Source organism: Hylobates moloch, unplaced genomic scaffold, assembly GCF_009828535.3.
Source record: "Hylobates moloch isolate HMO894 unplaced genomic scaffold, HMol_V3 SCAFFOLD_3, whole genome shotgun sequence".
Taxonomy (NCBI): domain Eukaryota; kingdom Metazoa; phylum Chordata; class Mammalia; order Primates; family Hylobatidae; genus Hylobates; species Hylobates moloch.
In genome coordinates, this window is record NW_026652278.1 from 31,453,690 (window position 1) to 31,522,358 (window position 68,669).

At 50.7% G+C, this 68,669-nt stretch overlaps 3 protein-coding genes and 1 long non-coding RNA gene across 10 annotated transcripts; 1 reads left to right on the plus strand and 3 right to left on the minus strand.

Moving 5' to 3' along the window:
* Positions 1-3,400: 3,400 nt before the first annotated feature.
* NOLC1 (nucleolar and coiled-body phosphoprotein 1) lies at positions 3,401-14,966 on the minus strand. 2 transcript variants are annotated; one of them, XM_032179337.2, is made up of 13 exons: positions 14,697-14,966; positions 10,179-10,234; positions 9,922-10,064; positions 9,695-9,819; positions 9,025-9,190; positions 7,939-8,054; positions 7,679-7,814; positions 7,222-7,350; positions 6,902-7,012; positions 6,157-6,795; positions 5,585-5,691; positions 5,322-5,414; positions 3,401-5,138 (listed from the first exon to the last, which is right to left on the minus strand). In XM_032179337.2, exons 1-13 carry the CDS (start codon positions 14,814-14,816, stop codon positions 4,980-4,982), a joined length of 2,100 nt encoding a protein of 699 aa, XP_032035228.1. In that variant the 5' UTR covers positions 14,817-14,966; the 3' UTR covers positions 3,401-4,979. The 2 variants fall into 2 exon arrangements, with proteins under 2 accessions (XP_032035228.1, XP_032035226.1); XM_032179335.2 differs by having other exon boundaries at positions 9,922-10,067.
* Positions 14,967-17,338: 2,372 nt separating this feature from the next.
* On the minus strand, positions 17,339-34,486 carry PPRC1 (PPARG related coactivator 1). Of its 3 annotated transcripts, none has more exons than XM_032179351.2 (14): positions 34,305-34,486; positions 29,471-29,659; positions 28,744-28,890; positions 28,529-28,630; positions 25,505-28,412; positions 24,428-24,481; positions 23,218-23,275; positions 22,434-22,504; positions 20,125-20,848; positions 18,991-19,140; positions 18,818-18,884; positions 18,574-18,695; positions 18,183-18,334; positions 17,339-17,593 (listed from the first exon to the last, which is right to left on the minus strand). In XM_032179351.2, the coding sequence occupies exons 1-14, from the start codon at positions 34,455-34,457 to the stop codon at positions 17,490-17,492; spliced, it is 5,001 nt and encodes a 1,666-aa protein (XP_032035242.1). In that variant the 5' UTR covers positions 34,458-34,486; the 3' UTR covers positions 17,339-17,489. The 3 variants fall into 3 exon arrangements, with proteins under 3 accessions (XP_032035242.1, XP_058292050.1, XP_032035251.1); XM_058436067.1 differs by having other exon boundaries at positions 28,744-28,789; positions 34,305-34,442; XM_032179360.2 differs by lacking the exons at positions 20,125-20,848; positions 22,434-22,504.
* A 12,854-nt stretch (positions 34,487-47,340) lies between these two features.
* LOC116484559 (uncharacterized) lies at positions 47,341-49,892 on the minus strand. The gene is made up of 2 exons (XR_009212719.1): positions 49,764-49,892; positions 47,341-48,388 (listed from the first exon to the last, which is right to left on the minus strand). It is a non-coding gene; the product is annotated as an uncharacterized LOC116484559 (long non-coding RNA).
* On the plus strand, positions 49,857-64,164 carry LDB1 (LIM domain binding 1). Of its 4 annotated transcripts, none has more exons than XM_032179383.2 (11): positions 49,857-50,267; positions 59,193-59,295; positions 59,429-59,473; positions 59,585-59,660; positions 59,758-59,860; positions 60,028-60,200; positions 60,686-60,808; positions 60,989-61,072; positions 61,165-61,288; positions 61,495-61,637; positions 62,353-64,152. In XM_032179383.2, exons 1-11 carry the CDS (start codon positions 50,243-50,245, stop codon positions 62,581-62,583), a joined length of 1,230 nt encoding a protein of 409 aa, XP_032035274.1. In that variant the 5' UTR covers positions 49,857-50,242; the 3' UTR covers positions 62,584-64,152. The 4 variants fall into 4 exon arrangements, with proteins under 4 accessions (XP_032035274.1, XP_032035266.1, XP_058292052.1 ...); XM_032179375.2 differs by having other exon boundaries at positions 49,858-50,267; positions 61,495-61,643; positions 62,353-64,164; XM_058436069.1 differs by lacking the exon at positions 49,857-50,267 and adding an exon at positions 55,444-56,011 and having other exon boundaries at positions 59,412-59,473; positions 61,495-61,643.
* The last annotated feature ends 4,505 nt before the right edge of the window (positions 64,165-68,669 follow it).

A 68,669-nucleotide genomic window follows, 5' to 3' on the forward strand; every position in this document is an offset into this window, starting at 1 on the left:
CTCAGCTTTGCAAGGCCTAAGAGGAAATGAGTTCTGTCTGAAAAAAGCAAACAAGACTGGGAAGGGTTATAAAAGGCAAAAGAAAAGTCATAGCTTTAAACAATAAACAGCAACCTCACAAATTATTTGTCTGTTTTAAGGAGAATAAATTAATGGATGTATGTCATATTCAACTTAAAAATGAAAATGGGCTGGGCGCAGTGGCCCCTGTCTGTAATTCCAACACTTGTGGGAGGCCAAGGCAGGCAGATAGCTTGAGCTCAGTTCGAGACCAGCCTGGGCAACATGACAAAACCCTGTCTCTACAAAAAACACAAAAATTAGCCAAGTGTGGTGGCACATACCTGTGGTCCCAGCTACTAGGAAGGCTAAGATGAGAGGATTGCTTAAGCCTGGGAGGTGGAGGTTGTAGTGAGCCAAGTTTGCACCACTGCACTCCAGCCTGGGTGACAGAGCAAGACCCTGTCTCAAAATAAATAAAATAAAAATGCCAAGGCCGGGCGTGGTAGCTCACTCCTGTAATCCCAGCACTTTGGGAGGCTGAGGCGGGCAGATCACAAGGTCAGGAGTTCAAGACCAGCCTGGCCAAGATGGTGAAACTTCGTCTAGAGACGTCGTCTAGAGCCAGGCGTGGTGGCGGATGCCTGTAATCCTAGCTACTCAGGAGGCTGAGGCAGAGAATTGCTTGAACCCGGGAGGCGGATGTTGCAGTAAACTGAGATCACGCCACTGCACTCCAGTCTGGGTGAAAGTGGTATAGACGTCCAATGGAATATCATGCAGTCTTAAAAAGGAAAGGAATCCTGTCACCTGCTATAACATGGATGAACCTTGAGGACATAGGCTAAGTAAAATAAGCCAGCTACAAAGAGATAATATCATTACTGTTCCACTCATGAGGTTATATCTAAAGTAGTCAAAATCATAAAAACAAAGTAGAAAGATGGTTGCCAAGGGCTGGGGAGGAGGGGATATTAGTGTCTAATGAATATAGTTCCAATTTTACAAGACGAAAACGTCCTAGGTATCTGTTACACAATGTGAATATACTTAACACTACTAAACCATACAATTAAAAATGGTTAGTCGTAAATTTAATGTTGTGTTTTACCACTATAAAACAAAAACAAACAAAAATGAGAGAGCATTTTCATTTATCCAAGTAGCAAAGATCAATTTGGTAAATAGTGTTGGCAAGAGGGCAAAGAGGCACTTTGATAAAATGTTGCTGAAACTATACGATTAGTAGAACGATTTTGGAGGGCAATAATGATCAAAATGTTATTAATAAATGCAAATATCCTTTGAACCAGCCATCATTTTTAGGAATATTTCCTACATAAAAACACACAGATACTCAGTCTCATGTATAAGACTATCCAGTGTCAAAATACCTAACCTAAACTTCTGCCCCAAAAGTACTAATTTAAATAACTTAAAACGGAGTACCATATAGCCATTAAAAATGAGCTGTTGTGTTCTGCTGTGAAATGAGCTCTGAAAGTTGCAAAACATTGCACGTGACGAACTGCCCCATTTGTGCCAGGAAAAAAAGGAGGGGAGGACGCATATAGTAGCACATACCTAGAAACTGTCTGGAAGGAGACACAGAAGCAGGTTCCAGGAAACAGAGCTGCGATGAAATTTTTCTTTTTTTTTTTTTTAATTTTTGAGACAGAGTCTCACTGTGTCGCCAGGCTGGAGTGCAGTGGCACGATCTCAACTCACTGCAACCTCCACCTCCAGGGTTCAAGCAATTCTCCTGCCTCAGCCTCCTGAGTAGCTGGGATTACAGGCACGTGCCACCACGCCCAGCTAATTTTTGTATTTTTTAGTAGAGACAAGGTTTCACCATGTTGACCAGGCTGGTCTCGAACTACTGACCTCAGGTGATCCGCCTGCCTTGGCCTCCCAAAGTGCTGGGATTACATGCGTAAGCCACTGTACCTGGCCTGAAATTTTCATTTTATATATTATTTGTAACAAGTATATTTGAAAATGGAAGCATGAAGGTGGGAAATACCAACTCACTTCTTTTCAAATACTCTTTAGATAAGCGGTTTTCAACTCTACCTGTTCATTAGAATCATCTGGGAGCTTTAAAAATACCCTAGCGCCCGGGCCTCACCAGAGAGCACCAGGGTCTGACTCAATAGATCTCAGGATGGGCCCCTGAGTATCCGTGTTTCTTTTTATATTTTTTTATTGTACTTTAAGTTCTAGGATACATGTGCACAACGTGCAGGTTTATTACATATGTATACATGTGCCATGTTGGTTTGCTGCACCCATTAACTGTCATTTACATTAGGTATTTCTCCTAATGCTATCCCTTCCCTCCCCCAACCCCACGTTAGGCTCCGGGGTGTGATGTTCCCCACCCCGTGTCCAGGTGTTCTCATTGTTCAATTCCCACCTTTAAGTGAGAACATGCGGTGTTTGGTTTTCTGTCCTTGTGATAGTTTGCTGAGAATGATGGTTTCCAGCTTCATCCATGTCCCTACAAAGGACAGGAACTCATCCTTTTTTGTGGCTACGTAGTATTCCATGGTGTATATGTGCCACATTTTCTTAATCCAGTCTATCATTGATGGACATTTGGGTTGGTTTCAAGTCTTTGCTATTGTGAATAGTGCTGCAATAAACATACGTGTGCATGTGTCTTTATAGCAGCATGATTTATAATCCTTTGGGTATATACGCAGTAATGGGATGGCTGGGTCAAATGGTATTTCTAGTTCTAGATCCTTGAGGAATTGCCACACTGTCTTCCACAATGGTTGAAGTAGTTTACAGTCCAACCAACAGTATAAAAGTGTTGCTATTTCTCCACATCCTCTTCAGCACCTGTTGTTTCCTGACTTTTTAATGATCGCCATTCTAACTGGTGTGAGATGGTATCTCGTTGTGGTTTTGATTTGCGAGTACCCGCGTTTCTAAGTTCCTCAGATGATCCTAATTTTCAGCTGATGTCTTAGGAATTGCTGATTTAGTCCAGGGATTGGTAAACTTCTTCTGTAAAGGGCTGCATCCTAAATATCTTAGGCTTTGTGGGCCATTGGTAAGATTTCTGTCACATATTCTCTCTCTTTTTAAAAGACCTCTACAAATGTAAAAACCATTCTTAGCTCCTAGGTAATATAAAAACAAATCATGGGCTGGATTTGACCCATAGGCCATTTTGCCAACCCCCAATTTGGACTATGCATAGGCTAGAATATAGCCTGGAAAAGGCACCGTGAGACAAGCTGTGGCCAGGAAAACCCTGCAAGCTGCTGCCAAAAGGCCTCTGCAGTGAAATCACAGGTCTGGACCCCAGTCCTATAACTGGCACCAAAGTTGTTCTGGTTTGAGTAGGGGGTGGAAGGGGTTTAGATTCACAATAATAAAACTCCCAAGACACATTATAAACCAGCCAGTTTATTATTTTGTGGTAAGATGTAGAACTTTTACCATGCAGACTGAAATATCTGTGTCAGCATGAACAGTACATTTTCTTCCTAGAGGCAGTTACATGGAAAACCAGGTTATTATCAGGTTATTTAGCAAGTATGGAATCCAAACAAGAGGAGACTAATCTTAAGACCTATAACTCATCCATGAAGGCTTGGGGCACACTTTCCTACCACCGGAATGCCTTAGCCTCCAGAAAGCTGTGGACTCTTCCCTCTCCGTCTTGGTCTGGCTGAGTACCAATACTGCTCAGTCACTTCCTGCAGTCATACCGTCAGGCCAGCTTGGCCTAAGAGCTGTAGCTCTGGTCACTAGTTTGTGTTGTTACAGCCACTGTTACTAACAGTTAAGGTTCTGAAGGGGGCATGTCAATTGCTCCCAGGTACCAACTACGAGACACAATAATCCTATTAGTTTGTTCTCCCAAACCCACTCAAGTTTATCAGGTAATATGCTCTGTAAGTTTCTTTTCAACCCCATTAGCACATACATAGATTACCTATAATTTCACCTAATGTAATCTACCTTCCTACTGAGGATTGAGGTTTTAACGTTTTTTTTTCCTACTTTCTTGATCAGTGATTCTCAACCATGTAGGAATTAATGAAGCCAATTCTGTATCACCACTGCAACCAAGACAGTGATACCAAGTGATATGTATTTTTCAAACTAATGTCATTTTGTTCTCTATAGTGTAGAAAAAGAGAAGATGGAGTCCTCAACTTAGTACTCAATACTAGGAAGGGTCAAGTTGTCAAAAAATGTCTTTCAACAGTAGAAAAGTTTGCTTTCAAATTAAAAAAACAAAGCACGTATTGCAAACATCATGTAATGATAAAATTACAGAAAAAAATATATTCAGAATGACCCACGGCATTCACACCACACCAGAATTTTGCCTGTAACAAAACAGTGAATTTTATCCCAAAACGTAGGTTAGGTCCATGCTGGCTAAAAACTTCAGTCCCAGACCCAATAAATGAGGATGAAATACATAGTGCATGCTTAACAGACATTGCATATACATCAACAATTCTTTAATGCCCCTCTCTAGGGTTTTGAGGGAAGGAAGGATGAAATTTGGACATGTGCCCTCACAAAGGCAGAATTTTCTTCTTATTATAAAAAGTCACACATGTGACCCTTTACTATATTTAGGGCAATAGCCAAGATTTTATCTGTGGGAATCCACCTTTGAAAATCACAACAAAAATCAATAGTAAGTGATTTAATATAAAATATACAAATTTCTCAGTATGAGGACTTTCACAGGAAAGGAAAGAGACAACAATGAAAATGAATTTTCTTAAAAAATAACATTCCCTTATTTTGTTCCTGCTACTCAACACTCAAAAACAAGTCTGTACAAAACTAGGAACACAGAAAAGGACCAGAGAGGATGTTACCTACTCTAAACTTCTGTCCTCATCAAGACCCTCACCTAGAGAGCTGAGGGTTCCCAGGTCCACTGGAGAAAGTAAGTAGTCTCCAATCATCACCCTTGCTTCACCAAAGATAGCCTCAGGTCACTCGCTGTCAAACTTAATAGAATTGACCTGGACAGAGATTGAGCCTCCCCGGTAGCTGCCGCGCTTCTTCTTGGTTTTCTCATGCCGGAAGGACTTGCCTTTGGTGAACTTCAAAACCTGATTGGCTCGCTCTCCCCAGTCTCCGGCTGCACCTCGCTGGTAAGTAGAGAGGGGGATTAACAGAGGAGGACCATGCTGGGGCCCTGTCACTTTATTCTTTCTACTCCCTGCTCAAGGAAACCTGAACCCAGAGAAGATTCCCACCAACCTGAACCAAGAGCTGTCCTCTCTGACTCTACCCATCCTCCCTCCCAAGAATGGCACAGATCTCTCTCTCACCTTGGCATCAAAGGAGTTGTCTGCAACTCGTGAATCCACCTCAATTTCCTCCTCCCTGACCCTTCGGAATGGGGATGATGCCCTTTTTTCTCCCTACAGAAGAATGAAGTAGGAAATTAAAGACAGAGTGGTCATGTAACAGCTCTCCTGAGTGATACACATGGGCACATGTGCCAGGTCACGCCAGGCAGAGCTGTCCAGATGATCCTAGATTTTTCTACTTTTAAAGAGCTGGCTCCTGAGAGGAAAGTGAGACAACTTACTTTCTTCCTTTTTGGAAATGTGTTAGGGGTCTGAAGCTTTATCTTCTTGGCCTGAGGAGTCTCTGCCTCCTTGGCAGCCTCATTCTGCTTCCGCTTCTTTAATGAACCTACAAAACAAAAAGGCAGACTCAGGCCGAGTGCAGTGGCTCACAACTGTAACCCCAGCATTTTGGGAGGCCAAGGTAGGAGGATCGCTTGAGCCCAGGAAATTCAGATCAGCCTGGGAAATACTGTGAGATTTTGTCTCTATAAAAAGTTAAAAAATGAGCCAGACATGGTGGTGCATGCTTGTAGTCCTGGCTACTCCGGAGGCTGAGGTGGAAAGATCACCTGAGTCCATGAGGTTAAGGCTGCACAAGCTGTGATCATGCCATTGCACCCCGGCCTGGGTGATACAGTGAGACTCTAATTAAAAAAAAAAAAAAACGGAGACCAGTTTCCTGTTCTTCCTCCCAGTTTCCACAACTGGAAGCCCAGTGGTGGGCCTCCTCTCACTACCCCACTCTCAAAGAGTATATCCCATCCTGATTTGGGGGGACAAAACCCAGAGGGCATGTTCATTGGGTACAGACCTGATTTGGAAACTACCACTGCTGCCTTTTTCTTTTCTTCTTCCTCCTCCTCGCTGTTCTTAGCTGCTTTTCCATTCTGGGCAGTCAGTGCAGAGATGCCATTGGCCTTGGGGACTTGTGGTCTTGGAGAGCCCTTGCCCTTGGGCTTCTCTTCCTCCTCCTCACTGGAGTCATCAGAGGAAGAACTGCTGCTGCTCTCAGCCTTTCCTTTCTTTGCAGAGGCTGGCTTGGAAGGGGCTACACCTCCTGCTACCTTCTGTGGCTTCTTAACTGTAGACTTAGATGTCTTCTCTTCCTCCTCCTCACTGCTGGAGCTGTCTGAATCAGAGCTGCTGTCCCTACTACCCTGAGGAGCCTGCTTGGCAGGCAGAGGTGGAGCTGCTTTGGCAGTCGCCTTGGGCTTAGTGGTGGCCACCATCTTCTTTGTCTTATCCTCCTCACTGGAGCTGCTCTCTTCCTCACTGGAGCTGCTGTCAGCCTTTCTCGTCGGAAGCTTCTGGCCACCACCCACAGGTTGCTTGGGGGCTGCAGCTGGCTTCGCTGCAGGTGACTTGGTGGTGACAGCTGGCTTATTTGAAGAATTCTTGGTGGTACCACCTGGCTTAGAAGGAGCTTCATCATCCTCAGAGCTGTCAGAGTCTAGACACAGAAGGGATGGAATCAACAGCTCCCCAAATCAGATTCAGGGGAGCCCTTAGCAGCTGCCTGCGCATCTCACTGAACTGAGGGCCTCCATATGCCTTACCTGAGCTGTCTGAAGAGCTCTCTGCTGCTTTCTTTGCTGGAGGTGGTTTAGTGGTTGCTTTAGAGATGACTGCCTTAGTTGGGGGTTTCTTCTCTTCTTCAGAACTTGAATCTGAGGAGAACCTGTAGCATTATGCTGGGTCCAGAGTCCCAACCCAACCAGGACAGCAATAAAAAGAATGCAAAGACACACACAGAGCCTTAGCTCTGTCTTGCTTTAAGCAAAAAGCACTGGAAGGATGGAAGGCTTTCTCTCTCCCTTAATTCCTCATCCCCTCCTCCAGACCCATGCTGAGGGGAGGCTGCATCCCTCTGACTCACCAGACTCATCACTGCTGTCTTCACTGCTTTCCACAGGCTGCTGCTTCTCCACAGCCTTCTTGGGAGGCTGGGTTCCCAGAGACTTCTTTGGTGGGGGAGCAGAAGGCGGGGGGACTGAACTGTAGGGACCTGTTTAAAAAGGATAGTGTGATGGTTTTAAGATATGTCTACAACTTTTTTTGATCCTACTTTCTTCTAGAAATGAAGCTTAATTCCCCCTCACTTGAGTATGGGCCAGAATCAATGACTCAGTTCTAACAAAACATGGTGTCACTTCTGAGTCTAGATTATACAAGGCACTGTGAGATTTCTCCTTGCTTTCCCGGATCACTAGTGCTGGGAGAAGCTAGCTGTCATGTCTTGAGGACGCTCAAGCAGCTCTATGGAGAGGTCCATGTGGTTACTGCAGCTGGGCCCCAACCATAGTCATACAGCTTCGCTCCTCATGTCCAGTCACCTGGTTTATTTTTCATGGGTTTTTTTTGCTCCTCTTCCTCCTCACTGGAGGAATCCTCACTGCTGGAACTCTTCTGGGTAGGGGTGGCAGCTGCTTTCACTGGGGCCTTGATCACAACTTGCTTTTTAGGTACAGTCTGCATTAGAAAGAAAATTGATTACCACAGGAAAATGCTGACCCAACCAATCCTGCCAGGGAACGGAGACACACACACATCCCACCCTGGTCACCTCTTCCCTGATAGAAGTTATGGCCCAGACCTTCTTGGGGGTGGCTGCTGTCTTCTCCTCCTCTGAGTCATCACTGCTACTGCTGCTGCTGCTGCTGCTGCTGCTACTGGCTGGTTTACCATTGGCTACTTTAGGTGCTGCTCGAGCTGGAATACCCAAGAAAAAGAAAGAGTAAGGAGTATTAGGGCAAGTCAGGACCATGAAAAGCCTCCTTCCTATGAGCAGAGAACTTAGGAGTCCACCAATTTCTTTTTTTTTTTTTTTTTTGGAGATGGATTCTGGCTCTGTTGCACAGGCTAGTGTGCAGTGCTTCAGGCAACTCTCCCGCCTCAGCCTCTGGAGTAGCTGGGATTACAGGTGTCCACCACCATGCCCAGCTAATTTTTATATTTTTAGTAGAGACAGCGTTTTGCCATGTTGGCCAGGCCGGTCTTGAACTCCTGACCTCAAGCAATCCACCTGCCTCAGCCTCCCAAAGTGCTGGGATTATAGGTGTGAGCCACTGTGCCTGGCCAGGAGTCCACCAGTTCTTTCAACTTTAGAGCAGCCATCAAGGAGAATGCCAGCCATGGTTTACCACATCAAAGGATACCTTTCCTATGCCATGGCAGGAATAAAACTGTCTTCTTAGAAAAGATGACATAAATAATCTCAATATGCCCTCTAAAATCTTTCACTTCAACCTCCATTCAAAGAAATAATCTAACCCTCATCACAAGTTACAGAAAAAAAAGAAAAATTCTCATTTGTCTCATAGAATGAACGTAGAAGAGTAAATATGGCAGTGAAAAGCACAACAAATAGATATTTAAGTGGTTACAGTGGAATGGGATGTGTGAAAACATAAAATGTCTATGAAATTTCACAGAAGAATACCAAATGGATACCATTTAAAAAAATACACATTTTTCCTTGCTGCAATAACTTTCTCTATTTACTAGCTCCTATGAAATCTTGTTATTTATTAGTAAAACCTTTAAAATTAAAAGACCAGTAATCAATACCTCCAGTTCAACAAACAGTACCATTTCACCCCTGTGCCAAATCAGCAATTTTAACTCCAGTTCCCAGAGCAATCTGGTCCCCAGCCCAGCCTCTTGGGAACAGAAACAGTACCTGGTTTGGGAGGGGTTTTAGTCTGAGCTTTAACTGCCACAGGTGTTCTCTTTGGCTTCTGGTTCTTTGGTGGCTCATCCTCGGAGCTTGAGTCAGAATCAGAGTCAGAGCTCTTGGCCTTCTTAGGAGGAGCTTTGGCTGCCTTGGCTTGGGGCTTAACTCCCTTCTGTTAGAAAAGACACAAGGAGAAAAATCAGCAAAAGCTTCCGGGTACCCAAAGGGCATCCTAGGTCTCTTTTATTTTTAGGGGCCTAATGGAGCAGTAAGAGCAAGAGAAAGCTAAGGACAGGATATGGAAAGGGCAAAAAACTCTTAAGAAACAACAAAGTTCAGCCACTTGATACATTGGCCCTGTTCCTGCCATATCCTGCCGAAGCTCCCAAGAAAACACTCTCTCTTATTCTTGGAGCCCTGAATAGTGTCCCAGAAGAACCCAAACTCCTCAAGCAGAATGGATTTAATTTCCTCTAGATTCTGAGCCTGACCTCAACCTCACACATCCCTTCCAGACCTCATACTTTTACCAGCTCCCTGAAAATCCCCAGATTTTCTTCCTCATAATCACCTATTGTATTGCCGCCATCACCCCTTGGTTACAAGCTAGAGGCCAAGATTTTAGGTTTCTTCCTTTCCAATCCTTAAACCCCTTTTTCTTCCCAAAGCTGCAAACCTGGACAGGCTGCTTCTTTTGGTCCTCCTCCTCATCATCATCACTGGACTCTTCACTGCTGCTGCTCTCTGATGCTTTGGCTGCAGCCTTCCCAGGAGGCAGACTGACTCGCTTGGCAGGTACAGCTGAACAAAAACACAGGTCCCAGTAAGAATCAGCCATGTAAAACAAGCAGGCTGTAAATTCTTTTCCTGGCACCACCAAGCCCACCCGCTACTCTGCCTTACCAGGCTTCTTTGCTGGAGGCCCTTGAACTTCCTCCTCCTCCTCACTGCTGTCCTCACTACTGTCACTGGATGAGGCCTTCTTCTTAGCTTTCTTGGCCATTGGTCCATTTGCCTGTAACTTTCGCTCTGGGACCTTCGCAGACCTGCTGAGGTAGATTAGACCAATTTCTAGGAGACTGGAATCTTCCCAAACCAAGAAACATAACCCAGCCCATCTTGGGGGAGAAAATAGCCAAAATGGAACAGGAAAGGCTTACTTGAGCCAGAAGCTATAGATGTCTAAGAGGGAAGAGGCATTGGCATCCTGCTGTGTCTGTAGAAGAAAAAGAGCTGGGTAAGGAAATTATTTTATCCTGGTTATGCTTTCATTAAATGTGGCCTGTTATATACATAATTACTAAATTTGGTATAAATGTTACATCTTCATAAAACTTTTGCTACGTGCATAAATCAGGAGAAAAATATTCTATTTGTGGATGTCCCAATTTCTGCTATAAAAAACGGGCTACTCCTATGTTTGTGGCACCATCTAACCATCTAACCCCCTGCCCGCCAATCCATATTGATCAAAGTCCTAAAAAAAAAAAAAATCAGCCAGTCACGGTGGCTCATGCTTGTAATCCTAGCACTTTGGAAGGCGGAGGCAGGCAGATCAAGAGGTCAGGAGTTCAAGACCAGCCTGGCCAACATGGTAAAACCCCATCTCTACTAAAACAAAAATTAGCCCAGCGTGATGGCACACGTCTGTAATCCCAGCTACTTGGGAGGCTGAAGCAGGAGAATCGCTTGAACCTAGGAGGCTGAAACAGGAGAATCACTTGAACCTAGGAGATCACGCCACTGCACTCCAGCCTGGGCAACAAGAGCAAGGCTCCATTTCAAAAAAAAAAAGATACCACTTTTGACTAGGCACAGTGGCTTATGCCTGTTATCTCATGTTATCTGAGCACTTTGGGAGGCTGAGACAGGAGGATCACTGGATGCCAGGAGTTCAAGACCAGCCCGAGCAATATAGCAAGACCCCCATCTCTACCCCCCTGCCAAAAAAAAAAGTGTCTCTCTTTATTCTAGCAATGTACTATCTAAGAATGTAATCTTATCCATTACTTGAGGGTACAAACACTAATACAAGGTTTTTCCTGCAATGTGGATTATAATACCAAATCATTAGAAATAAGCCTCCAGGCCGGATGTGGTGGCTCACGCCTATAATCCCAACACTCTGGGAGGCCAAGGCGGGCAGATCGCCTGAGGGCAGAAGTTCAAGACCAGCCTGGCCAACATGGAGAAACCCTGTCTCAGCTGGGTGTGGTGGCAGGTGCCTGTAATCCCAGGTACTTGGGAAGCTAAGGCAGGAGAATCGCTTGAACCCCAGAGGAGGAGGGTGCAGTGAGCTGAGATCGCGCCACTGCACTCCAGCCTGGGTGACAGACCAAGACTGTCTCAAAAAAAAAAAAAAAAAAAAGAAAGAAACAAGACTGGTAAGTACTGTATTGAATGTAAAGAACTGCATTAGGTGCCAGGCACGGTGGCTCAGGTCTGCTGTAATCCCAGCACTTTGGGAGGTCGAGGTAGGCAGATCACGAGGTCAGGAGTTTGAGACCAGCCTGGCCAACATGGTGAAACCCCGTCTCTACCAAAAACACAAAAAATTAACTGGGTGTGGTGGCGCACACCTGTAATCCCAGCTACTCAGGAGGCTGAGGCAGGAGAATCGCTTTAACCCAGGAGGCTGAGGTTGCAGTGAGCCAGTATCACACCATTGTACTCCAGCCTAGGCAACAGAGTAAGTCTCAAAAAAAAAAAAAAAATGCATTCAGGCCGGGCGCAGGTACACTAACACTTTGGCAGGCCAAGGCAGGAGGATCACTTAAGGACAGGAGTTCAGGATCAGCCTGGGCAAGACAGTGAGACCTCCATCTCTTTCTTTTTTTTGAGACAGAATTTCGCTCTTGGTCGCCCAGGTTGGATTGCAATGGCATTGTGGTGGCTCGGCCTGTGGTGGCTAAACACCTGTAATCCCAACACTTTGTGAGGCTGAGGCGGGTGGTTCATCTGAGATCGGGAGTTCGAGACCAGCCTGACCAACATGGAGAAACTCCGTCTCTACTAAACATACAAAATTAGCTGGGCATGGTGGCGCATGCCTGTAATAATCCCAGCTACTCAGGAGGCTAAGACAGGAGAATCGCTTGAACCCGGGAGGTGAAGGTTGTGGTAAGCCGAAATTGCACTATTGCACTCCAGCCTGGGCAACAAGAGCGAAACTCTTGCCTCAAAAAAAAAAAAAATTAGCCAGGTGTAGTGGCGCATGTCTGTAGTCCTAGCTACTCCAGTGACTGAGGCAGGAGGATTGCCTGAGCCCAGGAGTTCAACGCTACAGCGAGCTATGATTGCATCACTGTACTCCAGCCTGGGCAACAGAGTGAGACCCTCTAAAAGAAACAACCAAACACAAAACAATACACAGAAGAGTACAGGATCAGGCCAGGTGCAGTGGCTCACGGGCCTGTAATCCCAACACTTTAGGAGGCTGAGGTGGGCGGATCACCTGATCAGGAATTTGAGACCAGCCTGGCTGGTATGGTGAAACCCTATCTCTACTAAAGATACGAACATTAGCTGGGCATGGAGGCAGGCGCCTGTAATCCCAGCTATTCGGGAGGCTGAGGCACGGGCTGAGGCACAAGAATCGCTTGAACCTGGGAGGCGAAAGTTGCAGTGAGCCGAGATTGCACCGCTGCACTCCCGCCTGGGCAACAGTGAGACTCTGTGGTCCAAAAAAGAGTAAAGGATCAGAGTCAGTACAGATGGGAACTCACCTTTGGACAAATTACCTAATCTCCCTGAGATTATTTTCTTTTCTACAAAATGGAGATAATACTACACATCACATTAAGTTATTGAGAGGACAAGACATAATGCATGTTGGCTGGGTGCGGTGGCTCACACCTGTAATCCCAGCACTTTGGGAGGCTGAGGCAGTAGATTTCTTGAGGTCAGGAGTTCAAGAGCAGCCTGGCCAACATGGCGAAACCCTGTCTCTACTAAAAATACAAAAAAAAAAAAAAAAAATTAGCCGGGCATGGTGGGGCACACCTGTAGTCCCAGCTACTTGGGAAGCTGAGGAAGGAGAATCACTTCAGCCTGGGAGGCAGAGGTTGCAGTGAGCTGAGATCGTGCCACTGCACTCCAGCCTGGGCGACAAAGCCAGACTCCGCCTCAAAAAAAAAAAAAAAATTAAATGCACGTAAAGGGCTTAGCATCTGACCCTTAGTAAGCTCTTCACAAAGATTAGCTTTTCTTACATAAAACCATTTCAGAATCCTAATTCTGAGGCTGGGCACGGTGGCTCGCGCCTGTAATCCCAGCACTTTGAGAGGCTGAGGCGGGTGGATTTCTTGAGGTCAGGAGTTCAAGACCAGCCTCGCCAACACGGTGAAACCTCGTTTCTACTAAAAATACAAAACTTAGCCGGGCGTGGTGGTGCGCACGTGTAATCCCAGCTACTCGGGAGGCTGCCGCAGGATAATCACTTGAATTTGGGAGGGAGGTTACAATGAGCCGAGATCGCACCATTGCACTCCAGCCTGGGCAACAGAGACTCCGTCTCAAAAAAAAAAAAAAAAAAAAAGAACCCTAACTCTGAAATGTCCAATTCCATCCAGTCCACTGTGAAAGCACTCTCTGCAGTCTCCTTAACAGTCAACTCTCAACAGTTTCATTAAGAAAGCAGTTAGATCACATGGCAGCCTGTCCCAGCTTAAGGAAGTTCTGAGGCTGATCTGATTCTTTGCTTTTGCAGCCTGATTCTGCTAAAAGTGCAAGCCATCCTTCCTAGTCATGCTATCATCCCTGCAGAAGACCCCCACTCTCTCCTCTCTCAAGGTGTCTTCCCATGCAGGAATGTCCGTTGATGTAGGTTACAAACCTTTCACATTCCAGGTTCTCTTACTCTTACATGTGTTTGGAGCAGCCTAAATTGCCGTAACTATGGTACAGCTTTCACTTTTACAAGATTCCTCTGTACCAGCACTGAGATTGCTACTCTTACACATCATCTTACTGAAACTCACAAAAATCCTATAAAATGGATGATGACATCCCTGTAGAAAGACTCAGAAAGATTAAATAAACTGCCCGGGTCACGTATCTAAAAGTGGCAGAGCCTGGTCCGAAACCTAGGTTTGTTTGATTTAATTAACCAAAGCTCCAAGCCCACTACTATGCCTACTTGGTAGGGCTGTTTATGACGCTCAATTCTCAGTGTAACTCAAAACAAAACTCTGCTTCTACTTTCATTCATTTTCTTCTTTACTAACGAAAATCCCAACCTTCATTCTAAAGCAATTTCACTTGCTTTTGACTCCCAGTAAATGTGACTGAGGCTAAGGTCAAATTGCGGTTTGCCTCACCCAACGAAAAGCCCCCCAGAAGATGCCGAAGAACCAGTGTCCTCGGTGGACAAGGCTCTAGCTCCCCGCTGCACTCTGCCAGCCATGTGACTTGGGGCCACGAGGCTCCCACGCTGCCGCCGCTGCACGGCTCACAAGAAAAAAGCAACAAGACTCAGCGATATCTAGTCAGACCTGGAGGAAGATGGGCGACCGAGGCCGCAGGCTTTCTCTGGTCACTGCCGAGGGGTCGGCGTAAAGACCTTGCAGACACTGGACTGGCGGACCCCACAGACTTCCCCACCTGGAAACCTAAGCATGTCAAGGCCTGAAGCCTTGTGGTCATCTCCGCCCGGTCCCCGCCACAAGCCCGGAACTCACAGCTCCTGTCGCTTTGGCGAACTTATTGGCCACCTCTGAGAGTTGGTTATCGCGCAGGAAGCCGAGCACTAGGGGATACAGGTCACTGGGAACCACGCGGCGAACGCCGGCGTCCGCCATCCTCCGGGCAATACGCGTCACTACCGTTGTCGACACAGCACAACTCAGGAACCCAACATGAGCAGTGGGCGGGCTTGTTACGTCATTGCGCCGCGCGGGCACATAACGGAAAGGGTGGGGCTCCACAGGGCAGTCCCACCTTCACCTCAGAGGTAGGGTAGACGGGAAATCTATAAACTCTTTCCGGTCCCACGCGTATCGCCATCTTGGTTTAGGGCGGAGCCCACCGGGCGCCAGTTTGTGGAGGCGGAGCTCTGACGTCAGGGGTCACGCCCTCGGCGTGGCGGGAAAACTCAGGACTTCCCGCGCTCTTTCTGGGGGGAGGTACCTTTTCTCAGAGCAGCGGTTTCCCGCGCCCCTGCTGGGACTCGGATTCCAGAGTAATGAGTGGACAAGCGGGCTCGAACAGTTGGTCTACAAGATCTCCCAATCGCCCCCATGGCGCACTGGCGCGGCCAATGGATTCTCGCCCTTCGTCTTCACTGCCTCCAACACCCAGGGAGGCCCTTTCTGATACCATCCCAGCCTCCAGACTCCTGCCTCTGCTGCAGAAGATCCTTCAAGTTATCCGTCCTGAGGGTGGGAGGTGTTGATTTCCCAAGCCGCCCCTCCCATCCCCCTTATATTCCGCCTTAGGTCAGCTCCATGAAGAGGAAAGGCGTCATGCGCCAAACCTTAATCACACACAGCAACAATCTATTCAAGCTGAAGAGACTGTTGAAAATAACCCTTCTTCCTCCGGGGTCAGAGTTCACACTGCCTTTGTCATGAGTAACTCCGGTATCAATGCTCAGACCTACCAAGTTAATTCCAAGTTCTGCCACATTTCACATCATATTAGCAGTTAGCAATCCCTTCAATCCTACCCACTACCCCTTGGCTACCTCCCACTAATGCCGCTCAGGAAGGATAAGGATCCTCATGGGAACACACCTCTCCTTTGCCTGTCTCCAGACACTCCCCTCTCCTATATAAAATTGGCCAGGCACAGTGGCTCACAACTGTTATCTCAACACTTTGGAAGGCCTAGGTGGGAGGATCCCGTGAGCCCAGGAGTTAAGAGGCCAGCCTGGACAACACAGTGAAACCCCCCTATCTCTACAAAAAATTTTAAAAATTAGCCAGGTGTAGTGGCATGCACCTGTGGTCCCAGCTACTTGGGAGGCTGGGGCAGGAGGATCGACTGAGCCAGGGAGGTCAAAGCTGCAATGAGCTATGATCCTGGAACTGCAATCCAGCCTGGGCCACAGAGTGAGATCCTATCTCAGAAATCAAAAACAAAGCTGGGCACGGTGTTTCACGCCTGTAATCTCAGCATTTTGGGAGGCTGAGGTGGGTGGATCACCTGAGGTCAGGAGTTCAAGAACAGCCCTGGCCAACATGGTGAAACCCTGTCTCTACTAAAAATACAAAAAAATTAGCCAGGCATGGTGGTGGGTGCCTGTAATCCCAGCTACTCAGGAAGCTGAGGCAGGAGAATCACTTGAACCAGGGAGGCAGAGCTTGCAGTGAGCCAAAATTGTGCCACTGCACTCCAGCCTGGGAGACAGAACAAGACTCCATCTCCAAAACAAAAAGTCAAAAACAAAAACAAAAAACTCCACAGTTCCCTCTTCCCCACGGTTCCTGTTCTACCCCACATGCATGCATTATTTAAAACATTTGAGGCTGGGTGCGGTGGCTCACGCTTGTAATCCCAGCACTTTGGGAGGCCGAGGCGGGCGGATCACGAGGTCAGGAGATCGAGACCACGGTGAAACCCCATCTCTACTAAAAATACAAAAAATTAGCCGGGCGTGGTGGCGGGCGCCTGTAGTCCCAGCTACTCGGAGGGGCTGAGGCAGGAGAATGGCGTGAACCCGGGAGGCGGAGCTCGCAGTGAGCCGAGATGCTCACAGCACGCTCCGCCCGGGGGACAAAGCGAAACCCCCTCTCAAAAAAAAAAAAAAAAAAAAACATTTGAGCACCTGCTGTGCCATGCAGTGTGCTCAAGCTATTATAAAATGATGAATATAAGTGACATGATGAAGGTATACGCCAGTCCCAGTTTAGAAAACCTTTCTTTGGAACAAGTGTGAGCTTCTCTAGGTCCTTGTTATCAAAATCCCTTCCTGGACCAGTATCATCATCCCATTGTCAGAATCTACATTCTAAAAAGATTGCTAGATGATTCAAATTCCCTTTAAAGTTGAGAAGCACTGTCCTAAATGACTCATTTTAGACAATACATCTGAGGAACCAAGTTTCAAATCCAGTGGGATTTTTGCACCTGACCAGGGAGAGGCATGTCCCTGGACCATGTTCAGATAGGAAAAGTGAATACATTTGGCATCAGCACCATATAAAGACGCACAACAGCAGTTGGGAGTTCTCTCTAGTTGATGTTTATTAGTCTGCATAGTGACTTATGTTCCAAACACTGGGGATCCCCTCAGCCCCACCTACATAAGAATCTTACATAAGAATGCAAGTTAACTTGTTTCAATACCTGTTATAAAAAAACAAATACCCCTTTTAAAAAATCTGATTCAACATATTTTTTATTTCACTTTTTTCCATTTCTTTATAAAACAGTCATCTCACTAGCAGCTCTCTCCCCTAGAGTAGGGGAAGGGGGTGAAGGAGGTTGGACACCTCCAAAGGAGAAAAAGGGTAGCAGGGAAGGGCCCAAGGTTACCTCCTGAGGTTCTTCTGGGCCTGTTTCAACAATGTGTCAAAGTCAAGAGAATCAAATTTGCTCTTTACAGGTGCTGGGTCAAAGTCTTCCCGGTTGGAGTCTATAAAGGTAAAGACAAACTTCAAGGTCTCTGACCACACTTCCCAACCACAGGGTCTGCAAACAGCTAGCCATCTCCCATCCCAAAAACGGATGGAGTGAAAACTGCTCTAATTTTAAGTCAAAGAGACAGGCGAGTCCCCAGTCCCCATTTCTCCTCTCGTCCCACCCCTTGGGTTTTTTTTTTTTTTTGAGAGTCTCGTTCTGTCGCCCAGGCTGGAGTGTAGTGTTGTGATGTCAGCTCACTGCAACCTCCGCCTCCCGGGTTCAAGCAATTCTCCTGCCTCAGCCTCCCGAGTAGCTGGGATTACAGGTGCGTGCCACCACCTCCAGCTAATTTTTTCTATTTTTGGTAGAGACGGGGTTTCATCATGTTGGCCAGGCTGGTCTTGAACTCCTGACCTCATGATTTGCCCGCCTCGGCCTCCCAAAGTGCTGAGATTACAGGAGTGAGCCACCATGCCCAGCCCCCTTGGGTTCTTTGTATGTCAAACTAAGATAAGTCTGCCTAGCCCCACTCACAAAGGGTTAGGAACCCTTCTGGGGAGGGGATGAAGTATTCCAAAGCTTTAGGCCCTCCCTCCACTCACCAAGATCAGAATAGCTCCTCTTGCAGAACTGCCTTCGGCCCCCAAAGCAGAGATCAAAGGGCTGCTCATCTGCCTGCCGCAGCTTGTGGCCACTCTCAATGGCTGCAAATGCCTCCTCAGCATAGCGATAAGTGACGAAGCCGTAGTTGTCCCTGGTAGGAGGAGGGTGAGGCAGGGGCTGGAATGGCTATATGGGCCCATGCCATGGAGGAGACACAGCACCCCAAGGTACAGAGGTGGTTCTTCTCATTCCCAGTGGCCAACCCTTTGACTGCAGAAATGAAGGTGCCCCATATTGCTCAGCACACCAGAGCAAGGAGGCAAGACAAAGAAACATCAAGGTAGATGAATGGGATAGAAAGAACATCCTGAGCCTGGGGCCCAAGCTTACCCCTGGACACGGAAGTGGATGGTGCACTCCTCAATCTCTCCAAAAACGGAGAACCTCTGTTTCAGCTCTGATCGAGTCATGCGGCCAGGTATCTTTCCAATGAAGACCACCCTTCTTTCTTCCTATGTTTGGAAATGAAAAAAAATCAACACACCATTAGCCAGGGCTACAGTTGCAGGCAGCTCTCTGAGCTCAAGGCTCAGGGGGTAAGCCCCCTCCTCCCATGATCTGTTCCTCTACTCACTATTGCACGCTCCTTTTGCAGCACTCTTTGCCTTTGGTAATGGTCATGTGAACGATAAGAGCTGTACCTGACAAGAGACGGTGTCATCAGACCCCCAAACATAAGACAATTCAAGACTCAACTCTTAGGGACCTGCATCCCAGGTGCATGGCGCTCCCTGAACACATGCTCACCGCCGCCTCCTGTCACTTCTTCGGCGGGGGGATGGGGAGCGTGAGCGGCTTCGAGAACTGGATGATGAGGATGAGGAAGACGAAGAGGAAGATGATGACGAAGAAGAGGAAGAGCATCTTCGAGAACGTCCAGAGGAACTACAGCTGGACCTGAAGGATAAGAGGGCATGCAGGAATGCTGGGAGTGGTTCAGGTATACTCTGCTTATCTCACCCAGGCCCCAGCCCTGTCTTTCTTTTAGGAAGCTCAGGACCAAAGACAAAGCAGAGTAGAAGAGGTCTAGAAGAACAATTTTCCTTCAGAGATGAACAAACTGAGGCCCTTCATGGAACTTTAGGTGCACCTGGAATGTTGTGGAGTGTTTTGGAAGAGATCACATTTATTTTCAATTGTGCACTTAAAAATTAAAAAATATTTAACAAATCAGAAAAAGGAAGAAATATAAATGGAGACTCAGGGAGAGGGCTGAGCCCTAGGTCTCACACCCAGCTATCTGTGGTGCTGGGGCCAAGCCTGGGTCTTTTGGGTTACTATTGCTCCCCTACCAGGTCTCACTGAAATACTGTGACCATGAGAGAGGTAACTACTAGACTTGTAGTATGGGCCAGTTCTGAAGATATACATCATCTCCAAAACCCAAGAATTCTTCATTAAGTGGGAAAACTTGGTTACTGGGAAAAAAAAGATACTGCCAGGAAGTAGATGAGGCCATAGTGACACCCAAAGGAACTGCCCCAGACACCTTCAGCAGATGATTAAGGGAAGAACTATTTTCTATTAACAAGTAACCCACTACCTCACATAGCACCCAGAATACCAAAAATGAAGGCTGATACAGTATGTGAAAAAAATCAACATGGTCAAAATCAAACCCTAAAAGTCTCCCCAAGGCAGGTCTCAAGGAAGCAGGAGACCTCACTGACACCCCAAGCTCCAACAGGGGACAGAAGCAATCGTCTCACAGCTTGCCTCCTTCAACAATCCAGGAAAAGGGAAAACACAAAAGCCAAAGACAGAAATAGAAGCCTTAGCACCTGAAAGTACCAAAGTCAACGGGTAAAAGCTTTCAAAGTAAACCACAGAAGTACGTGAACTTCCTAAATGGAGAGGACCTACAGGGCCATCAAAGCTCACCTTCGCCACCTCTTGTGTGGGGGGGAGAGGGACCTGGACCGAGATCGGGATGAGGAAGACGACGATGAGGATGAGGAGGAAGATGCTTCGCTGGTCCGGTTGGACCCAGAGCTGACAGAACGGCTGTTGCGGCCTCGGCGGCCCTGCCAACCCTGGCTTGAGGGGCTGGCTGACCTGCAGGCTTTTCGGTAACAGCGCATTGACCGCTGCTTGGCTGAGGGTTCAGGGGGAGTCCTAGTGTTCGTGTCATTCCGGCAGGGTGAGGCCTCAGGGGACAGCAAGCTGGATGGGGCAAGGCAGGGCGCTGAGGGATCTGCCTGCTCACTGCTAGTCCTGTGATCAAGTGGCTCCCGGGAGGCAGCTATGCATGGGGGCGGAGGGGCAGCTGGGCCCAAGGACAAGACAGGTTTGATGGTGATGTCCTGATGGCGCTTGACATTCCATCGGGAGCCCACCTCTGGAATAACTAGGGCAGGCATCTTTTTTGGGGGAGTCCTGCTCCGGACACAATAGTCATGGTCCCCAGAGCCCACATGGACTCGACTAGGGCCGTGGACCCCTTCTTGGAGGCGAACTGCAGCTGGATGTTTGGCCTCCGTAACTCCTTCAGGCTTCAGGGTTCCCTCCTGGGCGGTGGACTTAGGAGATTTGGCTTTGGCCAGCAGTGAGACAGCAGCCAGGGGCTTCCATAACTGGTGGGGAGGGGTAGCTGGAGGGGTGAGCCCTGTGGTGGGGAGGGAGGATGGAGATAGCAGGATGAGATCCGATTCTATGCTTCCAAATACTGTGTATATAGCCTCCAGAGACCCCCACCTCATCTCACAAAGTACACCAAGCAAGGTAAGCAGCCCAACTTCTCCCACTGCTTCAACTGCTCCTTCCCCATGTTCCCCAACTTGGGGACCAGCAAGAGAAATCCAGCCAGCTAGGGTCTTCCTGAAGCCCTCCTCCTCTCACTACCCAAACCTAGTAGCCAGGTCCTAGAGTCTAAGCTCTCCATTCTCAGATCCGCCCCCTCCACCCAGTACTGCCTGACTTCTGGGCTGCATCTTGCCTGGACTCATGCAGTCATCTTCTATCATCTCCCCACTTCCAGCCTCAGAGTCCACCTGTCTTCTACATTCCTGCTAGATGGAGCACCCAAAAACCAATCTGGCAAAGTTTCTTCAATGCACAGGATAAAGTCCAAAGAGCTTAATATGGCATTCGAGGTCCCTATAATCTGACCTTCTAGGTACCACTCCAGTTTTCTCTCTCTCGCTTTACCTCTGCCCACTGCCCTGATCAGCTACTACACTCCAGCCAAACCAAGCCTCTCACAATTCCCCAAAACATACCCAGTTGGTTTTGTTTCTTCAGTTCATTCAAGCTGCTCCGTCTTCCTAGAATGCCCTGTCCCCTAAATCTACCACCTGACAGAGTTTCTCAAGCCTCAGCTTAGGGGATTAGTTTCTATATAACCCTTTCCTGACTGTCCCTCTTCACATCTCACTGTAATCCATAGATTTTTTTTTTTTTTTTTTTTTTTTTTTAAGACGGAGTCTTGCTCTGTCGCCTAGGCTGGAGGGCAGTGGTGCAATCTCAGCTCACTGCAAGCTCAACCTCCCAGGTTCATGCCATTCTCCTGCCTCAGCCTCCCAAGTAGCTGGGACTACAGGCGCCCGCCATCACGCCCGGCTAATTTTTTTGCATTTTTAGTAGAGATGGGGTTTCACCGTGTTAGCCAGGATGGTCTCGATCTCCTGACCTCGTGATCCGCCCGCCTCGGCCTCCCAAAGTGCTGGGATTACAGGCGCGGGCCACCGCGCCCGGCCTTTTTTTTTTTTTTTTGAGATAGAGTCTTGCTCTGTCTCCCAGGCTGGAGTGCAGTGGCACGATCTCAGCTCACTGCAACCTCCACCTCCTGGATTTAAGCAATTCTCCTGCCTCAGCCTCCCAAGTAGCTGGGACTACAGGCGTGTACCACCACGCCCAACTAATTTTTGTATTTTTTTAGTAAAGATAGGGTTTCACTGTGTTGGCCAGGCTGGTCTCGAACTCCTGACCTCAAGTGATCTGCCCGCCTCAGCCTCCCACAAGTGCTGGGATTACAGGCGCGAGCCACTGCGCCTGGCCCATAGGCTGTAACATAGCACCTGATACTCAACATGCTCATTCGTTTACATGTCTGCCCCCTAGACTGTGAGTATCTCAAGGCTGGAGATCAGATCTCTATATCCTTAATGCCTACACACAGTTGATTTGGAGTAGGCTCAGCAAATATTGCTGCATAGACTAATCACAGGCAGAATTCCCCACCCTGAACCCACCTGCCACGTTGGCCAGTTCTGGGGCTTGTAACCGGTCTAGGGGCCTCTTCTCCTGGGGAATGTCAACGCCGCTGGCGGGGGGGGAAAAGGGAAAGCCTGATTCATTGCCTCCTCAGTATCTTATACATTTGCCTTTCTCAGACATCAATGGTAGGGGGTGGGTGCAGAGAAGAAAGGGATGCACAAACTGCCTCCATCATCATCTTCTTGCACAAAAGGGTCTTATTGACTGAACTACAGATTGGGTCTCAACTGAGCCCTGCCCAATTCCAAGAGGCAGGCTGGCCATGACCTTGAATACCCCCCACCTCCTTCACATCGAGTCTCACCTGCCCAGCTCACACCAACCTGAAATCAATGTGGAGGGGAACATGCTTGGCAGAACAGGATGGAGGACCATGAACATGAAAAATGAGTCCTAGCCATTAACATCTTCCTTCACTTTAAGTTACACCATTACCAGCACTGAGCAAACTTGAAGTGTTATTAAATGAAGGAAAGAAATCCCCAAAGGCATGACTTGCCAGGAGATAAAAGGCACCTCCAGGACATTTGGAACCCAACTGGAATCAGCTGGAGGGCAGTGAACATGCCCTGTTCTCACCTCACCACCCAAGACACTGCCCAGTAGTGATAGGCAGAGTAAGGGGTGGGGAAACAGGGAAAGACTCTAGAGCTGACTACAACGTCCCTGCAAACAGAGGCATCCAGTTGACGGTCCTGGAGTGTCAGCCGGCTGCTGACCAACAGCTGTAGGGTAACTCACTCACGTCTCCATACTTACCCTGAGTTTCCTACAGCCAAGCTGTCAGCAGGAGCCGGAGGAGGACACTCCTTTTTGGCTGCAAAGAAACCATACTAGTTAAAAGCCCAACCAGATGTTCTAGACTGAGGCGGCACAGAAGGGCTTGCTTTGAGACCCAAAGGAGGAAAATCCACTTTGCCTACATATTCCCTGTTGGGATCTCCCCAAAGAGATCCAGTCTCCTCCAGTGGATGCCCAAGTACTATTTTTAATCATGTCTCTTTTTTGCTCAGAAACACCCACATTCCTCCACTGAATTTGAGATAAAGTCCAAATGTATAAGCCTAGCGTTCAAAGTGATCTATGATCTGCCTAACTAGCTTCCTGGCCTCACAGCCTACTCTCGTTCTACAAATCACATTTTCTATTTTGCCTTGTTACCAACTCAGGAATCATTTCTGTAGATTCTTCTCCCCAGTTAGACCATAAGCTCCTTGAGAACAGGTTACAGTGTCCTCCATAGCACCTACATCCATGCCTTATACTGAGAAAGCCAGCTATTCATTGCCTTTCAAATGTGCCATATGCCATTCTTCCTATACCTACCCTCTGCCTTTAGTAGCCACACATATTCTGTGAATTCCTGTCTTTCAATGTCCAGCCTGAAAGCTACTTCCCTCTAGAAAAATGTCCCTAAACAACCCCAACCTGCTTGGATTCCCTTTTTTTTTTTTTTTTTTTTTTTTGAGACAGAGTCTCACCCTGTGGCCCAGGCTAGAGTGCAATAGCATGATCTCAGCTCACTGCAATCTCTGCCTGCTGGGTTCAAGCAATTCTCCTGCCTCAGCCTCCCTAGTAGCTGGGATTACAGGTGCCCGCGACCTCGCCCGGCTAATTTTTGTATTTTTAGTAGATACAGGGTTTCACCATGTTGGCCAGGCTGGTCTCAAACTCCTGACCTCATGATCCACCCGCCTCAGCTTCCCAAAGTGCTGAGATTACAGGCATGAGCCACCACACCTGGCCTGGATTCCCTGTCTACTCTTTTTAATACCTTCCTTACTGTATCACTGCCGTCCCTGGCTTGGATTACCGTCACAGTTCAATCTTGTCTCCCTCTTCCAATTAGGGGTCTGCTCTAGTGGCTAAGGCTGTCCCCTCTCACCCTAGTTTAAGTAACCACAGGGCTGGGCCCAAAAGAAGTATCACCAAAAAAAGAGTTGGAGCAAAACTACCCATGTTCCCTCACCTTCTGATTTCTCAAACTGCTCCAGCAGACTGGACAGGTCCGATGCCTCAATTCCTGTGGAGGCACACAACACAGGATTGAAACGAGCCCCTATCAACTGAGTACACAGGTCCCAGGAAGCCCCCAAATCATCTCACTTCTCCCTTTCCACTCCCCCTGCCCTCTGTACTAAGTGAACCAAGGTAGCAGCACAAAGCATGAAGGATTCAAACCAACACAGAGCTCTGCCTCTGAAGAACCCTCCACAGCCAGGCACAATGGCACACACCTGTGCCTATAAATCCCAACTATTTGGAAGGCTGAGGTGGGAGGACCACTTGAGCCCAGGAGTTCAAGTACAGCCTGGGCAACACAGTGAGACCTCATCTCTTAAAAACAAAAACAGGCCAGGGGCGGTGGCTCACACCTGTAATCCCAGCACTTGGGGAGGCTGAGGCGGGCGGATCACGAGGTCAGGAGAGATTGAGACCAACCTGGACAACATGGTGAAACCTCATCTCTACTAAAAATACAAAAAGCCGGGCGTGGGTGTGAGCGCCTGTAATCCCAGCTACTGGGGAGGCTGAGGCAGGAGAATCGCTTGAACTCGGGAGGCGGAGGTTGCGGTGAGCCAAGATCATGCCACTGCACTCCAGCCTGGGCGACAGAGGGAGACTCCATCTCAAAAAAAAAAAGTCATGTCGCAGCAGCTTACGCCTGTAATCCCAGCACTTTGGGAGGCTGAGGCGGGTGGATCACGAGATCAGGAGATCAAGACCAACCTGGCCAACATGGTGAAACCTCGTCTCTACTAAAAATACAAAAATTAGCCGGACGTGGTGGCAGGCACCTATAGTCCCAGCTACTTGGGAGGCTGAGGCATGAGAATTGCTTGAACCCGGGAGGCAGTGAGCCGAGATTGCGCCACTGCACTCCAGCCTGGAGATAGAGCAAGACTCTGTCTCAAAATAAAAACAAAAAAACTCCTCCAAAGAAATCCAACAAAGGCCAGCCTCATCAGGGTGGCTTATCCTATTCTACAGAGAAGAGTCCCCCAGCCAACTTGGGGACTATGTGGGGGAACTGTGTGGCACTCACCAATCTCACTGATGAAAGCCTGTACCACATCTTCAGAACCCTGAGTACGTGGGGTAGGCAGGAAGGACAGCTTCCTTAGACGGGCTGGGTGGACAGCAGGCAGCTTGGGGACAGTGCTCTGCCTTGGTGTCGGAACAGCCTTGGTAGCAGGCAAGGGGGGCTTGTCCCTGGGCCTGGTCTCTTGGGTCTCAGGCTTTAGCCTCTCTGATGCAGGTTCCTCAACAGTCACACCTTCAGCAGACACACATGCTGGAGCCTTCATCTGGGGACTTTGCACCAGGGCAGACACCTTGTGTTTCGGATGGGGAGATGCAGGCACTGGCTTGACCTCCACCTTGGTAGGCTCTGTCTGAGGAGCTCCATGGCCAGGTAGCCCAAGACTGAGGGGAGGAGCCATCGACACGGGAAGTACATTTTCAGGAGGGCCAGCTGGAGTGCCCCTAGACTCCATCTTAGGTTGGGGAACAGCTCTCCCAATGGAGGCTGGAGGCAAAGGTGGTGGGGGAACAGTAGACCAGAATGGAGCATGTTGAGGCCCTGGGCCCCATCCCAAGGGCCCATAGGTACAGGTGGAACTGTAAGGTGAGACTGGGGCAGGAGGGGGTGCCCAAGGCACATTGCAAGTGGGAGGCACGGCACAGGCACCAGGAGTACCAGACACTAGGGGCACTGTTGGTGGGGGGGGCAGGCAAGGATAGCCAGAAGGGGACACATGAGGATAACAAGGCCAGGGTGGCACGGGGGCATAGTGAGTAAACGGATCAGGTAGTACTGGCCCCATAGACAACGGAAGACTAGGAGGCTGCAAGGGAGGTGGGGGCAGACTGGGGGGCATGCCCAGCCTACCTGCAGGGAAAGGCAGGGCAGTAGACATCGCGGGAGGTGTGGGCACAACAGGGGACACAGACTGCACAGGAGGGAAAGATCTCGCCAACAGTGGCATCTCCTGGGATGACACCTGCTCAGTGGGAGCTGAGGCCACAGGTTTGCTTATAGGTGGCTCAGGACTAGGAGAAGCAGGGCTGGGACCTACAGGCACAAGGCAAATCTCAGGGGGCGCTTCAGGGCTTCTCTGCAGAGTTGTCTTCTTGGCTGGGGCTGGTGGGATGACAAGACAAGGGATGTCTGCCAGCCCTGTGGGAGTCTCTGGAAGGCTAGGCCACTTCCCAGTTGGGGGCTGGGGACTTCTCTCTTCTGTTTCTGCTTGGCGTTGCTGCCTTCGTCGCCGGTACTCAGACAAGCTGAGAGGCCGAGGTCTGGCTTCATGGGTTGTAGCACTGGTACCACTTTCAATTTTCAGAGAATCCACAACCTCTTTGACTTCAGGGATGATGGTCTTTGGTGGGTCCAAGGACTCTGACTCTATGAGGAGCTGGGGTGCTGAACCCCCCAGGGCTGATGACACTGCACCACGTCTGGGATCAGTTGGTCTGGACTTAACTAGCACTGGGTCAACTGGAGTCAGGTCATTAGGAACAGGGTCAACTAGTGCTAGATCAACTGGTGCTGGGCCAGACTGGTGGCAAGCATCAACTGGTGGCAAGTTATCTGAGATGGGAACTACTGCAGGGTCAACTGCTGCTGAGTCAGCCATGACTGGGTTGATCAGCACTGGCTCAGCCGGGAGAGGTTCAACCAGTTCTGAGCTGGTTGAAGCAAGGTCAACCAACCCAGGGTCAACAGGTACAGGGCCAGCTAGAACAGGGCCAACTGCAGTAGGATCAGCTTCAACAGAGTCAACTGGCATGGGGCTGGCTTGGGCAGAGTTGACCAATGAGAGATGGGTTGGTATAGGATTGGCTTGGATAGTGTCAGTGAGCTTGGGGTAGAGGTCTAGAGGGCCTTCTTTAGCAGGACTACATTGTCCAGCACTTCTCTCCAAGTTCTTACGGCTAGGATTCTCCAAGGCAGCTGCCCAGGCCCGAGCCCAAGCCCGGGGCTTCCCCTTACCCTGGAGAGGCCCAGACTCTCTTTGAAGTTCTTCCTGAGGCTGTTTCTGCAAGTTGTCTACCTGAGAGGTCACTTCTGTACCTACGGTAGACTGCCCGCGAGAAGATGACCTCAGCCTCCTGGCATAGCCTTCCACACAGGCTGCTGGCTGCTCCTTACTCTTCTTCTTCCTGCCCTTTCGAGCTCTCTGGGCACCTGGTGCTGCATTGGCAGGTGGGTTCTCAGGCTCCTTGGGCACCACCGGCTCCAGGACCTCCCTGGGCTTCAATAAGCAGGCTGAGTCCAGCTTCTCCTCTGAGTTCAATGACAACCCCTCTTTCTCAGAGCACAGGGTTCCCTTGGGCACAGCAGCCTCCGTCTCTGACTCCAGTGTAGGCATGAGCAGCTGCAAGGCAGAACTAGTCTCTAGCGAGTCATCCAGGAGCACAGGCCGGGGTCCAGGAGAGACCTGTCGCACCACAACTGGGATCTCCAGGTCATCGCCAGCTGTGGCTGCCTGCCCCACAATCTCCAGCACTACACAGCCCTCAGGCAGTGTCAAATCATCTGGCTGCTCCCGAAGCTCATCCTCAAGTGATGCCAGTTGGGTGAGGTTGGGCAGGCAGTATGGGTGCATGGCCCGCACCAGCTCACTCAGGGAGGAGATGCTCTCATCACCAGCTGCTGGCACTGCCATCTCTGCTGCTGTTGCTTTATCTTCCTCCTCAGGGCAGGCCAAATGCATGGGGAAGTCCGGGATACTGCTCACACAGTTGTCAAGCTCCCCAGCAAAAATCTGGCCACTGAAGCTGGCCACCTCCTCCTCTTCTTCTCCATCACTGCGCTGCTGGGGAGGTGGGGATTGGCCCCAGCGTGGTCTTGATCTTGGGGGTCTCCAGCTAGGAAGCTTGGGGGAAGAGGTCTCTAAGAAAGAGGGTGAGGAGAAGTCCCAAGAGGGATCTGGAAGAGACATTTCAACCTGCAGGAGAGAAGAGAGGTCTCAGGAGGAGTTTTCTTTGGGAAAGTATTTTCCAGACCTGTCCCCACACACTCCTCCCACCTGGGAGTTTCTGAAGCCCCCAAGGTCAGGCTTACCCCACTCCCTCTACTGCTGCCTGTACTGGGCCCCAGTGGGTCAACTGGGGTGATGAGGTCACGTTCTGGCGGTGTCCGAGAGAGAGTAAGCAGCTTGTGCAGCTAAGAGGGAAAGAAAGACCTGAGATCAGTCTATGCTTCAGAGCTATATGAGTAGGTCCACAGGCATGGGTCTAAACTTTGTACCAATCCCCTTCCCCTGGTCCCACACTCACAGAGGAGCCCTCCCGGGGTGACACAAGCAGCTCCGAATCAGGAATGCTGTCAAATGGAGAAAGGTTCTCAGAATCTGCATTGTCCAAGATCTCCGTCAGAGCCGTGAGCAGCGACACTTCATTCTGGTCCTCCAGAGATAACCTGCTCTGCTCCAGAAAAACAACCAGAAGGTCCTACCAACATCCCTAATGACCTACTATGCTACTAAGGACTGGATATCAAGAGAATCAGTCTCCCAGGTTCAACTCAGCTAATGGGGCAGTGAGAGGGATCTGAATACCAGAAGGCATGGATTCCAATCTCAGCTACCATCCACCAGCTCTCTGGTGTCAACAGAGATCTGTCAGACTTGACTCAAGCTTGGGTTTCACACATTCCCCTACCCTCAGATAAGATGTGGGATGCGCAGCAGACAACCATCGGCTAGGCTAGAAATGAGCTGAAAAACAGAGATCAGAACCCTCTGGACATGTAGTTCAGGGGCCCAGACAGTGGGAAAGGCCTTGGACTATAGTCTAAGCTAGGAAAAGAATTCTTACATGGGACATAATCTGGCAGCCTGCAGTCTAATTCCCACTTAGAGACAAAAATACACTTGAAGGGTTCAGGTTGGGCACCCAGGAAGAAGCTAAGGTCCTGGGAGAGCAGAGTCATGCCAAGAATTTGAGCTAGAACCTCCCATGTAAACCTCCTGCTTGAAGATTTCAGAGTCCGGCCCCAGCTCACCTCTCCAAGGCTCCCGAAATCCTCGATGAGGGAGATAAGGGAGGCATCCATGTAGCTCTGCATGGTCCCCAGCAGTGTCTCATCCTGCAGCATTAGCTCCTCCATTTCCAGGTCCTTGTCCCTCAGAGATGGGCCCAGCCGAGAGAGACTGACAAAGCCAGAATCACCCCCGTCCTCATGCAGCAGCACCTGGAGCAGAGAAGAAGGTGAGAAGGGTATGAGCTCTCTAGCAGCAGCTGATTGATATGCTCCATAAATCAGGTACCCTCCACTGCTGGGCCCAAACTCAGCAGCAGCAACACTGTCGCCAAACTTCTGGGCTAGCAGAGCAGAGAGAAGCACAACCTATGAGCAAAAGCCCCAACCAGGATGGCAGTTTTCAAGGACCTTCTGGGGCAGAAAAATGTTTGGGCTCCAACCAGAAACAGCTAGAGTCACAAGAGATTAAAACCCGGGAGTGAAAACATCAGGAAAATCAAGATTGTTCAGAATCATCTACTGGCAGCAGTGAAGATAACAGTCTGAGGGGCACACCAAAGCAAAAGAGGTCAGCAAGGAGACAGCTTCAGCTCCAACAACCTCACCTACCTCAAATCCCATTTAGGTCTCTGCTCTCTGCTTAGTGCAAATCCTACCTTCTTCAAGAAGACACCCCAGCTTCCCCAGCCCACGGTGATCTCTCCTCATAACTCTAAAATCATAGACTTTTCTGCAGCATTAACTTTTCTGGCAATCACACCCCACCCCCTACCCCCAGCCCCATGACACTCATGGGTTCGGTCTCCTGGGTTCAAGCGATTCTCTTGCCTCAGCCTCTGGAACAGCTGGGATTATAGGCGCCCACCACCACGCCTGGTTAATTTTTGTATTTTTAGTAGAGACAGGGTTTCACCATATTGGCCAGGCTGGTCTCAAACTCCAAACCTCAAGTGATCCGCCTGACTCGGCCTCTGAAAGTGCTGTGATTACAGGCATGAGCCACCACGCCCGGCCGACACTTATTTTGAAGGCCCAACAGTGAGACACTCAACCTCTCAATGGTAATTCCAAGGGAAGGGCCTCTTCTCCACTCCTACCAGGTGAGCAAGTGAAGAGAAAGCTTGATTCCCTAAATGGAAAGGCCCCGCCCCACACTCCTCTAAGAACTAGCAGCATTTACGGCCTCTTGTGTCAGGCATCAAGCAGCCCGCCCAGACCTGTCAAGAGTGTGGGTGTGGGCAGGGCCAGAAGGGACCAGAATGGTAGTGGTGAGGCCAGAGCCATGTGGATCTCCACTACAGTAATCCCCCCTTATCCTAGAGGGATATGTTCCAAGATCCCCAGTAGATGCCTGAAACCAGATACTACCAATATATACCAATGATGAAGTTCAACTTATAAATTAGGCACAATAAGAAATTAATAATAAAATAGAATAATTAAAACAATATACTATAATAAAACTTATGCGAATGTGGTCTCTCTGGCTCTCAGAATATCTCACTGTACTGTACTCACGTATTTTTAGACCCCAGTTGACGGCAGGTTAACAGAAACTGTGGATAAGGGGAAACTACCGCATAGGAAACATGAAGTAAAAAGGCCTGAGAACCGGATCACATAGAGACAGGCCAGACCTTCCCTTTCCCCTTCTGCAACAAAGTGAAATTCTGCACCACTTTCAAAAGAAAAAAGCAACAGGTGTCTTCCACACTCCCACCCCCCACACTCCGCCAATATATACCCTCCTAACAGAGCTGAGTACCAACGCCCAGGAAAAGGAAAGGCTGGTTAAGGACACATTAGGAGGCCAGGCCCAGAGAATAAGCGAAACGTGGTAGGTTTTAGGCACTAACTCCTCCCAAGCCTTCACAATCCTATAATTACAAACCAGCAGCTGAATAGCACCTGGCTCTGCAAACACTCCAGGGTGAGCCAAGAGGCTGCAACTCCACTTGCTCTGCCACCACCTACCTACCAGAGCCCCAGCGACTAGGCTGGAATCTCAAGGCAATGCCCAGCTCTCTATGAACCACTCATCTTCACCTCCATCAGGTGTCCAGTCAGAGACACACCCTCACACCTGACCTCACCCATCACTCAATTCCCAAATAGCACAGCTCCCAGAGTACCAAGATCATCCGAGTGCTAAGCCCAGGCTGAAAGTGAGCCAGCCATCAGCATCTCTAACTTCAAAAACCTCCCAACTAGCTTTCCCCCACCAAACCTTCTCCCTCCAGGGTTCAAAAACAGCCAGAAACTTTTTAAATGCATATCTGATCACTGCCTGAGACCCTCCCTAAATCCCTTCAATGGCATTTTACTGCTCTTAGCATTAGGTTGAAACTCTTTAATATAGCTTACAGGCCAGGCATGGTGGCTCACGCCTATAATCCCAGCACTTTGGGAGGCTGAGATGGGTGGATCACTTGAGGTCAGGAGTTCAAGACCAGCCTGACCAATATGGTGAAACCCTGTCTCTACTAAAAATACAAAAATTAGCCAGGTATGGTGGTGCATGCCTGTAATCCCAGCTACTCAGGAGGCTGAGGCAGGAGAATAGCATGAACCCAGGAGATGGAGGTTGCAGTGAGCCAAGATCACACCACTGCACTCCAACCTGGGTGACAAAGCAAGACTCCATCTCAAAAAACAAAAACAAAAAAAACAAAACAAACAAACAAAAATATATATGTGTATATATATATAAATGTATAGCTTACAAAAGTCCTGTCTTCTCCACCAGACTTCTGCTCCAGCATGTCCTCTCCCACTACTCTGTAGTACAGGTCTTGGTTTCTCCAATAAGCCATGCTCTCTTCCTCCTTGAGGCCTTCACTATTCCCTGATTAAAGGTTTTCCACAGTCTTAACATCTCAGCTTTAAATGTCCCTTCCCAGACTCTGCAAAGTAAATCACTACTGCCAATTACATAATCCCAAATATCCTGCACTTTCGTCTCATTATTATTTATCATCGGTCTATGCTGACTAAAACATAGATCCTGAGGGATAAAGACCATGTTTGTGTGGTTTACCAGTGTACCCCCTGTGCCTAAACATAATGGTATTTCAATAAATAACTGGTTGACTGACCAGCTCACATATACCCATCTTTGGTTTTCGGGGAAAGGGAATGACAATCTCCCCATGAGATCCTCTCCAATCCCAAATTACCACTTAACTATTATAGCTGGATCTTGGATCCTTCCTGACTCTCCCTGTGCTATTTGGGAATTCAGTGATGGGTGAGGTCAGGTGTGAGGGTGTGTCTCTGACTGGACACCTGATGGAGGTGAAGATGAATGGTTCATAGAGAGCTGGGCATTGCCTTGAGATTACAGCCTAGTCCCTGGAGCCCTGGTAGGTAGGCAGCACCAGCCCCAAAAGATGTGACCTCTGAGAAAGTAGGGGAGAAGGGATCAGCGCTCCCAAATTCTTGCCCCAGAAACCATTCTCCCCTGGGCAAGGGCCTGGATTGGTCTGCCGGATCTGACATTACCAGGCAGCCTGCAGCCCAACTTCCACCTAGTAACACGCAAAAAATGCTGTCAAGGACTCAGCTTAATTGTTTAAGAGAGGTAACAGTTCAAACTAATTCCTGCCCCTTCCACCCTGGGTGGAAACTTTTAAGAAGCCCTCCATTGTAGAGTAGAACAATAACACTTTTTGAAGGCCAAGAAAAAAATCTAACAGAATTCCCCCTCATCCAGTACATGTTCAACTGTTGAACAACATGTTGAACAGTTCTCAAACCGCCTCCAACTTTTCCCATCCCCAGCAAAAAATCTAAAGAGCCATAAGTACGGACCACCCCAGTTTCTGCGTGTCGGATTACAGGAGCATGCCTTCCCAAAAGAGATGCTGGAGGGAAAAGTGAGGAGAGAAGAGGATTCCCTTTCCCTTTCTTAACCTTGTCCCAGGTATATGTTGACACTCCCCATGCCCCTTGAATCACTAATAAGGCAAGACTGCAAGGCAACCAAAACGCCAATGCCCGTGACTCACAACCCACCCCAAGCCGGTCAGACAGAAGTGCCACAAAATCACTCCTCCATAACCCTTCAGCCTCAGCCCTCTACCCTCCCCATCACACTCAGCCATCCGCAGGGAACAAACTCCCGGAACATCTGGAGAGTCCTTCACCATCCGCAGTGGAGAGATGTTGCGGACCCAAGCAGCAGGGAAAAAAAAACCTCCAAGGCTCTGAACAAAGTTAACTCTAGCAGCCCTTACCTTCCTTCCCGGCCCGGGCCTCCAGCCCCGGCAGGAGATGGCGGGACCGGTGGAGACACACCCAGTTCGCGTCAGCCAGGCTCCAAGGCCGATACTAGATGCCCGACAGCCTGGGACGGGAGCCACGTGGACGTTCCTTCCCCGCCCCCACGTGGACCCGCGGCCTGCGCCCCCCTCCACCAGGAGCCCGACCCACGTGGATGCCGGGGCCGCCTAGAGGGGGAGGGGAGGAGACAAGTTCTCCCGGGAAAATTGCTCCCCCCACCCCACGTGGCTCCGAAAAGGGAACTGCGGCGCCAGGCTCGGGGAGCCTCACTGGGCATCCTTACAGGGAGGTCTCAGCCTTCGACCCTAAGTCCGAACCCCTGACCCCCAACCGCGGGTTATGTTTCCGACACCCCACTCTGCCCCTCCAGCGTCCCCCAAGAATGGCCGTAGAGACGCTGCCTCTGTCCGCCTACCCCCAGCAAACGGCCTAGGGTCCACTTGGTCCGGCCCGGCTCCCGCGGCCACCCCGCATCGACTCTCAGGCGCTTCCTCCCTTTCCTGTGGCGTCCACGTGTCACCACCCGGCACACACCGCTTTGCTGCCTGCCGCGGGCCGCCAGCCAGCCTCTCACCTGCTCGCCGCCGCTCACAGCGCCCAAAGTCCCATACGGCGCTTGGCTTCGACTCCCCCAACCGCTGCCGCGGGCTCCCCCGCCAGGGTCCGGACCGGGGCCCCCACTCGGGGGCGGCGCGACTCCGTCTCTCCGTCCCCGGCGCGCCGCCATCTTGGCCCCTGAACACCCAGCGCTGCTCTGATCGCCGGCGCCGCCTCGCCCAGCCGATTGTGGGAAGGGAACTACAACTCCCGAATGACACTGCAAGACTACGAATCCCAGAGAGCCGTGCGGCGAGACCCACTTGCACCCTGGAAGAAGGCCTTGGCCTCGCGCGAAGATTCCTGGGACTAGTAGTCGCTTTAAGTGGGGATCGTTTGGCGCTAGCTCCAGGCATCCCGTAGGGCTTAGTTTCGCGTTACACTGGGTTACCGATTTAGGGAGCACTTAGCAGTAAGGGGGAAAGTTAACATTTGCGTATTTTATTGTCGTTAACTTGTCCAACTGTTGGAACGTCCTCTTTGACGTTCTACCTGCTGTACGTTCCTTTCACCTTAGTCCAAGTGGGGCCAACTGGGCCTATATATGTTTTGAAACACCACCCCCTAGTGGGCACTTGCGCTCCAAGCGCTAATCCTCACCTAATCCCATACTGCGGCAATACTGCAAATTTAATCGGAAAATGTCGCATTCTCCGCCCTCTCTGCTACTACCCAGAAACTTACGTTGCCTTCTCTATCAAATTTGTTTCTTGCTGCTCCAGGTCTCCTTGCTGTTCCCTAAAGACAGCAGGTGTTCTCCTGCCTATGTGTCGACCTGGAATACTTGAACCTCAAAACATTTCATGCCTTATTTAATCTAGGAAAGGCTTTGGTTGTCCTAGCAAAGAGGGATCCCGCTCTGTGTTTCTACGGTCCATCACTGTCTCTACTCTTCATTCATTTGCCACTTAAAAGCTACTTCATATTGTTTTTCTATTTTTAAATAACTTTATTACAAAGCACAAAAATTATTTCAAAAAGTACAAAACTGTTTAGAGGAAAAAAATGTACTAGGCCTGTAAATTACAGTTCTACTGCCCAGATTTAAACCCCTTGTTACTTTTAGTGTGTATTCATTAACACTTTTTTCTATGAATGGAAAAATATATAGGGGCACAAATTGGTGATTTGCTTTTTTTATGTAACAATATGTTAATCCATTCACTAGCTAAATATTTACTGAGCCTTTAGCACCAGTTCTATTTTATGAATGTATTGTTATTTAAATTATATTTAAATTGTTTCTGGCCGTGGCTCCGTGGCTCACACCTGTAGTCCCAGCACTTTGGGAGGCCAAGGTGGGTGGATCACTTGAACTAAGGAGTTTGAGACCAGCCTGGACAACATGGCAAAACCCTGCCTCTACCAAAAATTTAAAAATTAGCTGGATGTGGTGGCACACACCTGTGGTCCCAGCTACTCAGGAGGCCGAGGCAGGAGGATTGCTTGAACCCAGGAGGTGGAGGTTGTAGTGAGCCAAGATCATACCACAGCACTCCAACTTGGGTGACAGAGTGAGACTTCTTCTCAAAAATAAATAAATAATATTTAAGTTGTTTACAGTTTCTCACTATTACATATTGTTATGATGAACACCCTTGCATATGTCATGTACATGTATCTTTGCACTTTTGTGCAATCTTTCTGTGGAATAGTTTCCATGAAATTCAAGTGCTGAGTTAAACAATGCATGTATTTAGGCTGGGCGCGGTGGCTCACGCTTGTAATCCCAGCACTTTGGGAGGCCGAGGCGGGCGGATCACGAGGTCAGGAGATCGAGACCACAGTGAAACCCCGTCTCTACTAAAAATACAAAAAAATTAGCCAGGCGTGGTGGCGGGCGCCTGTAGTCCTAGAGCTACTCGGAGAGGCTGAGGCAGGAGAATGGCATGAACCCGGGAGGCGGAGCTTGCAGTGAGCCGAGATTGCGCCACTGCACTCCAGCCTGGTAAAAAAAAAAAAAAAAAAAAAATGATGTTTTGAATACAGGAAAATTTCTTTTGAAACATTGATCATATACATTATTTCATGAAGTGTTTCTTTTTTTTTTCTTCTTTTTTTTTTGTTAGACAATAGTGTTTTACTCTGTCACCCAGGGCTGGAGCATGGACTGTGGTGAGCAAGAGTGCCGTGGCAGATCATAGCATAGCTCACTGTGATCTCTCAAGCTCAAAGGATCCACCTGCCTCAGCCTCCAGAGTAGCTGGGTACTACAGGTACACACTGCCATGCCCAGCTAATTTTTTTTTTTTTTTTTTTAAGATGGAGTGTCGCTCTGTCGCCAGGCTGGAGTGCAGTAGCGCGATCTTGGCTCACTGCAACCTCCACCTCCCGGGTTCAGGTGATTCTCCTGCCTCAGCCTCCTGAGTAGCTGGGACTACAGGTGCCCACCACCACACCCAGCTAATTTTTCTTTTGTATTTTTAGTAGAGACGGGGTTTCACCATGTTGGCCAGGATGGTCTCGATCTCTTGACCTCGTGATTTGCCTGCCTCGGCCTCCCAAAGTGCTGGGATTACAGGGGTGAGCTACCACGCCTGGCCATGCCCAGCTAATTTTTTGGGTGGGTCTGGGGGGGTCTCACATCTTGCCCAGGCTGTTCTCCAAATCTTAGCCTCAGAAGATCCTCCTGCCTTGGCCCCCCAATATGTTGGGATTACAGGTGTCAGCCAGTGTGCCTGGCTGTTTAGTTGTTTCTTTTGTTTTGTTTTGTTTTTTGTGTGTGAGATGGAGTTTCACTCTTGTCACCCAGGCTGGAGTGCAATGGCGAATCTCGGCTCACCGCAACCTCCGCCTCCCAGGTTCAAGTGATTCTTGTGCCTCAGCCTCCCGAGTAGCTAGGGTTATAGGCTTGTGCCACCACACCCGGCTAATTTTGTATTTTTAGTAGAGAGGGGGTTTCTCCATGTTGGTCTGGCTGGTCTCAAACTCCTGACCTCAGGTGATCCGCCTGCCTCAGCCTCCCAAAGTCCTGGGATTACGGGCATGAGCCACTGCGCCCAGCCCTGTTTAGTTGTTTCTTTTTTTTTTTGAGACGGAGTCTTGCTCTGTCACCCAGGCTGGAGTGCAGTGGCGCAATCTCCGCTCACTGCAAGCTCCGCCTCCCGGATTCATGCCATTCTCCTGCCTCAGCCTCCCCAGCAGCTGGGACTACAGGCTCCTGCCACCACGCCCGGCTAATTTTTTTGTATATTTAGTAGAGATGGGGTTTCAGCATGTTAGCCAGGATGCTCTCAATTTCCTGACCTCGTGATCTCCCCGTCTCGGCCTCCCAAAGTGCTGGGATTACAGGCGTGAGCCACCGCACCCGGCCTAGTTGTTTCTTAATTAGTTGTTTCAGGTGAATCAATTTTGTCTTCCCAAAAAGGCTTTAAAAGCCACTAATTTGGAAACTGTGTCTTGTTCAGTTTTCTCTATAAAATAGTCATATGAGGAGCAACAATAAAGTTTGAAATAAAGTTGCCTATGAGCAGCCAGCAAGGTTAATACAGATGGCACAGTTTTTCCTGTGTGGAAGGTGCATACTCTAAAAGATGCTCTAAGGCTGGGCACAGTGGCTCACACCTGTAATTCCAACACTTTGGGAGGCCGAGGCAGGCGGATCACCAAGGTCAGGAGTTCAAGACCAGCCTGGCCAACATGGCAAAACCCTGTCTCTACTAAAAATACAAAAATTAGCCGAGTGTGGTGGCGCCTACCTGTAATCCCAGCTACTCAGGAGGCTGAGGCAGGGAGAATCGCTTGAACCTGGGAGGCAGAGGTTGCAGTGAGCCAAGATCACGCTACTGCACTCCAGCCTGGGCGACGGGGTGAGACTCCGTCTCAAAATAAATAAATAAATAAAAATTAAAAAAAAAATGCTACTGGTTTATGGTGATAAGGCTTTGAGAAGAAGACTAATAAAAGAAAGCAGAACGTTTTGCCACTTTTTTGCTTTATTCAGCATCTGAAAAAACAATCTATGCATCTAAGTCTGGTGTCTCCATAAAATCTACTCAAAAAAGGTAATATATCTCTGGGTCTTCAGTGCCACCTGAACAGGGGTGTTGTGACTACTAGTCCTTAAGTGCATTCCTAACGACCATGAAGGAAAACCTTAGAGCCATAGGCCACCAAAAATTGGGAACCTCCAATCGTTTGTCGTTTCTGACTCTATGCTTGCCAAAGACTCATCTGATTATAGTAACTGACTTATAATTTTCTGTGGAGGTCGGGCATGGTGGTGCACGCCTGTAATCTCAGCACTTTGGGAGCCCCAGGCATGTGGATCGCTTGAGGTCAAGAGTTCAAGACGAGCCTGACCAACATGGCAAAACCTCCTCTTTACTAAAAATACAAAAATTAGCTGGGCATGGTGGCGTGTACCTATAGTCCCAGCTACTCGGGAGGCTAAGGCAGCAGAATCACTTGAACCCCAGAGGCAGAGGTTGCGGTGAGCCAAGATTGTGCAACTGCACTCCAGCCTGGATAACACAGTGAGACTCTGTCTCAAAATAATAATAATAATAGGGCCAGGCACAGTGGCTTACACCTGTAATCCCAGCACTTTGGGAGGCTGAGGCAGGTGGGTCACCTGAGGTCAGGAGTTCGAGACTAGCCAGACCACATGGAGAAACACCCTCTCTACTAAAAATACAAAATTAGCTGGATGTGGTGGCACATGCCTGTAATCCCAGCTACTTGGGAGGCTAAGGCAGGAGAATCGCTTGAACTCAGGAGGCGGAGGTTACAGTGAACCAAGATCGTGCCATTGCACTCCAGCCTGGGCAACAAGAGTGAAACTCTGTCTCAAAAATAATAATAATAATTTTCTATGGGAAGAAAGTGTATTGATCAAGTGAGACAAAAATCTCCAGTTCATGTGACGTATATTTCTATGTGAATTAAACCAGCATAATCGCTTGTTGAGTGCCTTCCATATGCCAGGCACTACAGCAATGACAAAATGGACCAAAAACAAACAAAACAAAAAACTCTCCTTAACAGAATGGAGCTTATATTCTCCTCGGGAAACAATCTTCATGTGAACAAAGAATTAAAACAAGTTCAGAGAGCCATACATGCTGTCAGAAAATAATGGGATGGAAAGTGTAAAAGATAAGAGGGAATAATTTTACATTGTGTAGCCTCTGAGGAGGAAACATTTGAAGACCTGCTCAAAAGGAAGACCTACCTAGGCATTCAAAGAATATTCTGTGGTAAAAGAATCAGCCAAGCCAATATGGTGAAACTCTTGTCTCTACTAAAAATACAAAAATTTGGCTGGGTGCGGTGGCTCATGCCTGTAATCCCAGCACTTTGGGAGGCCGAGGCGGGCAGATCACGAGGTCAGGAGATCGAGACCACAGTGAAACCCCGTCTCTACTAAAAATACAAAAAAAATTAGCCGGGCGTGGTGGCAGGCGCCTGTAGTCCCAGCTACTCAGAGAGGCTGAGGCAGGAGAATGGCGTGAACCTGGGAGGCGGAGCTTGCAGTGAGCCGAGATTGCACCACTGCACTCCAGCCTGGGCGACAGAGCGAGACTCCGTCTCAAAAAAAAAAAAAAAAAATACAAAAATTCCCCAGGTGTGGTGGTGCACGCCTGCAGTCCCAGCTACTTGGGAGGCTGAGGCACAAAAATTGCCTCAACCTGGGAGGCAGAGACTGCAGTGAGCCCAGATTGTGCCACTGCACTCCAGCCTGCGCAATTGAGCCAGACTCTCTCAAAAAAAAAAAAAAAAAAAAAAGAGAATCAGCCAGGGAATTGACTCTGAAATGGAACAAATTTGTTGTGTTCAAAAGAAAGACCAATTTAGCTAAGAAGTTCCAGAAAAGGGGGGAAGTCATATCAAGATAAGGTTTCCTGTTAACCTGATTTGTGTGAATCAGTGTCCTGAAACTGATGAACTCTGATACACTGCCTAAATTGCATTTCCAGACTTGCAAAGACCTGGTATGTTCAGAAACCCTCAATCTCTAGGTGGATAGTGTCAGGAAAAAAAGAGTGAGAGAGACAGAGAGAGAGAGAGAGAGAGAGAAACCCTCAAGATGGCTCCCAATAATCAGCCTCCTGTTTTTCACACTCATCTGTGGGTTTCCTCCCAGACTGTACCAGAATTGTGACCAATAGCACACGGCAGAAGTGCCTCCCAGATGATATGCCACTTCTAAGATTAGGTTATAAAAAGACTGCAGCTGGCCAGGCACGGTGGCTCACGCCTGTAATCCCAGCACTTTGGGAGGCTGAGGCGGGTGGATCACGAGGTCAGGAGATCGAGACCATCCTGGCTAACATTGTGAAACCCTGTCTCTACCAAAAATACAAAAAATTAGCCCGGCGTGGTGGTGGGCGCCTGTAGTGCCAGCTACTCGGGAGGCTAAGGCAGGAGAATGGCAGGTGAACCCAGGAGGCAGAGCTTGCAGTGAGCCAACATTGCACCACTGCACTCCAGCCTGGGCAACAGAGCGAGACTCCGTCTCTTAAAAACAAAAAAAGACTGCAGCTGTGGGCTTAGGGGCTCCTATTTTCTATCTCTCTCTTGCTCTCTCTTTCTCCCTCTTTTGGATTTATTGCTCTGGGGAAATCAAAGTGCCACGTTATAAGCAGTACTATGGAGAGGCCCACATGGCAAAAAAATGGAAGCTTTTATAGGGGCAGGGTGCGGTGGCTCATGCCTGTAATCCCAGCACTTTGGGAGGCTGAGGTGGGCAGATCAAATGTGGGAGGTCAGGAGATGGAGACCATTCTGGCCAACATGATGAAACCCCGTCTCTACTAAAAATACAAAAATTAGCTGGGCCTGGTGGTGCGTGCCTGTAATCCCGGATACTCGGGAGGCCGAGGCAGGAGAATCGCTTGAACCAGGGAGTCGGAGTTTGCAGTGAGCTGAGATCGCACCACCGCATTCCAACCTCGTGACAGAGCAAGACTCTGTCCCCCCCCCCAAAAAAAAGAAGAAGAAGAAGCTTCTGATCAACAACCAGTGAAGAACTGAGGCTGGCCAACAACCATGACAGTGAGCTTGGAAGCAGATTCTCCAACACCAGTCAAGCCTTAAGATGTCTACATCCCGGCTGGCCATTTGACTGCAACCTTGTGAGAAATCTTAAACCAGCTAGGTGTGGCAGCTCACACCTGTAATCCCAATACTTTAGGAGGCCAAGATGGAAGGATTGCTTGAGCCCAGGAGTTCAAGACCACTGTGGGACACATAGTGAAACCCCTGTCTCTAGAAAAAATTTGAAAAATAGGCCGGGCTTGGTGGCTCATGCCTGTAATCCCAGCACTTTGGGAGGCCGAGATGGGCGGATTGCCTGAGCTCAGGAGTTCATGACCACCTTGGGCAACATGGTGAAACCCCGTCTCTACTAAAATACAAAAAAAATCAGCTGGGCAGGCCGGGCGTGGTGACTCTCGCCTGTAATCCCAGTACTTTGGGAGGCCAAGGCAGGCGGATCACAAGGTCAGGAGATCAAGACCATCCTGGCTAACACAGTGAAACCCCGTCTCTACTAAAAATGCAAAAAATTAGCTGGGCGTAGTGGCGGGCGCCTGTGGTCCCAGCTACTCAGGAGGCTGAGGCAGGAGAATGGCGTGAACCTGGGAGGCGGAGCTTGACGTGAACTGAGATCACGCCACTGCACTCCAGCCTGGGCGACACAGCGAGACTCCGTCTAAAAAAAAACAAATCAGCTGGGCATGGTGGCAGGCGCCTGTAATCCCAGCTATGCAGGAGGCTGAGGGATGAGAATTGCTTGAACCCGGGAGGCAGAGGTTGCAGTGAGCCAAGATCATGCCACCGCACTCCAGCCTGGGCAACAAAGTGAAACTCTCTCTCAAAAAAAAGAAAAAATTTAAAAAATAGCTGGGCATGATGGTGTGTGCCTGTAATCCTAGCTAGTAGCTACTTGGGAAGCTGAGGCAGGAGGATTGCTTGTATTCAGAAGTTCGAGGCTGCAGTGAGCTATAATCGCACTCCAACCTCAGTGACAGAGCAAGACCCTGTCTCTAAAAATAGAAAAATTGGCTGGGCGTGGTGGCTCACACCTGTAATCCCAGCACTTTGGGAGGCCAAGGCCAGTGGATCACTTAAGGTCAGGAGTTTGAGGCTGCCCTGGCAAATATGGTGAAACACTGTCTCTACTAAAAATACAAAAATTAGCCAGGCATGGTGGCACGTGCCTGTAATCCCAGCTACTCGGGAGGCTGAGATGAGAGGATCACTTGAACCCAGCAGGTGGATGTTGCAGTGAGCCGAGATCGTGCCACTGTACTCCAACTGAGATTGCGCCACTGCACTTCGACCTTGAGACAGAGCGAGACTCTATCACAATGTTATTTTATTTTATTTATTTATTTTTTTGAGACGGAGTCTCACTCTGCTGCCCAGGATGGAGTGCAGTGGCATGGTCTCAGCCCACTGAACCTCTGCCTCCCAGGTTCAAGCGATTCTCCTACCTCAGCCTCCTGAGTAGCTGGGATTACAGGCTTGTGCCCCCACACCTGCCTAATTTTTGTATTTTTAGTAGAGGCGAGGTTTCACCATGTTGGCCAGGCTGATCTTGAATGCCTGACCTCAGGTGATCTGCCCACCTCAGCCTCCCAAAGTGCTGGGGTTACAGGCTTCAGCCACCATGCCTGACCTCTGTCTCAATTTTTTTTTTTAATTTATATATATATATATATAAAATAAATAAAAAACCATATTCCTTGGTTCTCCAAAAATATGATTTAGTTCATCCAAGGGTGGTGCCTTCTCCATGTTTAACAAGTTTCCTGGGAATTTCTTACATACTTTGAGAAACTGCTTTGGCAGAAAAACGACTGATGGTTGTAAATAATGATGGTGATGATGATAGCAAATAGACAAGAGGGGAGGAGTCACATGTCAGGGCAAGGGACGATCTATAAAAATTGCTGTAATCATTCAACAAAAGTTACAGTTCACGGCTGGGCGTGGTGTCTTACACCTGTAATCCTAGCACTTTGGAAGGCTGAGGCAGGCGGATCACCTGAGGTCAGGAGTTCGAGACCAGCCTAGCCAACATGGTGAAACGCTGTCGCTACTAAAAATATAAAAATTAGCTGGGCATGGTGGTGGATGCTTGTAATCCCGGCTACACGAAAGGCTGAGGCAGGAGAATCGCTTGAACACGGGAGGCAGAGATTGCAGTGAGCTGAGATCGTACCACCGCACTCCAACCTGGGCAACATAGCGAGACTCCATCTCAAAAAAAAAAAAAAAAGTTATAGTTCACAAACTAGGTTCCAGGCACTCTGTTAGATGCTGGAGGTTTGGCCATCAATAAGACATATATCATCTGCTGTCTGTTTGGAGAAAGATTCACCCTTTTTTTTTTCTTTTGAGTCGGAGTCTCACTATGTCATCCAAGCTAAAGTACAATAGTGCAATCTCAGTTCACTGCTGTCTCAAACTCTTGGGCTCAAGTGATCCTCCCTCTTCAGCCTCCTGAGTTTCTAGGACTACATGTGTGAGCCATAGCATCCAGGTTAATACTCATCCTTGAAAGACAGAGCGATGCCAAGCCGGGCGCAGTGGCTCACGCCTGTAATCCCAGCACTTTGGGAGGCCAAGGCGGGTGGATCACCTGAGGTCAGGAATTCGAGATGAGCCTGAACAACATGGTGAAACCCCTTCTCTACTAAATACAAAAAATTATCTGGGCATGGTGGTGCATGCCTGTAGTCCCAGCTACTTGGGAGTCTGAGGCAGAAGAATTGCTTGAACCCGGGAGGCAGAGGTTGCAGTGAGCCAAGATTGCGCCATTGCATTCCAGCCTGGGCAACAAGAGCGAAACTCTGTCTAAAAAAAAGAAAAGAAAAGAAAAGAAAGAGAGAGTGATGCCAGTAACTAGTTGAAGGAATTTCTTTCTTTTTTGTTTTTTTTTGGAGACAGAGTCTTGCTCTGTCGCCCAGGCTGGAGTGCAGTGGCGCGATCTCGGCTCACTGCAAGCTCCGCCTCCCGGGTTCATGCCATTCTCCTGCCTCAGCCTCTCGGAGTAGCTGGGACTACAGGCGCCCACCACCACGCCCAGCTAATTTTTTGTATTTTTAGTAGAGACGGGGTTTCACTGTGGTCTTGATCTCCTGACCTCGTGATCCGCCCGCCTCGGCCTCCCAAAGTGGTGGGATTACAGGCGTGAGCCACCGCGCCCGGCTAGTTGAAGGAATTTCAAGAGTGAGAGAAATATAAGAGAAAATATAGAAGGCCAAGGTCAGCAGAGGGAGTTGGATGGGAGCAGTTCTAGGAGTTGGGACCAACAGGGGGCTTACCTCTATTGGAATGAGTCTAGCCAGTTGCTTCTGCTGTCTGCCTTTTTGTGAGGCTCCTCTTCCTTTCCCCTTTCCTAATCTTAACCTCTTCTCATTACCTCCTGCCTGTGTCCAGAGTCCATCTTGCACTAATGACTAGTACTGAAAAATACTAGAAGTGGCTGGGCACAGTGGCTCACCCCTGTTATCCCAGCATTTTGGGAGGCTGAGGCAGGCGGATCATGACGTCAAGAGATCGAGACCATCCTGGCCAACATGGTGAAACCCCGTCTCTACTAAAATACAAAAGATTGGGCCAGGTGCAGTGGCTCACGCCTGTAATCCCAGCTACTCAGGAGGCTGAGGCAGGGGAATTGCTTGAACCCAGGAGGCGGAAGTTGCAGTGAGTCGAGATAGTGCCACTGCACTCTAGCCTGGTGACAGAGTAAGACTTCGTCTCAAAAAAAAAAAAAAAAAAATTAGCTGGGTGTGGTGGCACACACCTGTAGTACCAGCTACTTGGGAGGCTGAGGCAGGAGAATCGCTTGAACTGGGGAGGCAGAGGTTGCAGTGAGCTGAGATCGAGCCACCGCATTCAGCCTGGTGACAGAGCGAGACTCTGTCTCAAAAATAAATAAATAAATAAATAAATAATACTAGAGGCTTGGTGTGGTATGGGCCTGTAGTCCCAGATACTCAGAAGGCTGAGGCAAGAGGAACACTTGAGCCCAGGAGTTCAAGTCCAGCCTGGGCAACACAGCAAGACTATAAAATAAAAAACAAAAAACAAGGGGCAGGGTCAGGCAATGGCTTATGTCTGTAATCCCAGCACATTGGAAGGTCAAGGCAGGAGGATCACTTGAGGCCAGGAGTTCAAGACCAGCCTGGCTAACAGCAAGAAACCTGTCTCTACAAAAAATAAAAAAGTTAGTTGGACACAGTGGTGTGCACCTATAGTCCTAGCTACTTGGGAGGCTGAGGCAGGAGAACTGCTTAAGCCCAGAAGTTTGAGGCTGCAGTTACCTATGATCATGCCACTGTACTCCAGCCTGGGTGACAGAGCAAGATTCTGTCTCAAAAAAAAAAAAAAAGGCCGGGCCCAGTGGCTCACGCCTGTAATCCCAAAACTTTGGGAGGCCGAAGCGGGTGGATCACTTGGAGGCCAACATGGTGAAACCCCATCTCTACTAAAAATACAAAATTAGCCAAGTGTGGTGGTGTGCGCCTGTAATCCCAGCTACTCCGAAGGCTGAGGCAAGAGAATCACTTGAACCCGGGAGGCGGAGGTTAAAGTGAGCTGAGATTGCACCACCGCACTCCAGCCTGGACAACAGAGCGAGACTGTCTCAATAAAAAAGAAAAGAAAGAAGGCTGGGCGCGGTGGCTCACGCCTGTAATCCCAGCACTTTGGGAGGCCAAGGCAGGCATATCACGAGGCCAGGAGTTCAAGACCAGCCTGACTAACATGGCGAAACCCCGTCTCTACTAAAAATACAAAAATTAGCCAGGCATAGTGGCGGTGCCTGTAATCCCAGCTACTCAGGAGACTGAGGCAGGAGACTGAGGCAGGAGAATCGCTTGAACCTGGGAGGCGGAGGTTGCAGTGAGCCGAGATCGTGCCACTGCAATCCAGTCTGGGCGACAAGAGCGTGACTCTGTCTCAAAAAAAATAGAATAAAATTTAAAAATAAACAAAAAGCTAGAATGCTTCTGAATTTATCATTTAAAAATGGTTAATTTTTAGCTGGGCATGGTGGCGCATGCCTATAATCCCAGCTACTCAGCAGGCTGAGGCAGGAGAATCGCTTGAACCCAGGAGGCAGAGGTTGCAGTGAGCTGAGATTGCGCCATTGCACTCCAGCCTGGCCAACAAGAGCGAAACTCCATCTCAAAAACAAACAAAAAAAAGGCCGGGCGTGGTGGCTCACGCCTGTAATCCCAGCACTTTGGGAGGCCGAGGTGGGCGGATCACCTGAGGTTGGGAGATCCAGACCAGCCTGACCAACATGGAGAAACCCCGTCTCTACTAAAAAAAATACAAAAATTAGCCAGGCGTGGTGGCAGGTGCCTGTAATCCCAGCTAGCTACTCAGGAGGCTGAGGCAGGGAGAATTGCTTGAACTGGGGAGGCGGAGGTTGCAGTGAGCCACGATCGCACCACTGCACTGCAGCTTGGGCGACAGCACGAGACTCCTTCAAAAAAAAAAAAAGGTTAATTTTATGTTATGTGAATTTTACCACACACAGATAGAGGGAGAGAACACTGGGCACTTACACCCATCCATACAAATCAGCTAATCCTCCAGTCCTCCAGGACATTGTCATTAAGTTAAAGACCCTCCCTCCACATAGACTCCACCCCCTTCCTACCACAACCCGTCTTGTCTGCCAGGTGTCTGTGACCTCTCTTCCCATTTTTGCCTATACCACAATTCCCAGAGATGCTCCAAAGATGTTCTCTTCTCCCTCCCCAGGTCTGATCCACACTAGTAGTAAGGCAAGGAGTGGAGCAATGGGTCAAGTGCTTGTTAGCTCTATTACCTTGGCAAAGTTAACTAACTTGCCTAAATGGAGTTCCTGTAGGAGCCCCAATCACTTATTTTAACCACCCATTCAACAGTACTGAGATGGTATTTCCTTACGGGTAACTGGGCTATAGTGTCAGTGGGAGTGGGAAGGGTAATTTTCCCAGAGAAGGTGAAGCTAGAACTAAGGTGTTAAGGAAGCATTAATTAGCAGGTGAAGAAGAGGGAGAACAGTGTTTTACAGGCAAGTTCAAATTTATTATCATCTCTGAACTTCAGTTTTCCTACTTGTTCAATGGAGGTAATAGCACCTTCTTCCAAAGGTCCTCATGAAAGGTAAATGAGTTGGCTGGTGTAAAAGGCCTAGGGCAGTGCCTGGCGCTAGTGCATGCTCAAGTAAGGCAGTTTTTCCTTCCTTCCTAAGCTTCTACCTTCCACATGTGTAATCCAGGAGAGGGAAATCTCAGATTCACAGGAGGCAAAGACCTTTATAGGGTGGGTTGCAGTCCCCCTGTCCACCCAGATGATCACCATTGTGTTGGTCAGCATGGAATCTGACCAAGCTAGTTGTTTGGAATGAGTGGCCTTAGGCGTAAGTGGTCACAGGATTGGAGGAAGGCAAATTCATGGACAGAAAAGAGAGAAGGAGGTCAAGGTAGGTATTCCCCCTCTTCCAAACCATCTCAAATTGTCCTGCCAATCCAGCCCCCTCCTCTCTTGGAATTGGATAATCTTAAAAAAAAAAAAAAAAAAAGGCAGAAAGAACACGTATCTACAGGACTGCCTGGCTGACACTGGGCTATGTGACTGGGTGTACATTGTCTAGTTTGATTCTCACCAAGCCATAGGTACCAGTTACAGAGGATAAAGCTAGTGTTCCAGGTGGGGTGGTCAGTTGTCTCAAATCACTCAGGTAATGAGGAGCGAATCTTGCGTTCAAACCTAGGTATCCACAATTCCAGGCCAGTGTTCTGTTGCCTTAGGTTCTCTCTACTCCCTCTAGTGCTGACCTTTGTCTGGGAGAATGCGGGGAGGAGGAGCACTCAGGCAGGGGATGCTGCCAAGGAAATACTTGTGCGAGTGTGGATGGCTTCAGTCAGGTCCTCTCTGCTCCTGGTGGGGGTGGAGATGGGGAAACCTGGGGGTGGGAGACTCCACAGTGTAGAGCTCCCCTATCCCCCATCCGAAGCACATGGTGGGGAGGGTCTCCATTCCTAGGCAGGCCTTCTTTTCAATCCCCGGACTCTGCACCGTTCCATCATTTCATGCTCCCTCAGCAAAAACCTAAGGTGGAGAGAAGAGGTCTCATAAACACTTAAGCCTCCGCATTTGTAACCCTCCCCCAGCCAGTCAAGCCAGCTGTGCGGACTCTGAGCCAGAGTGAGGGAACCAAACAGCCTTCTCAACCAACACCCCTCTAAGTAACAAAGAGGAGAACCCCCTACCCAGTCAGGGCCAAATACCCTAGGGAGGAGACACTAGTCCAAGTCTCCATCGTCTATCCCTGGAGCCCATACTGAAACTTAAGAAAGAAAAGCTAGCAGCTGGGGACCCCAGGAGGGAGGGGGTCAACTCTCTACTCCAGGCGGCTCCCCTCCCTTCCCTCCTCCTGGCTAATAGGTATTTCCTGTTTATGAGGCAGCTAAAGCTGAGCTTTTGGGAAGGGATGGAGATGGAGCCCCTCCCCTCCTAGGGCTGGGTTGGGGAGTCCTTGAAGTGTGACTGAAGGTTGGGAGGCTCCTCCCAGGGGAAGGAGTGTTCCTTACATTGACCATCCATATCATCTCCCATCCAACCCCCCACGGCCCACAGCCTCTGCCTCTCTGGGTTAGGGGGCACTGGAGGGGCCTGTTTCCTGTTCTCATCTCCGAAGCCCTCAAAAGACAGCAGCTTCCAGGCAGGGGGGTCGGAGGCGGTGGGGTTGGGGGGTTGGTACGGAGGTGAAGGCACTAAGGCTGGAGAAAAGGGGGAAGGGAGGAGAGTGTCTTGACTGATGCGTCAGTCTGCAAGGAGGAAGGATGGCCTTGTATCGCCCCTCCGTAATCCAATCTGGTGGTCATTCCGCAGCCCCCTCCCCCCAGCAAAACACAGATCCCAAGCCCTTAGGCGGAGGAGGGCGGGGACCCCACTTAATTAACCCTTTTAGTTCTAGTCCCAACTGGTTTCGCAGCCGAAGGAGGAGAGGTTAATTTAGGGAGGGGGTGAGTTGACGGGTTGCTACAAAAATTAAGAGAATGCTTCTTTACCCACCCAGCCTAGGGTAGGGACGCGAAACAACGGGCCTCCAGAAGAAGGCTGGCGTCTCAGCAGGGAGCACGGGAAGGGGGTCTGCAGTCCCTTCTCCCTGCCGGAGCGCGACCCGGGGTGGAGAGAAATACACCACACTGCCCACCCCAGCTCCGCCTCCCCCAGCCTCCCCCAGCCGCGGCTCCCGCTCCAGCTCCGGCTCCGGCTCCGGCTCCGGCTCAGCCAGACTCCCCACCCGGTGGCACCCGGAGGACGGACACCAAGCGCGCGGCTGCGCCTCCACGCCCTCCCCTTCGCCCTCCCTCTCTGGGGTCTCTGCCTCCGTCTCCTTTTTTACAAGCTGCGTCACATGCATGCCGTTCCCCGAGCGCTCCCAGTCCCTCGCTGCCCGCCCGCCGCGCGGCGCACGCACGTCGTTGCTTGCTGCGCGCTCTCCCGGGTCACTTTGACACGGCTCTCCCCTCCCACTAGCAGGACAATTAGCATATTAATAAAGCCTGGCCCTGCCCGGCTTGGGCTGGGGAGCCGGCGCCGGCGCGAGGGAGCGCGAGCGCGAGGGCGGAGAGGGGGGCGCTCGGCGACGGCGGCGGCGGGAGCGCACAGACACGCACACGCACACGCGCACACACGGACACACACTCCGCGGACTCACACCCGCGCGCACACACGCAGAGGCCGCTCGCCTTCCTGCCTGGCTTCCTTCCTGTCTGCTCCGCGCCTGACAGGCCCCTCGCCGCAGCCAGGGGCCGCCCGCACCGGGCCGAGGCCGGGCCGGGCCGGCGGCGAGCGCAGCGGGGGCCGCAGGCGGCGGCGGCAGCTCATGCCCGGCCTGTCCCCGCGAGGGGCGGGCACCGTGACTCGGCTGGGCCCCCAGAGGCGGGCGATGTGAAGATGTCAGTGGGCTGTGCCTGTCCTGGTGAGTGGGGCGTGCGGCCACTTGGCCCCTTCCTGCCCAACCGTCCCCGCGGACCCCTCACCCCGTGTTTGGCGAGAACTTGTGTGGGGGGCGTCGATGGCATGGGGGAAGCCGGGGGCTGGAAGGGCTACGCGGGGCCTCAGGCCGGCGGGTAGCGTTTTCCCTAAATGTGTAAATGCGCAGCAGCCCAGAAACACGGGGAGGAGACGCTGGGGGTGGCTTATGTGTATGGTTTTTTGGGGGTAGGCTAATTGGGGAGAGGTTTGGGGGGGCTGAAATTCTCAGAATTCCAGGTTGTTAGCCAATCAGAAGTGACTCTGGACTTTTGACCCCCCCCTCAGGTCACCATAGAGTTGTGATTGGCTGGTTTGGGCTGCCCCCCCTTCCCTGCTGCCCATTGCCACTTACCTATCCTGTGACATCCCCCCCATGCTGTTTCTGAGGACCCTGTTTGCAGGGAGGTATTGATTGGGGCCCATCTTGCCCCCCCCCTTCAACTTTTCCTGCCTGTTGCCAGGGAAGGTTGGCCCTCCTGAGGCACCGGAGGTACTCCTAAGAGGTGCCAGATAATTGGACCCTTGGGTCTGCATCTCCGCCCTAGTGGGAGGGCAGGCTAGGAAATAGAGTGATTTGTGGAGAGGTAAGCTGGGGGAGCAATACTTGACCCAAAACTGAGAACTTGAGAGAGGACCCAGGCTCAGATCCCTGCCTCCCCAAAACATATCAGCTCTTGCCAGGGATAGCCTAGGTCTGAGTTTTTTTCCTGGGGGGCTGGTCGGGGGGGGGGGGGGGGGGGGGGTGCCCCCCCCCCCGGGGGGGGGGGGGGGGGGGGGGGGGCAGGGGGCGTCTACCTCACTGCCAGGAGGAAAGAGAGAAGCCATGCGACTGGAGAGGTAGTCTACAGAGGGCCTCACGGCACACTGTCTGTCTCCATCCCCGGGACTCTGGGTCCTGGAATTGGCCCTCCTGCCCCAGACTGGAGTCAGCTTTCTCCTGGAAGTCAGTGTCCCTGAATGTAGCCCGCTTTGGCTACATACTTCACAACTGGACAACCCCCACTCCCCCACAAATCCCCAAGGGAAGCTGCCAGTGCGGAAGCTTCCTTGAAAATCATGTGACCCAGGCCAAGCTGGGCTGGGCACACACTTGAGGTGCCTGCTGAGGCTGATGTTTAAGGGGCATGGGTCCCAGAAGGAGGAATAAGAGAACCTAAGAATCCTAGAATATCCGAGTAGGGGAACCACTGGCTCCTGCTGCAGAGGATTGGGGAGAGGAGAGGGAAGAGCTTGCCAAGCTGGAATCCTGCCTGGCCCCGTCGCCCCTTCTTCTACCAGCTTGGTGTACATGTTTATGTGTGGATTTTCTCTTTTATAACTGACCCATGCTGGGTACCCCGTTCAGATCCATCATGTTCTTAGGCCACCCCAGGGCCCTGACCCTCCATCACCACACATGAGCAGAGCAGTTAAACTAAGGATCTGAACAAGCTAGAGGGATGAGTCTTAAATTGTGATTCTTAGTTCCTACAAATAGTGGGTAAGCGGGTATGTATGCATGGAGGGGCTGTCAGGCTGGAGGTGGATGGGAGGTTGGCCCTGAAGTTGGGGCAGGGTGCCTGGGTCCAGTGGGAGGAGCGAGAAAATCTCTTCTTCTTAGTCTCTGGGAGCAGCATGGGAACAGGAAGAGGGCCGAAGCCCAGGGGTTTGTGGGTGGGTGGGAAGACAACTTCAGTCAGTGCCCCAGAAGGCATGTTTCTTTTGTGTCTGGTCTGACTGAGGGAGAGAGGGCAAAAGATAGGGAAGAGTGGGGAGTCTTTTTCCAGATTGTGAAGAAGTCTTACAGATTGATGCCAAAGAGGGTGGATGGAGGTTAAACTTCAAGGAGAACTACATGTGGAGGGCTTCAGAGTAGACTGGAGGTGGGGAATAGTAGCAGTTGGGGCTAGAGAGGGAACCTGGCTTGCGGCTTGCTTGGATAGGGGAGCACACGCTTGAACACAAGGATAGCATGGCAGCATGTAGCAGTCCAGGCCCGAAGACTTCCCCCACCTTGAGCAGCCCTGGGGTGAGGGCTGAGGCTCCCTGGCAGGCCGCCTGCCGCCTGCTTGCCTGCCTGTCTGAGTCTCTCCTTTGTGCTCTGCTGTCTCCGGGCTCCTCCTCCTCCCCCAGCCCAGCAGAGACAGCACATGCCCCACACATGTGACTGAGGGAAGCAAGAGCGCACACAGACCCACACACATGCACACGCAGAAGCACCACAAGATACACACATACACACGCCCAGCTCCCATAGTGCTCCTGGGGTGAGGACCAGCTTCTGGGGCTGGAATGGCTGGGAGCAGGGAGAGCCTCTGGCTAAGGGGCATCACCCTGAGCAAGATGCTGAGGGGGCCAGGGCCTGTCTAGGGCAGCATGTGGCTCAGAAGGGTTAAGGCAGGGAGGAGTAGGGGGAGGGGAGGAGGCAGCAGTGGTGGCGGCTGGGAGCCAGGAGAGGAGGATGGCAGAGCGCCAGGCCAACGGGAGGCCGGGCACAGACAAAGGAAGGGGGGCAGGCACACTGGAGGCCTGGGTCAGGGAGCCCCAGGGGCCCGGGCAGGGGGCAGTGCTGGTACCTTATCCTGTGGGCTGGGGCTGGCTGCTGCCCTTTGAGTCCCCACCTCCAGGAGGAGTACTTTCCCTCATCATCTTTGTCATTATTTGCTGCTCCCTCCACCTCACCACCAATTCTAAGGCCTTCTAACTCAGACTTGCTCTTTTTAGCTGGACCTGTTCTGCCCCCGTGCAACTGGGTGAATCGGGTCAGAGCAGAGAAAGGAGCAGACTTGCTGGAGAAGGAGAACTAGGAGGCCTGTTTTGAATGGTTTGCCAGTCTTGATACATCTTGGCATTTAGGGACCCCTCCACCCCACAGCGACACTAGAGGGCCCTTGTAGTCCCTCCTGTCTGAGGAGACAGGGTGGGTGCAGGGTTCTGAGCTCTGGGCTGGAGGCAAAAGCCAGAGCGCATTCCCCCCTCCCCATGTGGACAGTGATTTGAGGCCTGCAGGGGGAAGGGAGTAGGAATGGCTGCAGGGCTTGGCTTGTATCTGGTGGGTTTAGAAGTGCAGGGTTCAACACCCCCACCCCCCAACCCACCCTGGTCATCCTGTCTCAGTGGGTTCTGTTAGGATCTCACTGTTAGGATATTTGGCCCTATGTGCTATGAGGATCTCTTGAGGTACTGCCTGTGAATGCACTTTGGAAAGTTTAAAGCCAGTGGGGAAGTGGGACTACCCCAGAGTTAAGCTGTAAATTTGGGAGTCAGTGGGAATGCCTTAAGTCCATGTGATAGGCTGTATGTTGCAGGGTCTGGCTGAATGTTACAGATTTCAGTACGTTTGTGAAAGCTGGGGTTTATTCTATGGCCAGGCTGTGATGAGGAATGGTACACAGGCTTCAGAGAGGGTGATTTATAGGTTAAGTCCTTGCATAATAAATGATCAGGGTGTGCATGTGATAGGCTGTCACAGGTTTAGGGCTTATAACACAGTTTTGGTGTGTGTATTGAGGTCAGGATGCGTGTCATAGGTCCCAGTGTGTATGACTTAGACTGTGTGTGTGTGTATATATCCAGGATTTGGGTATATTTAGGATTTGAGATACATCACAGGTTGATGGCCAGACGCGGTGGCTCACATCTGTAATACTAGCACTTTGGGAGGCCAAGGTAGGTGGATCACCTGAGGTCAGGCGTTCGAGACAGCCTGGCCAACATAGTGAAACCCTGTCTCTACTAAAAATACAAACATTAGCTGGGTATGGTGGCATGCACCTGTAATCTCAGCTACTCAGGAGGCTGAGGCAGGAGAATTGCTTGAACCCAGGAGGTAGAGGTTGCAGTGAGCCAAGATTGTGCCACTGCACTCCAGCCTAAGCAACAGAGCGAGACTCCGTCTTGGAAAAAAGATACATCACAGGTTGAAATGTGTATCAGGTAGTGATTTATGTGAAAGTGAGATGTGTTATTTATGTGAAGATGTTCACAGAGCCAGGTGCAATATTACTGCACAGTTAACTAGTGAGTATGTCATGAGAAATCCTGTCCTTGGAGTTATGTGTGAATATAGTTGGGGGTAGGAGGCAGGAAGTAGAGAAATAGACACTCAAATTGCAAAGAAGGAAATAGAAGGTTCGTGCTCCCCCTTCCCGTGTGTGTGTGTGTGTGTGTGTGTGTGTGTGTATGTGTGTGCGCGCGCGCGCTATGTATTTTCCTTTTCCTATCTGTCCACGAGTAAGGTCTGGACCACTACCCAAGTTTTAGAAATACTCCCTCCTGCTACAACAAAATTACCTTAGGAAAAAAAATAGAAATACCTGCTCCCTTGGGATGCCCTGCTGGATGGGAGAACAGGCCCTATCCACTAACCACACCTTTTTTTTTTTCTGGGGTGGTGGGGTGGATTCAGCAGCAAACTAAGCTCCTTCTGGGGACCCTTGGATGGCCAAGTTGGCTTTCCCTAGCTCTGACAATACCTCTTTCCCTGGCACCCACTTGTCTTCAGTGGTGGTGGGGAAGGGGGCTTCCTGTTAAGGGGGATCTAAGTCAAGGCTTGGAATTTAGCTGGGTTGGGGGCAGGGAAGCCTGGAGTGTCCCCCTCCCTCCAATCAGTGTTTATAGGCTGATGTCAGAATGTGTGTCTGTCAAAAATAACCCCCTGGAGCCTCTCCCCACAGCTGCTCCAGGATTTCACCAGGGGAGCCCAGGGTGGCAGCCTGGGCCAGCCTTCAACCTGAGCGATCACAGGGGCGAGAAAGATTTGGGGGAGGTTTGGGAGGTGCTTTGAAGATCTTGGAGTCTGCAGCGAGGAGCCCGCCCTCCTCCATCTCTGCCAGTGGCTTTGGTCCTCCTGCTCACTCCTGAGCACCGCGCCTGGGGCTCCGGGGAGGCGGGCTGCATTTCATTCCTGGCCCCCACAGGCCTCTCCTCCATCCAGGTCTCTCCTGGCCCAATCTGATCCGTCCCCTGTCTCTCCCAGTCTCTGTCTCTCTTTTGTTTTTCTCAGCAGTCCCTCCGTCCCAGCCTCCCTCCCTCCCTTGCTCTTCCTCTTTCCTCTCAGGGAGGGGGCGGGGCCGGTGGGGGCAGCTCCACCCTCCGCCCGCCCTGGGGCCTCATTCTGAGAGAGGCTCGGAGAGAGCGAGTGGGGAGGGAGGGAGGCAGGGAGAGAAAGGGAGAAAGGCAGGCAGCCGGCGGGCGCTGCGTGTGTGTCTGAGTGTGCGAGTGTGAGTGAGTGTGAGTGCCGGGTCCTACCTCTCCTGGTGCCCCCAGCAGAGGGGCCCGGTGGCCTGGGGAGGGCGGGCGGGCTGCTCGGAGGCAGAGGCAGCGAGAGGCGGCGGCGGGGAGAGCCGAGGAGGAGGAGGAGGAGAGAGGAAAGAGCGGAGCAGCCATTGTTGAGGGAAACCTTGCAAACAAAGAAGGCTCCGGACTCCCCGCGGCCCCCCGCCCCCCAGGCAGGCCCCCTGGCCCCCAGCCCCCGGCCCAGTGACCATTGTAACTTTCCCCCGGGGCTGCGGCCGCCGCGGGGCGGGCCGAGGCTGTGCGTGCCAGTCTTTGTGCGGCCGGCGGACTGGAGCTCCCAGTCGGGCCTGCCTGTCCCACTCGGGACATGAGCTGCTGAAGTTGTGCCCGCGTCAGCCCTCACCCCTGCCAGGACTCCTCTGGGCTTGCAGTCGCTCCCCGCACCTCTCCTGGCCCCCTCAGTTCTCCCAGGTAAGTCTGGGCACCCTGCAAGCCTGTTGGGGGTGGGCGGAAGGCCCTCAGCCCGGCCCGGGCCTGGTCTGCGGGCTGGGGGAGAGGTGCCCCAGCCCAGAGCCGCCCGGGCGCTCAGGCCTGCTGACCTGTGGCCAGCCCCTAAAGGGAGGGGGCCTGCCCTCGGGTCAGCCTGGTTACCATGGCAATACCCAGCTGGAGGTGCCCCCCTCAGCCCCGGGATGCAGCTTCCACCCTGAGAAAACTTTACTAGTTCTGGGCTCTTCTCACCCCCTTCCTAAAGGCTTCCAATTTGCTAGAGGTGGGAGGGGGGCTATGGCTGACTCCAGGGCTGGATGACACATCTCCCCCGTCCCCCCACCTTGCTCCCTCTACTCCTGCTGCTGGGGACAGGCAGCAACAGGGACAGATGGTCTGGGTGATGTCCCTCCCCTTCTCTACTCACTCCCAAGCCCTTGTGCTGGAGCCACTGGGAGTTGTCGTGGCTCTGGAGAGATGCTGAGTTTGTGTCCATTCACTGGAGGTGTAAATAGAGGCCCAGAGCTTTGGGCTTTAGCTCCTCAGAGCTATTTACCCAGGCCTAGACAATGCCTGTTCATTCTCTAGAGAGAGAAATGGAGGCTCTGAGAGGTTTTTTTTTTTTTTTTTTTTACAAAATTGGAGAGAAACCCAGGCGTCCTGCCTCCTGTCTCTTCAGGTTCTTGAGCTAACACATTTCAAGTGGCCCCGAAACTGAGGAGGCAGGGGTGGTTAAGCTATGGGAGAAAGGATGGCCTAATTGGGGGATGAGGGCCAGGTCTGAAAATCTACTCTTGGGTTTATTGCCCAGGCCTGGCCTCTGGTGGGCTGTGTGAGCTTGGGCTTCCTGTGTGGCCTTAGTCTGCCTGTCTGTGGAGTAGGGAGACTTGGTGGCTGGATGGGGACTGTCTTTCTGGAGACACAGGCTCAGTCCAGACTGGCATGTGAAGGCTGTGTGTGCTGTTCTTGGAGCATATGGATGTGGCCCATGAGAGCTCGTGCATGGGGTGAGGGCCTGTTACGGGCATCTGAATCTGCCTGGGGCTGCTGGGTTCCAGCCCTTGATAGGCATGTTAGGGCGAGCTGAGGGTGAAAGCCTGCTAGGCAGGATGAGGCACACGTGTGTGCAGGCACACACAGGCTCTGACTCTTGGCACCTTCAGAGACTGTGCAGTCTGGGACCCTCCTTTTGCCTGCATTGTGAGGACGGGGCCCTGGGGAGAGAATTAAATGACACATGTTGGCACAGGGTCTTCTTTTGTCTCTTCCCCCCAAGCAACAAAATAGGTTTTGCATCTAAGTTGGGGAGGAGATCTAGATACAGCCAATCTAGCTACCCTTCCAAATGCAGTCAAGTTTTAGGGACCCAAGGAAGCAAATGTGATTGGAGTCAGATGAACTTTTGGGCCTGTGCCTCAGTTTCCCCTCCTATCTGGTGAGAAGGGGAAACAGAGTTGCAGGGGTACCTGGCTCATACCCAACTATGAATTTAACACTACTTCCAGTCAGAAAACAGTATTCCAGGAACTGTTTGCTGTTAGGTGAGGTGAGAGAGAGGACATGTTGCACATCACAGATACACACTAGCAAGACCCCTGTCTAGTGACCACTTGCCCCTAGACTGAGGAACATAGGCTTCTTCCCAGACCACCTACTTCTCAATTATAGGTAGAGTGGGATCCAAAGGAGGCTCATCTGCCTGCTTCCCCCACTCCCAAGTCTCAGAAGAGAAAAGGGGTTGAGGCTTTGGGTTTCTGGTTTGGAGACAATACTGTCTACCCTTGGGGGCGGGGGCGGGGGTGGGGGCTGGGCTGATTAGGGAGTGGCTGTTAGTGGGGAGGCAGAAGGCCCAACTGGTTATCTGGTAGGCCACACCCAACAGGCACCCACCCCCATTTATCTTTCTATCCCTTGCCCTCCTGAGACCCTGAGGGTGGAGGAGGGGCAGAGTTCGAAAATCCTCCCTTTTCCTCCCCCACTTTGGTCTCTAGAGGGCAATAGAGGGGTCAGATAGTAGAAATAGTATAGAATGTGGGAATCAGAAGATCCAAGCTCAAGTCCTAGCTTTGACAGTTACTAGCTTTATGATCTTGGCAAGTTCCTTTGAGCCCTCAGTTGCCTCATCTATAAAATGGGAATGTTATGGTCAGCCCTGCTACCTCATAAGGTTGTTGTGATGATTGAATGAAACTATGTAGATTAAAAGGGGGTTTATCAAAATTAGATTCTAATGATTGGATATTTATTTATTCTGTGATAATTCTTCCCAGCTTCAATTCCTCTTCTGTCATCTAGGACTCAGCCAAATGAAGAAATGGGATCTTGGGTATGCGCTGGGATTAGGGTGGAATAGTCTTGTTTCTTAATTGGAGCCAGAATTAGAAGGAGAGACAGGTGCTCCCTAGAGTAGCCCCCTCCCCTAGTCCACCACTCTCTTGTAATCAGGCCAGGGAGCTCCATAAGACTATCCCTGGCCGGGCGCGGTGGCTCACGCTTGTAATCCCAGCACTTTGGGAGGCCGAGGCGGGCGGATCACGAGGTCAACAGATTGAGACCACGGTGAAACCCCATCTCTACTAAAAATACAAAATACAAAAAATTAGCCGGGCGTGGTGGCGGGCGCCTGTAGTCCCAGCTACTCGGAGAGGCTGAGGCAGGAGAATGGCGGGAACCCGGGAGGCGGAGCTTGCAGTGAGCCGAGATTGCGCCACTGCACTCCAGCCTGGGAGACAGAGCGAGACTCCGTCTCAAAAAAAAAAAAAAAAAAAAGACTATCCCTATCCACACAGTCTAGCAGGATTATCGGAGCGCTCCCAAGAGGGGGTCAGGGGACTCCTTTTTCTTTTAGACACAGGGTCTCACTCTGTTGTCCAGGCTGGAGTGCAGTGGTATGATCTCCACTCACTTCAGTGTCGACCTCCCAGGCTCAAGTGATCCTCCTGCCTCAGCCTCCCAAGTAGCTGGAACCACAGGCATGCACCACCATACCCGGCCAACTTTTCAAATTATTTTTAGAGACGAGGTCTCGCTATGTTGCCCAGGCTGGTCCCTGCAGCCTCGACCTCCTGTGCTCAAGCAATCTTCTTGCCTTGGCCTCCCAAAGTGCTAAGATTACAGATGTGAGCCACCGCTCCCAGCTATGACTCCCTTCTTTCTCGTCTAGGTTGTTCCTCAAAGTCATTCAAGCTGTACTCGCCGAAGGAGCCCCCGAACGGCAACGCCTTTCCCCCCTTCCATCCCGGCACCATGCTGGATAGGGATGTGGGGTAAGTAAGTCTCTTGGCCACTTCTTAACCCTTCTCCAGGTGGGATCCTGCCTGGAAAGGGGAGGGAGTAGCCCCCTGCCCCCAATAATTCCTGTCTTCAACCCCCATTCTTATAGCCTCTTCCTTTACACAGCCCAACTCCCATGTACCCGCCTACATACCTGGAGCCAGGGATTGGGTAAGTGGAGTCCAGTGGGGAAGAAGGTGCTTTCCACTGGGTGAAGGCCGAGGTAGGGGGTGGAATGGGCAGGCTCCGCTCCTACTGACTTCCCTCCTTCACTTCCTCCAGGAGGCACACACCATATGGCAACCAAACTGACTACAGAATATTTGAGCTTAACAAAAGGCTTCAGAACTGGACAGAGGTATGGCCAAGGGAAAAGGGGCTGGGAGCAGGAGGGCCATTTGGGCACCCTATGGGATATCTTATGACACATGAACACCCCTCACCGTGCTCCCTAGGAATGTGACAATCTCTGGTGGGATGCATTCACGACTGAGTTCTTTGAGGACGATGCCATGTTGACCATCACTTTCTGCCTGGAGGATGGACCAAAGAGATATAGTAAGTGGCCTCTGGGGTCTTGCTATGAGAGTGTATACCTCCTATGTCGTTCTAAGGTCTAGAAGTGGGTCTGGGAGTGCCAGGGGATATCTAGCTTGGTAGGGGAGGCGTCTGCCTGGCCCCTTTTGTGGTCCCTTTGTCCTGAAGAGTTTGTCCCATCTCTACAGCCATTGGCCGGACCCTGATCCCACGCTACTTCCGCAGCATCTTTGAGGGGGGTGCTACGGAGCTGTACTATGTTCTTAAGCACCCCAAGGAGGCATTCCACAGCAACTTTGTGTCCCTCGACTGTGACCAGGGCAGCATGGTGACCCAGCATGGCAAGCCCATGTTCACCCAGGTCAGCAACCCAGCTGGATGTGGAACACCATGGCACCTGGGTTTGATTCCCATCCTCTCTCCCAGTGTTTACTCACAGCTGTTCCCCAGGGAGGCATAATGCGAAATGGCAAAATAAGAAGGGCGGGTAGGCATGTTGCAACCGTCAGCAAACATGTATTGTGTTTGTATGGGATAGTTTTCTGGGCCCCAGGGCTACACGAGTGAACAAGAGTCTGCCCTCATATAGCTTAGAGCAGGTGGGTGTATCGCTAGCCACATGGTGAGAGGACAAGGATCGGTTAAGCTTTTCTACTGTGTGTCTGTGTGTGTAAGGGCCAGGTATATGGGTGGGGGGTACTGTGACATTTATGCACCCAGATTTAATGTGCAGGTGACAAAAGTGTATGCAATGGGAGAGTTGTAAGCAAATGGGAGACTGTAATAGACATACCTTCAGGTATGGTATGTGGGGAGGGGGCAGGGTTCTGACAAGTCTGTCCCCAGGTGTGTGTGGAGGGCCGGTTGTACCTGGAGTTCATGTTTGATGACATGATGCGGATAAAGACGTGGCACTTCAGCATCCGGCAGCACCGAGAGCTCATCCCCCGCAGCATCCTTGCCATGCATGTGAGTCGTGGGTAGGACCCAGGATGCAAGAGTGAAGGCAGGCAGGGGGAAGGGTGGAACAAGGTCTGTCATTTCCCGACTGACTACTTAGACAGAGGGTTAGGGTTTCTTCATCTAAACAGCAGGTTTAATAAGCGACCCAGGTGTCAATGTTCTTTCTTGTCTTTTCTCCCACTCTAGGCCCAAGACCCCCAGATGTTGGATCAGCTCTCCAAAAACATCACCCGGTGTGGGCTGTCCAATTCCACTCTTAACTACCTCCGAGTGAGTCTCCGACCACCCAGTTTCTGCCCCAGTCCATACAGTCTCGGCTCCATGTCTGTCCCCTGACAAGCCACCTCCTTGTCTACCCCTAGCTCTGTGTGATACTCGAGCCCATGCAAGAGCTCATGTCCCGCCACAAGACCTACAGCCTCAGCCCCCGCGACTGCCTCAAGACCTGCCTTTTCCAGAAGTGGCAGCGCATGGTAGCACCCCCTGGTGAGTGCCTTGCACCTGCTCTTACCAGGATCTCACACTGCTCCCCAAAGCTGTATCTTTATTTCCTTTTGAAGTTTTCCCTGCCCCTTCCTTGTTCCTGGGTCTACAAAATTGGGATCAGGGCAAGCTCATGCTCCTTGGGAGCCACAATGGAGAATAGGGGACCTGGGGCCCTCTCCCATCTCAGTCTCCTTTTCCCGGCACAGCGGAGCCCACACGTCAGCAGCCCAGCAAACGGCGGAAACGGAAGATGTCAGGGGGCAGCACCATGAGCTCGGGGGGTGGCAACACCAACAACAGCAACAGCAAGAAGAAGAGCCCAGCTAGCACCTTCGCCCTCTCCAGCCAGGTACCTGTAAGCATCTCGGCTTTCTTCTCTCTTCTGGGCTGCCCCACCACTCACCCCTGACCCTTGTCCAAGCCTGAGCTCACTAGCAGGCGTAGAAGCAAAGACAGTTTTCCTCATGTACTCTGCCAGCATGGGCTAACTGCTTTTACTGGTGAGAGAGTCCTTGTCAGGCACTTGCATGGGTGTGATCACACAGACTCAGCCTTAGGAAGCTAAGGCATGAAGGGACAGAGACAGCCATGAGGACATACGGACGTTCAGGACAGACAGCTTGGGGCTCGCAGACCATCCAGCGCACACACTCACACTGATAGAGAGACACGCAGACTGGAGTGTTTGCAAATCCGGAATACACATCCTTGCACATGCACACACTGCCCTCCCTCATGTTTTTGATATGCTCCCTTTCTTACATGTGGACAGAAGTTGAGGAATCCACTAAAATTTTGGGGAGATGGGCTAGGCAGCTAGGGGAGTAGAGTGACTTCTAGAATGTGATGGATATGGGCTAAAGGCTTTGATGCTCTGGTGTTCTTCAGTAGGAAGGATTCCAGGAGCTGAGGGTGTCAGGAATTGGGGTTTTAAATTCGGGTATGAGGAGGGGGTGGAGACTCTTGAGCTTCCAGGGTGGGTACTGGGGCTCTGGGGGTATCTGCCGCCCTGGGCCGGGCGAGCCCTTGCCCCGATTATGTTTGGGGACCTCCGCCACTCTCAGGATGTGATGGTGGTGGGGGAGCCCACCCTGATGGGCGGGGAGTTCGGGGACGAGGACGAGAGGCTCATCACCCGGCTGGAGAACACCCAGTTTGACGCAGCCAACGGCATTGACGACGAGGACAGCTTTAACAACTCCCCTGCACTGGGCGCCAACAGCCCCTGGAACAGCAAGCCTCCGTCCAGCCAAGAAAGCAAATCGGAGAACCCCACGTCACAGGCCTCCCAGTAAAAGGCCCTGCCATGGCCACCCAGTGCTCTGCCTACCTGCCCCACTCCTCGCAGCCCCAGGGAGCAGAAGACAGAATGAAGAGACTGAGCATCTAAAATGGGCAGGCTCCATCCACCTGCTTCAGGGAGGAACTGGACTCGCTGGGGGCAGGTGCCAAGATTTGCCCCCCCAGTGGCCCTGGGCTGGGCCTGGCCTCTGCAGAGCCTTTTAGGGGAAGGGGGTACTCATGTGGATGCCTACTTGGAACCTGGGCCTCTGAGACATGTCCTGACTACCCCCCAGGGCATTTGCCTCCATCCTCACCCCAGATTGTGGGTTTCCCATCCCCCTGACTTTACCCCTTTCAAGCCTGGGGTTGTCTATACTCACAGCCCTTAGGGACTTAAAGTTATGGGGCTTGGTTGAATGCCCCTTCCCCTAGGCAGCTGGTAATAGAGGAGTAAAGCTCTGGGCCCCTCCTCCCTGCTGCCACTTACCCAGCTCCAAGTTTTTAAAAAAATAATATTATTAAAAATGTAAGTTAAAAAAAAATCACTCATGTCCCCCCCTCTTCCCCCTATTAAAAGTCCAGCTACCTCCCTGCTCTTGGTAGATGGGGGCCTAGGGCCTAGGTGGGGGTGAGAGTGGGGGAGGGAGGTATGCATACCATTTTATACGGTGTGTGAGAGCTTCAGACCAAGAAGACATTTTGCCATCTCTCCCCCTTTCCTCTGGGGTGACTGCGGTTGAGGAAAGCATGCCATGGGGTAGGGGGACACTGGTGGCCACATCTTGGTGACAGACCCCTGCTGTTGTCTCTGTCTCCCCATTCTCAACTCTGGCCTGCCCTCTTAGTGCTTGTGACTCCCTCTCTTCCAGCCCCACCCCCATGGTATGTATATTCCTTACAAGTCCTCCACAAGAGCAGCTGTCTAGGATGCGGGGCGGGGAGGCTCCTTTCCTTAGGGAGCGTGGAGAGAAGGGAGCAGCCTTGTTGCTGTATTTTTGGTTTTGTTTCAGTTGGGCAGGCATGGGATGGGAGGAGGGGCTTAGCCACTTTCCTCCAGAATCCTCCCTCAACCCCTCCAACTGCATATGTAATCCTACTCTGTCCTTCATAGAGGGGAAGGAGCCACAGATGACGTCCCAGTTCTAAGCCCACCAGAGAGAAACAGGCCTCTGTCCCCCTAGGTGAGGTAGAGGGTCTTCACCTGCCAGTATCCCCTGCCGCTCCTTCCTCACAGAAGGGAGGAGGAGGAGGCAGCCGGGATCCTCAGCTCTGCCAGGGTGCAGCCAGGAGCAAGGGTTTCACGCAGCTGGGCCAGCTCTGTGGCTTTGCTGCCTTTTCCTGTGGCCAGTCCTAGGAAGTGCTAGCACCACCTCTCTCCCCACTCTTCCCTCTGGATTCTGGGGTCCCCCACACCATATTTCCTCCACTCCAGCAGCCACTTTTGGAAGGGTATTGAGTCAGGAGCTGAGGGAAGGGATGAGGAAGGTGGACATCCCACCCCAACTGTAATGCCTTTTTTTTTTTTTTTTTTTTTTTTTGGGCCATTTGAGTCATGTATGGTACCGATCAATAAAGAGACTTTTCGGTTTGAGAGTGTCCTGGTTGGTCATTGATGCCTAATAATGACTCAGTCCAAGGCAGTCTTTTCCCCATCCTTGCAGTTCCTAAGACTCCCTTCACTCACCTCACATTTCCCCTCACTCTTTCGAAGTTGTTTCCCTGAATTATACCTCTCCTTCACCCAAGACCCTAAAGTTTGTTCCCAGATGTCCCAGCCTGGCCCCATCTCCCTCAAAAGTTGAGGGAGAGTTGGCTTTCTCAGTCTGCTCCCCACCTCTCACCCCAGGACTGTTGCTTCTCACCCCTAGCTGTCGGGGCAGCCAGACAGGTGGCCCTCCTGGGGCAGGTTCCTGGGATAGACTGCCTTGGGTTATGCTGTTGAAGGAGGGGTGGGAGAGGGGACTTGGCCTAGGAGGGGGCTTGGGTAGACGGTGTTGGGGTACTTAGAGTACCTGGGAGACTCCTACCCCTACCCAGCCCCCAGCCTACTAGCCTGGCTGAGGTTGGTTGGTTGGTTGGTTGATTTATTTTGAGATGGAATCTTGCTCCATTACCCAGGCTGGGGGGCAGTGGCATGATCTCAGCTCACTGCAACCTCCGCCTCCTGGGTTCAAGTGATTCTCCTGCCTCAGCCTTCCTAGTAGCTGGGATTACAGGCGCCCGCAACTATGCCTGGCTAATTTTTTTTTTTTTTTATTTTAAGTAGAGATAGGGTTTCACCATGTTGGCCAGGCTGGTCTCAAACTCTTGACCTCAGGTGATCCATCCGCCTTGGCCTCCCAAAGTACTGGGATTATAGGCGTGATCCACTCTGCCTGGTCAGCAGCTGAGGTCTAAATTAGTCTCCCCTGGTGCTAAGGTCCCTGGGTGGGGATTAAGAGAGTAGGAGGATTGTTTGTCTCCTTGCTGACTTTGGGTGAGGATGCTGACGGAGGAAGACAGTTCAGTTGCTAGTGGGTAGCTTGAAGCTCTATGGGTGGATGGGAGGATAAATAGGGCACTTTTCAGACCCCTTTCCAGGTAGTTAACTCTCCAAGTCCCCTCCTCTTCACCATTAAAGACTGGGAAGATATGGAGACCCCGCTGTGGATTGGAGATGGGGTCTTAGTGCCCATAAAGCTCCCTATCCAGTGTCCCTCTTTGTCATCCCAGGCAGAGGAAGCTGAGGCCTCAAACTATTCCCCTCCTAAGGTCTCCCTGGACCTGAAATAAAGCCCCATAGACCTGCACCTCTACCCTCACCTCCCTAGCTGGTAGGAAGACACTAGAGGAAGGGACTGTATGACCTGTCCAATCTCCAATCTACAGTTATCTTGGCCCTGCCCTGCTGCCAGCCCAGCTTCTCATAGCCCAGTGCCTCAGGACCCCAAGGAATGCTATTGCACCCCACCCCCAACTCTTCCTTTGTAGATCTGGCCAGCCTGAAGGACATTTACAGCCAACTGCCACCAGCAACTCACCCTGAGAGTGCCAGGTAACATCTACAGTGGGTCTGTGTCTGGCACTGGGTGTACATCTAGCCCGTTAGCCTGAGTGTGTGTCTGTGTGTATGTGTGTGCTGCTGAGCTGGGGAGGGCCTGGATCTGTTTATATGTGCAGGTAAGGGAGTGTATACATGTGTTTGTATGTGGGCATGTATATGCATATGTTTATGTATGTGTCTGTTGGTTAATTAATTCATTCAAATATTATTCATTGAGCTCTCTTTAGGTACTAGGCCCATTCTAGGTGCTGGGGATATGATGTTGAACAAAGCAGAGAAGATGTGACTGCTGAGTGTGAGTGAAGGCTATAAATCCATAAATGAAGATGTGTTGTTAAATGTGTGGCTTAGCAGTGTGACTGTGTTGAGTTATGGGGCTGCTGGGACAGTGGTTGTGTGACTCGGTTGGGTATTTGTAGGTTCACGTCTTGTATGTATATGTTTGTGTATGGAGGGAGGTAGTCAAAGGAAAAGGTAGATTGCCAGGCCTGGACCCCATCCTACTTGGGGGCAGGGGGTAGGGCAGAGAAGCAGGAAAACACACTATTGAACTCAGGAAACACAGTGGCCAGCAACTTCCTCTGGAGCCCCATATCTGGCTCCTCCCCATTTGCCCCCAGGAGACCCTGGTGAAGAGGAATTACTAGGGTGAGGGAAGAGAGAGACCCTCCAAAGCCCTCATGCCCTTTGTTTTCAGGTACATGTGTGGGCCCAGTCCCAAGCCTTAGCACATTGCTGAAGAGCTTTGTGCTGCTGAGCTAGGGAGGGCCTGGATCTGTTTATATGTGCAGGTAAGTGAGTGTACACTTGTGTTTGTATGCAGGCATGTATATGCATATGTTTATGTATGTGTCTGTTGGTGAATTAATTCATTCGAATAGTCTGACCATGTACGCCAACCAGGGCCTCTGAATCCACAGAGGTCTGAACCCAACCCCAAACCTCTGTCCCTCCTAGACTCCCAGCTCCTTCCTCATTTTTCCTGACCCGGTCTGATCTGATTCAGCCAGAGAGCTCCATCCCCTTTCCTAGGAACCTACTGTAGTCTGGTGCAACCTCCAACCCCTCTTTTATACCCTTAGCCCAGTCCAGCCTGACTTTTTTTTTTCAAGATAGAGTCTTGCTATGTCACCCAGGCTGGAGTGCAGTGGCATGATGTCGTCTCACTGCAACCTCTGCCTCCTAGGTTCAAATGATTCTCATGCGTCCCGAGTAGCTGGGACTACAGGCACATGACACCATACCCACCTAATTTTTTATTTTTTATTTTTAGTAGTGACGTGGTTTCACCATGTCAGGAGTTCAAGACTAGCCTGGGCAATATAGTGAGACCTCATCTCTACTTTTTCTTTTTCTTTTTTTTTTTTGAGACGGAGTCTCGCTGTCTCCCAGGCTGGAATGCAGTGGCGCAATCTCAGCTCACTGCAAGCTCCGCCTCCCAGGTTCATGCAATTCTCCTGCCTCAGCCTCCCGAGTAGCCGGGACTACAGGCGCCTGCCACCGCGCCCGCCTAATTTTTTTTGTATTTTTTAGTAGAGACGGGGTTTCATCGTGTTAGCCAGGATGGTCTCGATCTCCTGACCTCATGATGCGCCTGCCTCGTCCTCCCAAAGTGCTGGGATTACAGGCGTGAGCCACCATGCCTGGCCTACTTTTTCTTTTTTAAGAGATGGAGTCTTGTTCTGTCGCCCAGGCTGGAGTGCAGTGGCATGATCTCGGCTCACTGCAGCCTCCGCCTCCTGGGTTCAAGTGATTCTCCTGTCTCAGTCTCCCTAGTAGCCGAGACTACAGGTGCGCACCACCACGCCCAGCTAATTTTTGTAATTTTAGTAGAGATGAGTTTTCACCATGTTGGCCAGGCTGATCTTGAACTCTTGACCTCAAGTGATCTGCCTGCCTTGGCTTCCCAAAGTGCTGAGATTACAGACATGAGCCACTCCACCCAACCGAGACCTCATCTCTAAAATAAATAAATAAGCTGAGAGTAGTGGTGCATCTATAGTCCCAGCTACTTGGGAGGCTGAGGTGGGAGAATTACTTGGGCCTGGGAAGTTGAGACAACAGTGAGTTGTGATTGCACCACTGCACTCCAGCCCAGGTGACAGAGCAAGATTCTCTGTCTCAAAAAACAACATCAACAACAAAACAGGTGCAGTGGTTTGGAACGCCTGTAATCCCAACACTTTAGGAGACCGAGGCAGGTTGATCACCTGAGGTCAGGAGTTTGAGACCAGTCTGGCCAACATGGTGAAACCCCGTCTCTACCAAAAATACAAAAATTAGCTGGGCGTGATCATGTACCTGAAGTCCCAGCTACTCGGGAGGCCGAGGCATGAGAATAACTTGAAGCTGGGAGGCAGAGGTTGCAGTGAGCCGAGATTGCGCCACTGCACTCCAGCCTGAACGACAAAATGACACTTTGTCTCAAAAATATATATATATTGAGTCAGCGGCTCCCTAGTTTCATGATGGACTTCAAAGGTGCTGGTTTAAGCTGGGCATAGTGGGACTGTGCCCACATAGGTCTGTGCCTATAGTCCCAGCTACTTGGCAGGTGGCAGGCTGAAGCAAGAGGATTGTTTGAGGCCAGGAGCTTGAAGCCACAGCGTGCTATGATAGCACCAAGTGCACCACTGCACTTCAGCTGGGCAACATAACAAGACCTTGGTCCCAGCTCCCTAGTACCCAGAATGTTTATAACGACTATGACTGTCATTCATGTGGCCACAGCCCCATTCACTCAGGGCCCAGCTCTGGCGCTCCTCCTAACCCCCACCCTAAAGTCATAGATGAAATGGATGGGAGACTACATACCCAACAGTTGTAAGCTGGGGAGTGTGGGAAGCTGAATGGGAATGGAAGCTGACTCACACTTCCAGATTCCTTCTTCAGCCTCAGGAGAGGCTCATTTTCCCACTGATTCCAGGACCCATTTCCAGAGGAAGCCAAACCCTGGATTACTTCCCTCCTTGCTGCCCCACCTCTATGCCACCAGTTCACCTCTACAAGAGGAGGACCTAGGGCCAGTCCCTGGAGAAAAGTCCCAAAGGAGCT

Excerpts from the sequence above, each read along its gene's own strand:
- PPRC1 (XM_032179351.2), bottom strand. The coding sequence starts at position 34,457 with ATGGCGGCGCGCCGGGGACGGAGAGACGGAGTCGCGCCGCCCCCGAGT. Across the intron at positions 28,413-28,528 it reads GCAGCAGTAGAGGGAGTGGG|GTTGAAATGTCTCTTCCAGA; the intron begins GTAAGCCTGACC and ends TCTCTCCTGCAG. Across the intron at positions 22,505-23,217 it reads TTGGCTGTAGGAAACTCAGG|CGGCGTTGACATTCCCCAGG; the intron begins GTAAGTATGGAG and ends CCCCCCCGCCAG.
- NOLC1 (XM_032179335.2), bottom strand. The coding sequence starts at position 14,816 with ATGGCGGACGCCGGCGTTCGCCGCGTGGTTCCCAGTGACCTGTATCCC. Across the intron at positions 9,191-9,694 it reads AAAAGAAGCAGCCTGTCCAG|AAGGGAGTTAAGCCCCAAGC; the intron begins GTTTGCAGCTTT and ends CTTTTCTAACAG. Across the intron at positions 5,692-6,156 it reads AGTGGTAGTTTCCAAATCAG|GTTCATTAAAGAAGCGGAAG; the intron begins GTCTGTACCCAA and ends TTTGTTTTGTAG.
- LDB1 (XM_032179375.2), top strand. The coding sequence starts at position 50,243 with ATGTCAGTGGGCTGTGCCTGTCCTG. Across the intron at positions 50,268-59,192 it reads AGTGGGCTGTGCCTGTCCTG|GTTGTTCCTCAAAGTCATTC; the intron begins GTGAGTGGGGCG and ends TTTCTCGTCTAG. Across the intron at positions 60,809-60,988 it reads GCAGCATCCTTGCCATGCAT|GCCCAAGACCCCCAGATGTT; the intron begins GTGAGTCGTGGG and ends CTCCCACTCTAG.